Below are 72,089 nucleotides of genomic sequence, written 5' to 3'. Positions count from 1 at the left end.
TCTAGAATGATGCTGGGTGGCTACAAAATTAGAACATGCAGGAAATATTGCAAAATCAGAAAAGAGCAATAATCACCCAGAGGGACCAATAAGAATTAATAAAAGCTAGTTATGCTCCAATTATATTATTATCATCTTAACAAGTCGAGACGTGTTAGTATTAACCTTCTCTTTCCCTTCAGGGATGTAAAACAAAACAAAACAAAAAGTCTCTCTTGATTCTTAATATTTAACAAATCTGGCCCAAAACTGAACTGTGATATTTGATGCCTGCATGTTATACATGGTAACAAGAATATTAAAGAATCCAGAGGACCAAAAATTCACAAAATTTTAATGAATAAAAGAAAATGTATGTTTTTAAAAAGAACAATCTCTGATTTGTTCATACTTGTTGTTCAATTTCTATTAAATTCACCTGAAAATAGAGAACACTTTGACATCAAAATAAAGATGCTAACTTGCAGTTCTGATGCATCACCACAGTGGGCGATATGACACAAATCTGTAATCTGGCTAAATCCAAATAGCTTCTAATAGTAAATAATATGCCCAGTTGCAGGAAAGGGGCCTGTGGTTGCTCCTAGGAGAAATAAGAAAACAATTGTTCATGACTTAAAGCTACTTTTACCGTATTAAATTGTTTTTTGTTGCATTTTAAACATGTTTTATTATTATTTTGCTAATTATTAATAGGAATGGGGAAAGTTTGTCCCATTAGCATTCTAATGCAAATGTATCACATTTTCTCGTCAATATATGAATAGAAATGCTTTAATATTCTAACATTCTTTTGTGTGTGTGTGTGTGTGTGTTTAAAGTGTGATTGTGTTCTCCATCAGAAAGATTAAACATGAATGTAGAAGAAAGAAACAAAATATAAACACACACACATATGAAAATAACTTGCAGACATGTAGGTAAAATTCAGTTGCTGGTACAGCTACAGTATGTTGTCTGGAAAAAGTGCATACAATAAGGTACAGTATATATTAGAAAAAGTGCACATCAATCATGGTGTTTATTTGTTTGTTTGTTAAAAAATGATGAGAAAAGGCTGTGAAATGAATTTGAGGCTGGAAAATGAGAAACAGGGTGAAACCAAATTGGACAGCTTCATCAGGTCCTAATTATTAACCACTGAGGTGGGGGAGGTTGTTTGTACAATGAAGATTAGGATGAAGGAAATGGTGAGTGAAAGAAAAAAAAAATATCTAGGGATTCCATTTCCAATTATGGATTTTTTGTGGGATATCTTTCAGATCATGCTGTTGGGATGTTGACATACATCAAATCAGCAGGTGTTAATCTCATGCCACCATATACTCAATGCCATATTCTTGATCATGTAGGAGTGGACCCATTCATTCTTCATCTGTGACATTTTGGTAACTCCTGTCCTCTGTAGTCTATGTATCTCTGATGTTCAGAGCACTAATTGCTTCCCTACCCAATTTGTTATATCTTTGTCCATCGTTCATTAAAGTCATTGTCATCCATTCATTCATCTCTCCCTTTCCCTCTCAGGCTGAATACCTACATGATTACATACAAGCATTTTTTTAAATCCAGCAGTTTAAAAGATATTCTTACAAGGACAAGGAAGGGAATTGGCTTTCACATTAAAATTAAACAGCTGAAAAGTTAGTAGAGTTTCTGAAATGTAATTGTCTATGATTTAGAAAGTTACCCGTAAAGGTCAGGCATGAAACTGCTAAAGTGGGAGCAGTGTAGAAATACATAAATAAATAATCACAGAAAGAAACCTTTTAACTTAGGAGCAAAGATGCTGCTGCAGAGGAACTTTTAGGGGATGGGAGGGTCAATGCAAGAGTGCCAAGAAGAATGTCTGTGGTTTTGAAAATTGAGTAGAAAAGAACATTCAGCTGGACCGTTGTTCTAATAGTATGACAGGAGAAATCAATTTATTTAAAATAATCCAGTGCAATATTTCACTCTGAATCAGACTTCCTTGAAATTGCTTTTACATTGGGTCAGGCTCCTGAAGTTCATTCTTCATTTTGCTTGTTCCTGCAGATCCTATAGGATCCTCTCCAAGGTATCAATTATAACGGTAGCCTAGCCTGCTTCCTATCACCTTTTTAACAGGAAATAACAGGGACTGAATTTCTGCAAGCCAAACATATGCCTCACCAATGCCTTTTGACACCACTAGCTGACTGTTGTCCATGGTAGCTAGCTAATTCTGGGATTTCTAGTTGAATGGACTTTTAGCCCAGCAACTTTCCCTATCCATATTCTGAATGAGTTGAACTTTCCCTTTCTGTTTGCTTGAAGTAATTGTCAGGTTTTGCTGGCCAGATAAATCAGCTGATAACTATCTTTTTGGGCTACATTTCATATGCAATAACACAGTTTTTGTTTTTAAGCTTGATAGATAAATTGATAGGTACATTGTACAGACATGCATAGCAGCCATGTGCTCAAATGTCCTAGTTATAATTATTTGTCACAATGCTTTCAAAAAGGGCTGAAATACCAGGACTGACAGGTACATTTTCTAAGTGGTAGACAGTTAGAGTTGAACAGTTCTGGCAGGGTTGCAGTGTTAGCAACAGACATTTGTAGGTCATTTCCCATTTCAGAGTCCCTCTTCTGGGGGAGATGGGCGCTGGCTAAATATGAGTAATAAATAAATAAATAAATAAATTCTGTTCAGTAAGGCTAAATTGGATACTTGATGGCCTAAGTTTATTTTTTGTTCAGTGTTACAAATTAAATTAGATTATATGAAAAAAAATAATTTATATGCCACTTTTCCACAAAGGTAACTGTGCTCAAAAATGCTCACTAAATGCAAGGTAAGCAAGCAATCTCATTTAAATAAGTAAGTGTGGACAAACTGGTGCTTGATTTTACTCCTTCCCTTCCCCCACATCCATTTTCTTATTTTACTGAAAAAAATAAAGTTTTTTTCAAGTTATCACAAAGCACCAACCTCAAGAATTAGCTTGTTTCCATGAGTACCCTAGGGTTTTGGTGCAGGTTTGGTAGAGTGTATTGCTTAGAAGTGTGCTCCTCTGCCCTCAGGGTTAGGACTGATACATTTCTGCCTTGTGTTTCATGACTAGGCTTGTTCACCATGTCAGTCACCAATCTGGTCTCAGAATTCCAATCTGCCCATCATCTCCAACAGCTTAGTGTATTACTTAGGCAGCAGCTCATTTTAAATATGGTTTTAGTGTTTCATAAATGTCTCAGTAGAGATTCATTAAATTATTATCATCATCAACAATATTATTATCATTAACATACCTTCATCACTGCAGAGGTTCCAAACTTTACCTGTGCAATGCCATCATCAACAATCAGCCCAGTTATGGGGAAAAGATCAAAATTCTGATAAACTATTTCAGCAACCCACCACTAACACAGATTACTTTATTTGCTTCTCTCTAATTTACAGCTCAGGACAATATTACATACAATGTCCCTGCTATGCAAACCAGAGTAATCCATAATAAAGGCCTATATAAGAGAGCTACTTTGCTGTCAGTTTTATGGCATTCAAACTTCTCTCTTTTTTGCCAACACTCTCAAAAAGAAGTTTCTTGAAAGTTATGGAGCTAAAGAACAGGCCATTTAACAGGGAAATACAAATGACAAACCAAGAGAATGACCTGGATATTTTTTTTCCTACTGGATTTACAGAAGAGGCTTGTTGAAATCTTGAAGAACTCTGTATGATGAGACAAAGAAGAAATGAAGAGAAATCAAATCCTACGACAATATTTGAATGAAGTAAAGATTAAGACAGTTAGAAGTAAAAGTTGGTTTATTTTGATCAAGGTTAAAACAAGATACGTTACTTCTGGCAACCCTTTATGGACTTTATGCTGACACCAGGAATGAAAAAGATGATGTTTTATGGATTTGTTTATAGATAAGAGATGGAATGTGGGATGAAGAGATAAATGTTTGTAGAGGGGGTGAGTAGTCACTAAATTTGTTTATTCAGTACTTCTTGTGATGAAGGTTGGAAGTTACTTCTTTATATATTTATTTTCACTATATTCTTACTACATTTCTGTTTTCTTTCTTTTTTCTTTTCCCTTTTCCTTGCACTTTTTATCTCTTCTCTTCTCTTGTCAAGTTTAGTCTGTATTAAATTTTACTATTATACTTAAAATTCTTAATAAAATTATATTTTAAAAATAATAATTTCAAGGGAAATTTCAGCTTCTCCTTGGCTGAAACATCCAGAAATTTAATATTTGAATTATTCAGTTTTTCTTTTTTTCTTCTTTCTGTTGCACAAAGCAGAGTGTGTCTGTATGTATGTGTGTTTTAGATCTCAGCTAGTGCCATTTTTAGACCTTTTTTGAAACTTGTCAACATAAAGACAAATTAACTTGTCCCTGCTTGGGGCTGAAACATATTTTCTAATGGCACACATCAGTTAAGTTGGAAACAAGAAAATGGTTACCCTTTTGTAATATGTTGCCTGGGTTTCACACAGTTTCTTCAACTCTCATTATAAGGTTGACCCTTAAATAACAGAAGAACTTTGGAATTCACTGAGAGACAGGTATGAATTAAGACACTGGGCCCTACCAGCTCCTGTTCTTGAATGGGATGAATATGGGACAGGACAAAGCATGATGTTTGTTTAGCTTTGCTTAGACAATTAACAAGATAAAGATTGAAACCTTTAGGTCCTGGTTTTGCTTTTTATAATAGTTTTTGGGCCCAGTGCTTTATTTTAATGGTTTTAGGTTTGAATAGGATTCTTTTAGTTACTGCCAGGTAGCCCAGGAAGCAGATTTGTTTTTATTGTTGGTCTTCCCTGTATTGATGCTAATAGAGGAAATCTTTAGCTCATAGTTAGTTGTATTAACTGAACTAATTTCACATTTGGTAAGTGTAGTGTCACCTCAAAAGAAATGGTGGTGGGGAGGTGAAGTGCTATGGTCTTTTTTTCCCCCTGTCTTTGCACATATAATATAAATTTCTCCATACCCATACTTAGAAAGAGTTACTTAGCCAGCTTTAGAGATTGTATCTTATTATAGGATAATCACTTTCAATTCAGAGCCTCCTAACAGTAATATATCTTGCAACAATTAAGATAAAAGAACAATACAGAAAATAGACAGACAGCTGTTTGAGTTGTGACCAAGTCATGTAAGGTATGTTGCAAGCCAACTCCAGGAGTGGTGTTGCTCATATCCCCTGTCCTTTGAAAAAGTATAAAAAGTGGCAAGAGACCTTTGAACCTTGGAATAGACCTGCAAACCTGGGAAGGTACTACATAGTAGACAAGCAGCTCCAGGGATTTGGTCCACTGTCATTTTGGGGTTCCTTAGAAGCTGCAGAGACATACTTTGATATATTTCATTTTTCCTCTGTAACTCTTTTAATATATACCCAGCAAAATTTCTCTGGCCTTCACCCTGCTGTGGATGTATTGTCTTTGAATCCTAAATCTATTAACTAATGGCTAGCCACTAATGCCAATGTAGTAGGTAAAAGTTGGGATAGGTGAATATTCTGAAGCAACTGAAAGCATGATGAAAGCCCCCAGAATACTGAAACCAAGCTACTGATAATTTGAGAGGATAGTCAGTTTATCCATTCAGAATTATAGTTCTCCAAGAAAAAAATCTCTCTACTCCTTTGCAAAAATGAGGCCCTCAGGAGGGAGGACTTCATAAGACCACATTAACCAAGGACAGGGTATTATCATCCTTGCAATGCCAGTGGGCATTTAATAAAATGTGCCCCTAGTTTCTTTGAGTCTTTCCTCCTTATTCCTCCCTATTCTTACCAGCTAGGCCTACCTCAGACTCAAATAGGTAGAAAACTAAATATGAAAATATCAACTTCCACTTCTAGTAGAAGATCTAAACAACATTCCTTCCCACACTCTCCTTTCTCCCAACACCATATAGGCAGAGTGACAGTTGATTGTATGTCACTGATTCTGAGTAGTGTTGACAGGTTGGTGTGGATATATATATAATGGAAAAGTGAAAAAGCATTTGTTTGTGTTGCATAGGGTGCTTTTTGCAGATAGTCCTGTATGAATGCAACATCTGGTTCCTCCATTACTTATCAACCAGTTTTAATAAGAAAAAATATATATAATAATTGGTCCCATTATTTCAACTATGGAAAGGACATTATTTCTATCAGAATACCCCATCTCATTATTTTCCTCTCTTCCTTTTCTATACTTCTTTTTCTATACTTTTCTATAATGGGAAGAACACACTCACCCCAAATTCATTCTGAAGTATTGCTTATTATTTTTTTTTAAAGGGCAATGAACAATATGTAGCTTAAGAAGAGAGAAGAATGTAATTTTTTAGACCTCATGTCAACTCCACTAGGAAGACTAGATTAGGAAATCAGCTCCACTGGAAGGCTAAAACAACTTATTGAGATTGGCTATAATAACAGAATCTTGCAAGGCCGATTGTGCTGTAAATGCTCCTCCTCCTTTTTTTTTCAGTGAATTAGGGAGGTGTTGCCCAAGCCACTTCTGAATGGTATTTTGTTATTAAAATCTATGGACTTAAAACATGTTTTAGCTCCTTTTGCCTAAGCAATAATTCTTACATATTTCTGTCAAGATCATCTTTGTCATTCAATGCACCCTATTATGACCAGCAGTTCTATGCTGCTGTTTGTGATGTGCTACTGTACAATATGCAATACTTTCTAGTAAATACAGTCAAGCTATAGGCTAGTTTGAAAATGAAAGTTTCTTCTTGAAAGCATTGAGCAATTGCTTGAACTGCTTTAAAACAATTATCCGCAACTATTTTCTTAACTGGCTAAAGTAAGTTCTTTTAATCACCTTAAAAGTCCTTTATGAGAAGAAATCTGCTTGACAAATATCATTTCTAACACTTCCACACTTTCATCATTCTTTTAATAAAGTCTATCTGGTCTGTAATAATTATTCACTTGTTCAAAGCAAAACCATGTAGGAAAGAAAGCTCTTCATGTCTTCATATCATGAAAAAAGAAGTCTTCTGTTTATGCAAAGGCAAAAGAAATCACTGTATCAGTGGATGCAATTGGGTGGCAACCCTAGGATTATCATAAATACTCCTTCCCTGGGCCATGTGGGATATACAGTACAACTTTCCAGAGGGATATACAGTATAACTTTCTTAAACTTCATGCTGTGAAATACCATTATATGGGGCTTCCTTGTGCCAGTAAATGAACACAGAACTCAGTCCATGCAAAAGTTGTTGATCCCCCTAAATCCCCCCTTCACTGAATAAAGCCAATGCAAATATGTATTCTTCTCATTTACCCACTGCTAGCTGAAAAAGTTCAAATGCAGAAAGGTTAATCAGAACTAGTTTTAAATAAAATGTTAATTGTGTGTCATTTATGGAGAGGGCTATAGATCGAATTCTAGGGCTGAATCTCATTCTGATCCTCCAAACTGTTTGCCTTTAATAACATGATTACTTAATTTTACAGGGTTTTACATAGATATTTTAGCCTGGGTTTTGTCATCATTTTACAAATAAATACAGACACCAACGCTGGGAATTGTTGCAATGGTATTGGGAAGCAATATGAACTGGCAGGGGTGAATGAATATGTACCTGGGCTGGATTTATAAAAGAGCTCTTTTTCTATATGAGAGCTCAAAGTATGCATCCCCCATCTCAGCCTCTTTCTATTCCCCATGCATTGCAGCAGGACCTGTAAAGAGAAACACAAAGAAATTGTAGTAACATTCCCTTGAATGTAACTACAGCTCTTTACATGATCAAGGATCTGAATAAACCAGGACCTGATTAAATCATACATACATACATGCATGTGTGTGTGTGCACGCACACACACACACACTGGGATAAGCAACATTATGGAAAGAGACAAGAGGAAGTAGCAATAAGCAAAGGAACTTAAATTCAGGAGATAAGAAAAAGAAAGAAAGAAAGAACGAAATCTAAATCTTGTTTACAAAAACGCTATTCACAATACCTCTCTCCATACCGTTCCATCATTCCAATTGATCCTTCCTTCCACCATGTCTATCAGGCTTCAGCCAGACTGATATTTGAACTAGAAGGTTCACAGGCAGAGATTCAAGGACCCAGTCTTTTGACTGCATTTACTAAAGAAGCTATTGATAGTAAGGAAAAACAGCTGCTGAAGACTGTTAAGAGGCAAGTCACTGCTATAGCAGATACAAGGTTCAAATCTTACTTCTCTTTTTCTCCTGCCCATGTGTTCAGTGAAAGACTCTCATTTCTTGGTGGGTTTGACACCTCTGATTTTTATTGCTATGGACCAGTCTGGTCCTCAGGCCTTATGCTTCTGACTTTGCCTATTAGCTATCACACCATCCATACTCCAATTCCTACATTGCCTATTGCTCTTTATCCTGTCACCTCTCTCTCATCAACTATTTAGCCACAACACTTTCAGTCTTCCCCTTCCTTGCAGCTCTTCCTTCTTATATTTGGTTTTGTTTTGTTTTTCTTCCAATCTGATCCTTCTTTTTCTCTATATAATCAAACCATTTCACAGTGGTCACTTACTTTTGTATTCAATTTGGTGTGACAATCATGATCCTTTAGCTGTTAATCCAGTAACTGTCAACACACACCCATAAGGATAAGAAGAGTTCTTTATTAATGCGAGTGATCCATTACACTTTACAGTAAAGATTTGAGTGAAGAAAGCCCACACAGCCAACAGTTTAAATTGCCAAGATTCCCCCCACCCTCACAGTTTTCAGGTCTTTCCCAGTCCGCATCAATCAACTCAACAATATTGCCCTTTGATCTGGCCTTGGTGCTGAATTTCTCACCACAGTACTTTGATCATCACTGTCTTGCGGATCTGCAACTTAACTACAAACTACCCCCTGCAAGTCTGGTGGTTTCCAACCAATTACTCCCAATGCCCTGCTTCGATAGATTGGCAGGATGTTCCTTCCTGGTGCCATGACAGGATATAAAATCCTGACATCTGGATTCATTTAGTACTCATTCATGGTTGACTATGTCTTTCTGTTTCACGACAGTCAATTCTTAAGAATCCTATTTCCACTGTATTCAACATATGCTTCTTTTTCTCCTGATATACCTGGCATTGCTTCCATATAAGGTATAACATGGACTTTTAAAAGAAGCATATTTTAAAAGAACATACAGCAGATTGCAGCAGCTAGCCAAGATGGATGACCTCAAAAGTCTAATCCAGGTTGGATCTGATAAGTACCTGGATAGGAAACTACAACAAAAGTCCTAGTGTTGTAGGCTAAACTGGGAACCTCACAGAAGGCAGTGGAAACCATTTTCATATTGTTACTACAGAAGTACATGGATGTTTCATAAAGTCATCAGGATTCAACCTTGACTCAAGGAGACTTGATTTGATTTTCAAAGGAATCACCTTTCAGTAAATGGTGAGTCTGACCAATGATACTCAATAGTAATTACTGGGTCAGGGGAGAATAAATCACACCTTGTTTCCCACATACAGCATGTAATATATTAGTACTATCCCCTGTTGAAGACTACAGGCTATGACTACATAATAGTTGTCTTATTGCAAGAGGAACCATTTTGTAGTAAAAACCTATCATGTTTAAACATAAATTTATTTATGTATTAATTTGATTTTTATCCCACCTTTATTATTTTTATAAATACAGGTAACTCAAGGTGGCAAACATACCTAATACTCTTTCCTCCTCTTATTTTCCCCACAACAACCCTGTAAGGTGGGTTGGGCTGAAAGAGAGTGACTGGCCCAAGGTCACCCAGCCAGTTTTCATGCCTAAGGCGGGACTAGAACTCACAGACTCCTGGTTTCTAGTCCAGCACCTTAACCACTAGACCAAACTGGCTAATTCTGAATGAGATACACTAAATAATATAACCACGGTCTAAACCATGTAATGTATAACTAACTAACTACGTATTATGAAGTGTTTACTTTTTGTGTAAACTGAACTGTTTTCAATGATACAGGTTCAAGATTGTCAAAGTACCTTATCATAGCAGAGGCTGAGAAGAACAAAGTCAAATATATTTTGGCATGATTGTTTAAGAATAAACAAGAACCTTGTTACCCTTTCATAGATCAACACATAGTTTGAAGAAATATAAATTTTTGGGATGACTAGTTTAGGGCAAGTATAGATGTTTACCATATAGTATAAATATAAGCTGAACACTCCCCTTAGTGTGTCTTCTTAAGCAGAACACCTTGACATATGCTCCAGTTCACCCTGTTGTCCTCTAGTTATCTTTTAACTTCCATTTTGCATGTGAGTTAAAAATGTCTGCATATATGTGAAAGTTCCAACCCAACTAAGTTTGTCTAGTATTGATGAAACAAATATATTGATTTATAGCAAGTTATGCTGTGGACTGGAAATTTGTTATATGTGCCATTGAATTTCTATTAAAATATCCAGAACTATAGATCACAGAAAACATGCTAAATTGGCATAATGTTTTCTGAATTATTTCAAACCTCTTCATGCTCCTTAATTTTGGTTTTGCTAATCACATTGATTCCTAAGGTCTGTGAGAAACCTATAATTAAGTCTGAAGGACAATAAAGTAATTATCATATATTTTTCTGCTTAGGAGTCAGTTTCTGAGTCCCAAATGTAGTTTCACTGTGTGTGTGTGTGTGTGTGTGTGTGTGAATGAATGAATGAATGAATGAATGAATGAATGAATAAATAAATAAATAAATAAATAAATAGCATGAGCATGATGCATGTGTTCTTTTGAATTAAATGCAGAGTTAACTATATAGCCAATATTTTGTTTATATCCAGTATTTGGTTTATTGTTTCTCTTACTATAAAGTAATGAATCACCCCATGGATCACAAACTGTCAAAGAAGCAGCTTGATTTATGTTATATCTTGGGAGCTTTGATTAAGATAATCATGTAGTCAAGCTATAATATATGATAACATAAAAGCTTATTCTAGGAAATCACCTTCCTTCACTAAGCCAGTATTTAAACCTCCCCCAGACTGGTTGCTACACTTATGATGGATTAGCCAAAGTTTTTGTACCATTAAAAATATTATCTTTCTTATTATTTCCACATCCCAGAGGATGTTGGAAATAAACTATTAAGGGGGCTCAGGACTCAGTGTGTTGGTCAGTCTGTCAGCAGAATAATTTCCTGAGAAGTCAAAAGAAAAGTACCAAGGTTGGTGCAAGCAAAAGGGAAGTCAGATGTGTGGCTCTGGCTTGGGATTTTGGAGAAAATAATCTAGAGAATGCATCCTGGGTATTCATCCTGGGAGACACAGTGTAACGATTGCCTAAACCCAAATACTCAGTCTCACAAGCTCGGGCTTAAAGATAACTGATTTATTAAAGGAATAGTATGCAAATACAGAGAAAGCTGAGAATGAGCAAAAGCGCGCCAAATACAAACTTAAAAGCCTTGCTTGTGGGCCGGTCCCGCCCCATCCCCCGTCAGGACGCTCCCCCTCCCAGGTGCTGAAAGCCGTTAGACGCGCCTGGGAAAGTAACCTTGAACAGGAGCGCAAACCCAAACATGCATTCCAAGCCCTCAAAACAAGGGAGGGCGAAAGAATGGAAAAACCCCGGGTGAAGGGATACGGAACAGAGAATGACATGTGAAACGTTACAATGTTAACCAGACATTAGAATGAGAACATGACATATTGCCCCCCCCAAAAAAAAATTAGGGAGCCGGTTTGTCAGGATAGGCAGAGTGAAATTGGGCTACGAGACGAGGAGAATGTACGTCTGGAGCAACAACCCATTCAGGATGAGGGAAATGTTTCCAGCGGACGAGGTATTGTAGAGTGGAGCGGAGGCGTCTGGAATCGAGGATAGATGTCACCTCGAAGTGTTGCTGGTTGTCAATCATGAGGGGAGGTGGAGGAGTGGGTTGTGGATGCCAACGGTCCGACGACAGGTAGGGTTTGAGTAAGCTACAATGGAAAACAGGATGTAAACGTTTAAGGTTGTGAGGTAAATCAAGTTTAAACGTAACAGGGTTGAGCTGAGCAACAATTGAAAAAGGACCGACAAATTTAGGACCAAGTTTTTTTGAGGGTTGTGGGGACTTGATAAACTTAGTTGACAAGTAGACTTTATCTCCGACCGCAAAAGATGGTTCTGGGGAACGCTTTGCATCGGCATGGCGTTTATAGGTAGCCTGGGCATGGTGGAGAGCGAGTAGAATATTAGACCATGAGTCTTTGAGAGAGTCTGCCCAGCCAGCGAGGGTGGCTGGGAGCGGTTGAGGATGAGGAAGTTCAGGAATAGGAACAAATTCACGTCCAAAAACTGTTTTAAAGGGAACTTGACCAGTGGTTTGATGAATGGAATTGTTGTAAGCGACCTCAGCAAATGGGAGTAAATCTACCCAGTTGTCTTGCTGGTAGTTAACAAAAGCTCTGAGGTATTGTTCCAATGTAGAATTAACCGCCTCTGTAGATCCGTCCGTTTCCGGATGCCAGGCGGTAGAAAGCGATTGTTTGGTACCCAAAAGTTTCAAAAATGCCCGCCAAAATTGTGACGTAAATTGTGTGCCTCTGTCACTCACCAAACGGGCGGGGATACCGTGGAGGCGGTACACGTGGATGAGGAAGAGGCGTGCCAGCTGTTGTGCGGTGGGGATAGAAGCGCATGGGATAAAATGGGCTTGTTTGGAGAAAAAGTCTTTGACGACCCAAATGACAGTTTTTCGTTGACTAGGGGGTAGATCAACGATAAAATCCATAGAGATATCCTGCCAAGGGACAGATGGAGTGGTCACGGGTTGAAGGAGACCCTGGGGCTTGCCCGGTTTGCGCTTTATCGCCGCACATACAGGGCACGCAGTGACATATTCCTTTAAGTCTTTGAGTAAAGTTGGCCACCAGAATTGGCGGCGAACGAGGTGCAAAGTTTTCACGTAGCCGAAATGTCCAGCTAGCTTGTCATCGTGGCAGCGCTGGAGTATGGTTTTTCGCATTGGTTCGGGTACATAGAGACGATCGTTGCGCCAGGCAAGATCATCGGTGAAAGTTAACATGTGGCGATTGGCTTGCAACCAAGTATCTGTTTTAAGGTGGGAGAGCAACTGTTGTTGCAAATCGGAGGTAATTGACAAGGGAGGCGGGCGGCTGGAAAGCGGAGCGGCTGGAGGCGGAGTTGATTGCGCTCGGGTCTGGCTGCGCGTCACCGCTGCCAAACCTAATTGTTTGTCGGTCCAGACGGTGCCTTGGACCGTTGGCCCCGGGCCAGCATCTTGGGGTCTGCGCGAGAGTGCATCAGCTAAGAAATTTTTCTTGCCTGGTATGAATTTAAGGGTGAAGTCAAAGCGGTTGAAAAACTCAGCCCAGCGCAGCTGTTTGGGACTGAGTTTCCGACTGGTGCTTAAAGCCTCCAGATTTTTATGGTCAGTCCAGACTTCAAAAGGGTTTGAAGTGCCTTCCAATAGGTGTCGCCATGTCTCTAACGCTGTTTTTACAGCAAAAGCCTCCTTTTCCCAAACATGCCATCTTCTCTCTGTTTCCGTGAATTTGCGAGAGAGGTAGGCACAGGGTTTTAAAGCGCCAGATTGGTCAGCTTGTAATAGAATTGCTCCTATGGAAAAATCAGAAGCATCGACTTGTACCACGAAGGGTTTAGAGGGGTTTGGATGCTGTAAAATCGGTTCTGTGGTAAAGATTTGTTTGAGCGCTTCAAACGCTTGCTGACAGGCGGGAGTCCATTTAAGGAGCGCGCCTGGGTTCTTTGAACGTCGCGTATCCCCCTGTCCTTTAGTTTTTAACAGTTCAGTAAGCGGGAGGGCGATTTCTGCAAAATTTTGGGCGAATGTTCGATAGAAATTAGAGAATCCAAGGAAACTCTGTAATTGTCTCCTGGTACGGGGAGGTTCCCATGCCACGATGGCTTCTACTTTTGCAGGGTCCATTTCAATGCCCTGAGCTGAAATGCGGTACCCTAGGTAATCAATTTGCGACTGATGAAAGGCACATTTTGACAGTTTTGCATACAGCTGTGCTTTTTGCAATTTAGCTAGTACCTGACGCACCAGGTGGATATGTTCTGACATGGTTTCAGTATAAATCAATACATCATCCAAATATACCAGTACCCCCTTATATAGGTGGTCATGCAAGACCTCATTGATTAGTTGCATAAAAACCCCAGGTGCCCCAGATAACCCGAATGGTAAGACTTTATATTGGAAAGCCCCAAGAGGACAGTTGAACGCTGTCTTCCACTCATCCCCTTCCCTTATGCGAATGCGAAAGTAGGCTTCTCTCAAATCCAGTTTTGAAAAAATTTTGCCTCTGGCCAGATGTGATAACATATCTTTGATCAGGGGCAAAGGATATTTATTTAATATTGAGACCGCATTGAGCCCGCGAAAATCGGTACAAAGCCTTAATGACCCATCCTTTTTTGGCCTGAATAGGACAGGCGCTCCTACCGGGGAATTTGCCGGCTCAATGAAACCTCTAGCCAGATTTTTGTCAATGAACTCCCTTAGCGTGGTAAGCTCTTTGGGAGACATGGGGTATATTTTTGGGTGAGGCAATTTTACATTTGGTAAAAACTCAATGGCACAGTCCGTTTTTCGGTGGGGTGGCAAGCGATCTGCTTCCTTTTCCCCAAATACTTCAGCAAAATCTTGGTACTGATTGGGTAGCCCCTCAAGAGGTTGAAGCGTTTGCACAGTGGTATACGCTACCCCTCCACCCTCCATGTCCTCCAGTAGGTCCTTTTTGGGTACTTTGTAAAATCCATCTGCAAACGTCACAGTTCTATGCAGCCAGTTGATAAAAGGGTTTTGCTTCACAAACCAAGGCATCCCCAATATTACCAGAGGACCCCCCACTGGAGCTACCACAAATGGCAGCTTTTCCTGATGGGAGCCCATCTGCAAGGCGACCAGTCCCGTGGAAAGATTGACTGCTTTCCCACCCGCCATAGTTCCATCCAATTGGGTGAAAATCATGGGTCTTGGCAAAGGGAACGTGGGCAGTTCCAGAGCCGCTACGACATCAGGGTGCATCAGGGAACGGGAGCAACCCGAGTCTAGCATGGCCCACACTTCCACCGTTTTGGTTTTTGAGCTTAGTTTAACTTTAACAGTCAGTGTGGGGAAGTTTCCACTCACCGAATCATGGTTACGCCCGGTTTCTTCCACCTGCCCTAGGGCGCCCTTCAGGGCAGGTGGTAGGCTTTTCCCGCCGGCTGCTCGAATTGCAACTCTTCCTCCTCTTCACCGAAGGGAAGGTCTGGGGGGTCCAGTTCCGCGAGGGCTGCCTTCAGTTTTCGTGGTGGAGCAGGAGCAGGCGTCTTTATCGCGGGTTTCGTCTGTCGTTCCTCTGGACGGCGTCTTGGGCACGAAGTGGCTCGATGTCCTTCTTTCCCACATCTGAGGCACTGACCCTTGGAGAACCGTTGCTCCCTCTCTTCTTCCCAGGTTTTTGGTTTAGGGCGGCTGGCAAGTCCAGATGTGCGCGCTCCTCTAGCGAGACGTGTTTGTCTAAGCTCTTTGGTATGGGCATAGGTTCGTAGGGCATTTTCTGCGCTTCCCGCCAACTGAATCCACCCATATAGCGTTTTAGGATCATCTCTACCCAGAGCCCATCGAAGGATTTCGGGTTCAAGCCCCTGCTTGAACAATTCGATGATTGTTGGCTCAGACCAGTCTTCCACTTTTCCTGCCAAAGCTTTAAACTCCAACGCATATTTGGCAACTGGGAGGGACCCTTGGTAAAGTTTCCGCAGGTCATTTTTGGCCGTTTCTTGAGCTAAGGGGTCTTCGAAATGCTCTTTAAGTGCCCACAAAAAGTCATCGAAGTCCTCTAACTCAGTTGCCTCAGCTTGGCATAGTTGCACATACCAATCCGCTGCCTTTCCTCTCAGCTTGTTAGCAATGAAATTGACCTTGCCATGTTCAGACCGAAAATTTCGACCCCAATCTTCTATGTAGTGCTTGGCATTAGTAATAAAGAAGGAGAGCGTGGTGGGATCCCCATCGAACTTCACTCCAAATGGTGGGAAGGATCTTGCCGGCTCAGCTGGCTGTGGCGGTGCCGCTAATGTCAGCGTGCGCCGAGCCCCCATGGGTGGTCGATCCCTAGGAGGTCTTGCCTCTCGCTCCCCCCCTTGACGGGCTGATCGAGTCTTGCTTCTCCCCCGGGTCACCATGGTACTATGCCTGGGGTACTGTGACGGCTCTTCCTCCCAATCCTCCGGGGTGGGCTCTGCCTCTCCGGGTAGATCCTCTTTGGGTAGATCCTTGAGGATCGTCACAATTAACTCCATTTTATCTTCTAATGCCCTCATACGGGCCGGAGTGACCGGCTCCTCCGAGGGTTGGTTGGTTACCACCACCCTCGGTGACAAGGGGACTTCGTGCTCCCAGGTCAATTGTGGAGACCCCCTCCCCTGCGCTCTTTCCATGACAGTTCTATGTTCACTCCTGAGACTCTCCTGCATGGATATCAGCAGCTCGTCCAATTGGATATCTCGCAACTCTCGACGGGCTGCTCTTTGCGCTCTCGAAGTTAGCACTGGCCGGCTTTTGACCGCCTCCCGCTCTTCTTCGCTTCCCTCACTTGCGCGAAGTTGAGGTTGAGGTTCTGTCATCGCTAGCGTTCCCTCTTATCCAATGATTGGATGGGGCTAGCGGAAAATGGATAGAATGATTCTCAGCTTTATGTAACGATTGCCTAAACCCAAATACTCAGTCTCACAAGCTCGGGCTTAAAGATAACTGATTTATTAAAGGAATAGTATGCAAATACAGAGAAAGCTGAGAATGAGCAAAAGCGCGCCAAATACAAACTTAAAAGCCTTGCTTGTGGGCCGGTCCCGCCCCATCCCCCGTCAGGACGCTCCCCCTCCCAGGTGCTGAAAGCCGTTAGACGCGCCTGGGAAAGTAACCTTGAACAGGAGCGCAAACCCAAACATGCATTCCAAGCCCTCAAAACAAGGGAGGGCGAAAGAATGGAAAAACCCCGGGTGAAGGGATACGGAACAGAGAATGACATGTGAAACGTTACAATGTTAACCAGACATTAGAATGAGAACATGACACACAGTTGGGTAATGATTCAGAATGTTGCTGACTGTTCCATTCTAAGCCTCCTCCCTCTTCCTTCCGGTTCACATGACCCAGAATGGAGCTGCTATTAAGGGGATAAAAAGAAAGAAGCCTAACCCTGTATTCTTTCCCTCCCTTGTTTTCTAAAACCATTCTTGGATCTTTTCCCATAAGAACATTTAATTTTGGAAAGTAACAAGTACCAGGGTCCTTTCATTCCATTGGAATTAATTATATGCAATTAATTTCCATGTGCTGTCTAAAGCTCCAAGTATGAGGTTCATAAGAGAAGGACACGTTAATTCCCATGGGTAAAATCAGAACGTAAGTATAATTGAGAGATGTAAATTACTTCAACACACAGCTATTTTGCTGTAAATTATAGCATATGGAAAGAGGATCCTTCCAGTGAGTTTTATTTTGAAAAGTTGATTATTAATTCTCAGACAGGGAAGGAAGAGGGAGAAGAAGAGGAAGAAGAAGGCTTCATTCTTGTTTTAATCAGAGCTGTTTATTGAAGGGCAATGGAGCAGAGTATAGCTTAGTCTTCAGCAATCCATAAAGTAACAAGAGTCTGATTGGTATGAGAATACAAATAAAGCAAGTACTCAAGTCTGTTTTATCAGTCAAAGATTGGGAAATATGACATTTGGATATGCCCAAAGCAGAATACTTTTGCCTAGAAATTTCATCTTTCTATTTCCATCAAAATCTTAGCATACATATTGCTGTGATCAATTTCCTGATGCATTATTCATTGCTCTGTATCCTACAATGGCACAGGATCTATTTCCATCAAATACTGTACCCCAAAATTTGATTCCTTTTTAAAATTCCTTCTTGAAGGAGAAGGAGAAGTAGACATACAACTAATAACTCACAGCTTTTGCAGTTAAATTTTGATTTACAGCCTTTTCTAGTGGCCATCTCCTAATCATGATTTAGCAATTAATCTCCAGATTATTAATTACTCTCATTGCAGCTAACCTTAATTAAAGTGTGTTCTGTGAAGTGGAGGTGGGGGTGGAAGAGAGAATTTTCAGATGCAGATGCCAGCAAGGAATTTCAATGAAGCTGTATAAAATAGTCAGTTGGATGAAAAGGGAGCTTGACTTGTACTGTGATTCCCAGTTAGGACTGTGATTTATGGGGTAGATATAATGCTAGGATGTCTTTTACAGACTGGTTCCAATCCTAGCTAAATTCTTGTGGTATATCTACATAGCAATTCTATATCTTTTTTATTCAGAAGAGACTCCCATTGATTTCAGTTGGACCTACTCTGCATAGTGGATACATAGGGTTTTCTAAGCACTAATGACCTCAGAGGAAGACCACTGGTTTTGCAACTTACATGCTGCTATATCTTTTGTAATGCTGTCAATTAAAGGAAGCCCAGCTAGATGCCAATGCCTAGCAAACCTTAGCTGATCTTGAAAAACTGGGTATCAGTCCTGATTAGTAGTTGGATAAGAGACCTCCTGTAACTAGACTAGAAAGTTGAAAAAAAAAAATCCTGGATGAAGACAATGACAAATCACTTCCATACTGCTGCCAAGAAAATTACATACAGAGAGAGACATTTCTAGGTTTGACTTTTCTAGAAATTCTGGTTGGAAACTATTCTTTAAAATATGTAGTTTCCTACACAGAAATTCACTGACACTGTAGGGGAAGCACTGATTAATATGTGAATAAGTGTATCAGTCACTGGCAAATACACCTAAAGGTAATGCATTTTAAAGACTAACATATCTATCGCTCTGGAATTGGAATAAACAGATTAAGATGAATTGCTTCAAACTATTTAGTTCATAAATAGGTGTGCTATATTTCCAAAAAAATCTATTGTTATAGAGCCAGTTTGGTCTAGTGGTTAAGGAAATGGGTTAGAAACCAGGAGACTGAGAGTGCTAGTCCTGCCTTAGGCAAGAAAGGCAGCTGGGGTGACCTTGGGCCAGTCTCTCTCTCTCAGCCCAAGAGCCAATAAGGTGTGGTATGAGAGTTGATTCTCACCTTAGGCATGAAAGCCAGCTGGGTGACCTTGGGCCAGTCACTCTCTCTCAGCCCAACTCACCTCACGGGGTTGTTGTTTTGGGGAAAATAGGAGTAGGGAGGAGTATTAGTATGTTCCCCGTCTTATTTATAAAAATAATAAAGGCGGGATAGAAAATAAATAAATAAATAAATAAATAAATATTATTTAAAAGTCTATTTATCCCAGTTCAAAAGTCTATTCAATGGTCAGGACATATTGTTCTTTTGTCAGTTTCCACCTAAACTCACATAAAAACAATCCTATAGTTATTAGTCTTTATGGTATTTATGAGCTAGAATATAATTGTTCTAAGTGGAATATTCAAACTTGGACTGAACATTGCTTGGACCACATGGTCAGTTGTCTAGTCAAGCAGGACTGAAAGAAGAAGCAGTAGGTTTCTGCTCCTGAATGAAATAAAAGCTGACTGTTCCTTTGAATGGATTATCAGCAAGTCAAAATGTGCACATTCTGAGTATGTGATACAGGGGGATGGTGGAACACAGAAACAATGATGCTTAGCAAGTATGAGTGAAGTAGAAAAAAGGATCAGTTGTAATGGTTATATGCAGAGTCAGTTCATGTGAGATGGGTGTCCATATAAATTTACTAAATAAACACAATTGATAGGTCAATGGACAAAGTGATCACCGGGAAGAACTATGGATTAACACCAGGAAAAGTAAAGGGTGTGAACATTTGCCAAATAATTTCCAGGGATTGGGATTAGTTCAAGGACACATACAGTAACTAATTAAGGGATTTACCCATTGGTTTGTTGATGGGTTGTCCACCCATACTTGAATAGGCAGAAAACTATAGCATTAGTTTATCAATCCTACCTGAATTCCCTCTTTTCAAGGTAATGAAGTTACCTGATATCATCCTGTTGAGGTAGGCCAGATTAAGAAGCAGATACCACAAGAAAGCAATTCTACATCTTTTAATTCAGAAGAGACTTCCTTCTGAATAAGAACACTAGAACTCTACTGAATTTATGTAGGCTATAAAACAGAATCTTGAAAAACTGGCAGCATGTCCCCTTCTCTCCCTCTTATACCAAGGAGAATCAAGGCACAGGCAATCTTGAGTCATTTTATTCCTTTTGTCTTGCATGATACATTTTGCTCTTTAAAAGAGTTATGTTTTCTAATTGCCACCCAACACATCAGTTGTATACTTTGAGTCCTATGTGCTTTTGTTTGTGCTCCATGAACAAATTTCCCTTCAAAATAAATCATTGCATACATAATTACTAGAGATAATTATCAAGATACCCTATTGCCAATATCCAGTGTCCTTTTAAAAATTAACATCACAGCAGAAATTCATATGTCTCAGAATAGATGTACTTTCAGTATGTAAACTATAGAAACCATACGCAAGTAGGTTAGACATGGTTTCATCATATGAGGACTGAACTGTTTCACAGAGATAGTGTTCGAACAAGAGGGAGTGTAGGGCAAAAGAGGCCAAAGGTTGGAAAGTGGAGAGTCTTATGCCTCCAGGCATGATAAGTGAATGAATTAGAATTTGACAATTCCTGTACATCACCTCTCCCCTACTTCATGTAAGGAAATGACTCCTCAAACTCTCAACTTCCATGTGGATAAAAAAGATTAATGTAATTTTCTGTGAAGATGAATAGTGGTTGGTAAGTCAAGTAAGCAAACAAATAGATAAGCAAGTTGAAGGCCCTCTTGCCTGGGAACTTTGAAGACTTGGGACCAAGTATCAAATTATGTCATTCCATCCAGAGGCTCCTTATAGATTTACCCAAAAGGAGGCTTGATGAAATTTTGCAACATAGCAGGTAAAGGTAAAGGTTTCCCTTGACATTAAGTCCAGTCGTGTCTGACTCTAGGGGGCGGTGCTCATCTCCATTTCAAAGCCAAGAGCCGGCGTTTGTCCGTAGACATTTCCGTGGTCATGTGGCCGGCATGTCTACACGGAACGCCGTTACCTGCCCGCCAAAGCAGTACCTATTAATCTACTCACATTTGCATGTTTTCGAACTGCTAGGTTGGCAGGAGCTGGGACTAGCAACAGGAGCACACCCTGTCAGGCGGATTCGAATCACCGACCTTCTGATCAGCAAGTTCAGCAGCTCAGTGGTTTAACCCGCAGCGCCACCGCGTCCCTTAACATAGCAGGTACAGCATCACAAATGAAGCCCTGCCCATTTTGTCCATGCATGCAGTGCACCCTCCTTATGGATGCCACTGTGAGCATTAGAGCAATGTACATGCATGTGTGAATTAGGAATGAAAAAAAAAAAAGATAATTTCACATAGCCAACACACTTCTGTGCAGCAGGATAGTGCCACTTGGCTGAGCCCCTTGAAAAGATAATAAAATGGGGAAGGAATACTAGATACCATGAATGTATTATAAAGAGCAGAATTTCCAGTTCCTTTGCAATGCCTCATCCTGGCGTTTAATATTTGCCTGCCTTCCTTATACTTTAGGGGGGAAAAACTGCTTAGGAGGATAAAACATATTCAAATTTCAAACAGAAACTTGGTCTCCATTGTTAAGTTGGAAAATTAAACCTCACTTTATTGAAATGATTCTCCTGTACTTGCTTGTATATAAGCAATGAAAATACCCCTGTTGAGGTGTGAGGTTTAATGTGATACAGTACAATTTGATACTAAAATTACACTCTTGTCCCCTCCGCTCTATTGATGGCAGAAATAAATGTTGGGATACAGGATCTTTTTTTATTACATGTGATGGCTATCATGGGCAGTGTTTCAAAGGTAATATGCTTAAGGGCCCTAGTTTTTCTGAGTGCAAAGTCATTCAGCTATATTAACTAATTAAACAATGTTGGTTGAACAAAACGCTAATGGACTTCAGACTTGACTGACAATCTAATCAAGCCCAATCATTTGCATGTCAGCTCAGACATAAGCCTAAAGTCAGTTCTGCTGGGTTCAGCGGAGGTTAATCCCAGAGAAATGTGTACAGAATAAAAATCTTAGGATCCCTTACTGAGTAAAACTTACAGAATACAGGAGTTACTTTATTCAAAAGTAAATACTAAGTAGCAGATTTTTCAAGCAGGAGCTAAACAGAATGCCAACCATTAAATGCTCCACAGCTATAGGCTTCTAGTCACCTGCAACTGTCCACTGAAATAAGAAATTGATGATAGTGGGCTAGTATCTTTTGAAGGAAACCTGTCTCAGAATACTTATATTCCCAGTGAGGAACCACAGATAAGTGTCTAAAAAATCTCAATATTCAGAGCCAAAAACCTTGCATATGAACATCAGGAGCTTCACACTGATATACTACATACAATTTAGTACATTTGCTCAGTGTCATACATAGAACCAAAATCTTCAGGAATGTATCTGCAGAGGCTTCCATATGTAGACAGACATACAGTCTCAGGGTTCTGGTAAACATAGAAAAATCAGTACATATAAATAAACAAATAGAGGTTTTGAGGCAAGTCAGAACTTTCAGGGTAACTCCAAAACTTTGGGAATAACTTGGTATTCTCTGGATTTCTTGAGGAATAACCAAAATTACTTGAACCCTAGTTCAGAAAAAAGGTTCAGGAAAACTGAACTCTGTTTTTCCATCATCTAACATGGGAAAATGTCAACATATTATATTGTTTTTGTTTTTTAACCACATTAAAGCACTTGTAGGAATTTTGAAGGTATCTGAAAGCAGGCATGTGGATTAAGTATGCCAAATTTCCATTCATACTCATCCTGAAATATCTCAATCTGCCGTAGAATCCAGTGCTTAACTCTCATGCATAGTTTACACACATCCGGCTGTACCTGAAAAGCACTGCAAGGGTGGCTAAAACGGCCATATGACATTGGGAAGGAAAGCAATAAAATGACTAATTGGATAAATAAAATAATCAGATGACAGAAAATAAATACTCTAAAAGAAAGTACTGGAAAAGAAAGAGGAGGAAAGAAAGACATACTGGAACAGAAAGAGGAGGAGCGGCAAGAGGAGGGAGAGGCAAATCAAATGTCCATCTAGGTATTCTAGAAGCCAAAAAAATCTTCCATTCTTGCTTTTTAAAAGCACCCAGCATTAGTTGTACAGTCTCTGAATGTCAAGCATGAGTGGGACCTGTGAGAAATTTCTGCAGTGTAGCGAACCTTCTCTGTTCAGTGTTCCAACCAGTCGGCCATGCAGTCTTCTAGACTACTTCAGTCTATTTCTCCTCCCACTGATTTTTCCATTCCATCTCCCAATCCATTACCATTATAGTGGCATAACTGTTGGGTGATAGTACAAGATTCTCTAAGTTACCAGTGAGATCTTGCTCATAGCCTTCCTTAGAAATATTGGGGGGTATTCCTTAAACATGGTAAGTGGTTGCGACCCAGTGCTCCATTCCAAAGTGTGTCTGCCTGCCATATGTAAGCTGCATGCAGTAGAAATCATTAGTGGAAGAGGTCTAGAACATATAGAGACAGTAGACTGAGTTGCTCTATTTACTACAGCAGCATCTATTAAATAGATATTTATGTCTGGACATGGTAGCTGCTGGTCTTTCCAAAGAGGAGGGAACTTTTGTAAAATCCAGTATCATTCATTCTGCTACTGGATGGGCTAGCAGATCCAGGTTTAACTTTTGCTGTGAAGCTTTTTTTCCTCTCTCTCTCTCTCTTTTTAATGTATCTGCAAATCTGGAAATTCCCTGAGCCTACTGAATCTTCCTTCCCATTGGTGTTGAGAGTATTAAACACTAAACACTGATTCCCTCCTCTTCCCAAGGGAAACAAATCCAGGACTTCTATATTTTGCATTTGCTTTGGCTTTTTGTTCGGCACTTTTATGGTCAATTGCTTTGTCAGTGTTATCTTTACAGTACACATTTAAATAGATTTTAGACACAATTAATTCTAACTTGGGGGAAATTCATAACTACCTGAGTGATTTTTTTTAATGTATACTGATGGATAGTGGATGATAATAATAATAATAATAATAATAATAATAATAATAATAATAATATCAGATGCTTAAAATTCACTGAAAAAATAATTAAATCCATGACCAAATGCATACAAAATAAGCAAACACATGAAGGACATATTACCAGGTACATAAAAAATCTAGGCAAATGCACAGAAGAAATATAAAGAAATGTATGAAAGATATAAACGATGCATGGAGGAAAAGAATGAGTAAATCTATCCAACACTGAGCTTCAGGAATCATGCCTTGTTGTGCATTAGGGAACACCACCTTTGCTGCACTACTATAGCAGCAGTTACATACGGAAAACTATGAAAGCTCTTTCCCCTTCTCCAGAACCCTTATAGGCTTGCCACTGTAACAGACAGTGCAGCTGAACCTTAACCTGAGACCTGTTTACTAATGTACTCCTAATTAGTATCATCCACAAGGGGTTCAAAACAACCAGAAGGCAAAAGTGGAGTCATGATGCAAGCACCACCCCTTTTGAACATGTGGGCAGTGTTGATCCATGCTCAGAAGAAGTAGGGTTTGCATAGTGACACTGCTTCTGCCACCCTGCTGTTTTGAACCCCTTCCTGCAGACATCACTCTTCCTAATATCCTCTACTTGCTCTTAGTACTCTGTCTTTCACAGAGCCAACTATTTACAATTCAATCCTCTGTTGTATTTATAGCAAATCTACCCTCCTAGATGCCTGACTGTTCCTCAAAAAAACAAAAACAAAAAAACGTAAGGCAACAGCAAACAAATAGACAAACTCAGAACAAACATATTTTAACTGCCATTTGCAATCCTCAATGGTCAAGGAATTCATGTGACTTTCACCCCAATGTTTTTTATTTCCAGTAAAGGATAAGGAGGAATCATAGCAGGCAAGATAACTTTGCTCTCTTTTTTCTAGCATTGAAGAGCAAGACAAGACCACAACATGAATTTTAAGGTGTTCAGATTGGCCTTATGACCATGACCAACAGATCTCAAATGACCTTGCTTTTAAAAAATCTACTGTCCACATGTTGAAGGCACATCCATAGAAGTAAGTTTGCTGTATCCCTGTGATATGGAATCTTTCACAGTGAGCTAGCCAGCAATTCCCATCACCAGGTAGAACTGTAATGGTATGTGGGAATGACCTTAGGAGACAGAAGAGAGTACCATAGACTGGGCAACTGGCATGTAAAAGATATCTCAGCCCACAGAAGGAGGGAGGGCATGGGAAACACTTCAGAAGGGACCCTTCCTAGTTTTCCAGAGAGTAGAAAGAAAGGATAGGAGAAATACTTTCAGTCTTGCAAGATTCTGTAACCTTACAATAAAGATAGAGCTAGTGCTCCTGGTTGTACTTTTCTAGATTACCTTGAAGGACTAACATAAACTGAGTGCATGTAGCTTACCTTAAGGGAATTTTAAGAAAAGCAAAATAATTACTAACATAACAAGATTAGGTTAAAAAAAATAACCACTTTCTCAGAGGTGGAACTCCCCTTGGATAGCTAAATATAAAGCAGATTCATAAAATTTGGCTGATTATGGCAATACACCTACATAAACTTTTCAGGAAATAATACTGGAACTGTTGTTAACATTTCAGTTCATGCAGCACAGTAAGAAATAAATAATATTATGTAAATGAAGCAATAACTCAAAAGAAATTAATCAATTATCATCATCATCACCACCATCAACAGTTGCCGAGGTTTGGAACGCAGATGAAGTTTCTGACTGATAGCATGTGCGATCTAGTTTGAACCCCAGGCCTGATGGTCTGGCAAAAAACCCCAAAACACACAATATTTGGAATTTAGCTAGATGCACAAACAGATTTTAATGCATGACTACCAATAAGTGTGTGTGCATGTTTGTGTATGAGAACATATTAAGAAATGTGTATTTTATACTTTGAAATAGACTCTATTGAAAGAATGGTTATTGGCCTTTTGTTTAGATTTTTGAAATTTTATTCTCTGTCTTTGTGTTGACTATTCCAAGAAGAAAGACACCTTGTGGGGTACTAAAATGTGTTTTTGGAAAGGCTTGGAAGTGTTTCTGTTTTTAACCCAGAGTGGTTCTGTTACTGTTCCCCTCCTTCTTTCCAAAATAGAAATGCTATTATTTCAAATCACGTTTGGATTGATGTTTGGCATATAAATTGTAATCAGGCTGTCAGGTATTGTCAAATGTTCAAAAATTATCTTAACTTGCAGTCAGCATACGGAATTCACTGCAACAGGAGGTCAAAGACAAGCAGGAGACCTGAGTTTTAAAAGTGTTAGAGAATTTCTATTTCAGCTGGGGTTTCTGGATATGAATGCTAATGCAGGGATAAATACATTTCACGCTTCTGAGCATAAATACATCACCGGGCAAGCCTAAGTATTTAATCCCCCTCATTCAAAATAGCAGTTTATTGTACTGACTTTAATCAAAGTGTCCTATAAGAGATAGCTGACTATGCAACTTGACATGCCAAGAAATTCTTAGCAACAGCAAAACTTGGATGCACATTTTCTTTGGTTCAAAAGCTATTAGGGCTGATGTGCTGCTCCCCCCCCCCATTTTATTGAGCATAGGATTTCTGAGCCAGGCCATTTCCTTTTCATATACCCTGATTGATTGTTTATGTGCTATCAGGTCACTGTTGATTTTTAGTGACCGCATAAATAGATTTTCTCCAGGATGATCTGTCTTCAACATGGCCCTTCAGTCTTCTAACAGTGCACCTATCACCACTGTAATTGAGTCCACCCACTTTGCTGTTAGTTATCCTCTTTCCCAGGATTATACACTTCTCAAGTCTTTCTATAATGTATACAAAATGTTACATTTTGAGCTTGGTCATTTGAACCTACCCAGTTTTGATCTTTGTAGGCATAGGTACATCATGGCATTGGACTATCTTTTCCAAGGCCTTCATGCCATACCATGTGCTAGTTTATGGCATGTCTCTTGATGTATGGCTTATTTCTTCATCATATCCATAACAGACTGTATTTCATACCACTGAAAGGATGGGACGGTTAAAAAAGTCAAGATGGCAATTGTGATTGAGCAATTGAAGGACAGCACCTTCTATACATATGCTTTGTATGGAACTCATGCATAAAAAAATGGTGGAACTTGAATCACATGGTTGCAGGCATCATCTTGACTGTTTTGACCCATTCCCAGCATGTCCATGGCAAACACAGCAACTGCTAAAGCAGTTATAGCAATCTTCTGGAATTTAGTTTGGCAACCTGAAGCTGAGGTGAATGCAGCTTTTGAGTACCATTTTCATAGCCCCAAGAGTCCCTGTGAACATAATTGCTGAAAGCAGATGGTACTGTTTCCTGCCATTTGAGGTGAGACAACTGGAATGCGGTATGATAGGAATACTACCATTAAAATAAGACCACCCCCCCAAAAAAAAATCTACCCCCAAAGCCAAGCCTCTCTTACAGGTATAATATTGCTCCATCCTCTTGTGGCCCTCAGCCTCATAAAAAAAGTTAAGTGTTCTCCTTTCACACAAGAAAATTGTGCCTTCTGCTCTTGAACCTTCCTTTTCATCATGGTGTGGTCCAGATGTGTTATGATTACAACTCCCAGAAGCCACAGCCAAAATGACAATCTGGAGGTGGGGGAAAGGAATTGGGGAAGGTTGCACTCAAGGAAGAAGTGCTGAGGACCGTAAAATCCAAAGCTGTACTTTTTCCACTATTCTCAGCAAATTCAGTATAATTTTCCTGTGATACAGCCAATGTAAAGCGGAAACTGACACTCAGATAGTAATTGGGATGTGATAATGAAGTGCCGACATGCTTTGGGAAATAAAATATTTATATCAATTGTAGCCATCCAAGAAGCAAAAGGTCAGCTGGACTGAAACTCTCTGCAAAAAATATTGAGTAACAAACTATGACAAGGTGATATTGTTGCATTTTATTGTTCATCCCATCATCTTTTCTAAAGAAAATAATCTAGTCTTCTGAATTACTGGTAGTTGTCCTCTCACCCCATTTAAGGGCTGCAGATACATCTAGACCTCCAAAATTGAGCAGTTTGCTTGAGGGAAAATGAAACAATCCAAACTATTTTGGTCTGGTTCAAAACTCTCCACAAAGCTGTGATTCCAGTGTGATTTTCTGGAGCTCTGACATGTTGCCAAATGGTTCCCCCCACCAACAAAATAAAACATACTACTGTGGGGATGGACAAAGAGGGAGAGTATTGGACTCAGTGACTGACAGTTCTCCCTCCAATCAAAGTAATAATGGTATGTGGGAATGACCTTGGGAGACAGGAGAAAGAGCCCCAGACTAGAAAACTGTAAAAGGTATATCAGCCCACAGAAGAAAAGGGGGAGTGGGAAGTGTTTCAGAAGGGACCCTTCATAGTTTTCTGGAAAGTAAAAGTAAAGTAAGGGAAAAGTGCTTTCTGACTTACAAGATTGATGCCAGCCCTTTGAGGTATCTAGACAAGAAGACCAGCCATGAGTACTAATATGACCTTTATTGTAAGGTTACAGTAACAGAGTCTTGGAAGTCTGAAAGCCCTTTCTCCCTCCTTTACTTTTACTTTCCACAAAACTAGGTCTTTCTCCCAAGGTCATTCCCACATACCATTACAGTGACTTTGGCAATCTGACTCCTGTCATCACATGATCTTGGGGGAAGATGGGGAAATCATTTTAGTGAGTTAACCATTTGCTCATCTTGGTGTTTTCCATCCTTCTTTATCCTGCATGTCTACTCAGTCCAAGAGGCAAACCATTGCTGAATTGCAGAGAATAAACTGAAAAAGACTGTCCCCTGATATGCTACCTTCCTCATTAAACTGCAGGCCCAATTTGTCTCCAAGTATGTTCAGCCGCCATGCTCTTATCAAGAAATGAGGCCAAAGCAAAGCTGGCAAGCAAATGGCATTCCCATAATGAGTTGGCACTCTTAGGCATTGTAAGAAGGCCAGCAGACAGGTTTACTGTAGGTGGCTTGAAAACAGAGCAAAGCCTAGCAGTAAAACAAGGTGTTCAGTTATCCTTTTGCTCAGCATTAGGGATAAAATGATATCAAAAAGAGTTGAGGGTGACCTTTCCAAGCAGATGTGGTATGAACATTGTCATTGCTGATGGGTGGACATTGGGATGGCAATAGCAAATTTAGCAGAAAGGCATTTGCAAGTCTGACAATTCCAACTCACAGTCAAGGCTTTATAATCAACACCTTTATAATCCTGCTAGAAGGAAAAGCCATTAACTGTATTATACTAAATTTATCTCCAAGGATGTGACCGCTTAACCTATGCTCTTCTTCATTAATTTATATTTTAGTCTGCTCCTAGAATATCTTTTTCTAAGTGCCAGCTGGTCAATACCTTCTCTCTCTTGCTCTGTCCACCCTTAAAAACAAACAAACATGAGCTTCTTTTTTATCATTTCCTACAACAAGAGCTAAATATTAGAATCAATACTATTATAGGCCAAAGGGAAACAGCTGCTGATTTCTTTTGGTAAGAGATAATCTCAAAACACAGATGTGATTTTCCCACATGGAGAAGTTGTATGGATTTAACCTGAAGGAGGGGAAAAAAATGTACCTTGACGGTATAGCCAATAGCAAGATGTTTAAAGGTTTATTGTGCTGTATATTACACTGTGCTGGAAAAGTGGATAGCAATAACCATCACTATTTAACTGGTTTTGGAAGGAGTACATGTAAAATGAAACATAAACTCAACACATTAACTGTTTTGTGGTTTCCGTCACTTACCCAAGAGTTGTGAATAATGTCTCCTTTATGCTGTGAGTCAGGATTTTACAAGAATGAAGCTACTAATGTCTAAATTTTCAAAATGTAACAGGGTCCATGCAAGAATAATTAAACACTGGTTAGCTTCCAATAGGGTTAAAGAATAAAGTAATAGGCTGAAATGAAATGATGCTACAAGGAATAAGATTCTCAGTGGGCTATAATGAGCTTCCCCAGCATCTTTAGTGTAATTTAATTCAGAAATGTGTTTTCTACACATTATTTAAGTGCCAACCGTATTAAAATCTGTTACAGTACCAGGCTTGCAGGATTGAACTTGGAATGTGTAATTCCCCACTGAGAAATTTTGTTAGCTTCTCAAAATTCATTTAGCATCCCTCAAAATTGCTCAGATGTATTAATTGACAGGAACCTTCAAATCCAGCTCAGATGATGATTCCTTTACAATCCAATTGCAAATATAGCCTCAACCAAGGGTCGAAAACTAGTAGCCTTTATGCAGGCCCCCAAACCTTTCTTTCTGTGAGTTTCCAGAAGTTATAGCAACACATTTTGGCAAACAGAAGTATGATTTTCTGCCATTTTTGTTGTCAGGTATTTCAAACAGTTGAACAAGTCTTTGTTTATGCTTAAAATAACAATAAATAAAAATTTCCCAAGCTTTGATTCACATGTCTTGAAAGCCCAGGGCCACCTATTTCAGACATTGTACTATTGCATAGCCCTGTCCTTAACTAAGGAGGTTTTCTGCTGGAATTCTGCTGGCCACCTGGCTGGCCTTTAACTGCCTTAAAGTAGTTCCCTGCTTCACCTCCTTCCTGCTGCGTTGTATAAATATTTTGAGTTTGAAAGGGGTTGTTTCAGTCCCACCCAAAATGCCCAGACACTTTTCCAGCCATTTTAGAAACATAGCTGTTTGAATCTGAAAGCAAAATTTCAAGCTCAGGGTAGGTTTCTTTTCAAACTCAAGATGTTGAACTCAGAAGAGTTTGCATGCTATTGTTATTTGCATCTCATTAAAAAAAAAAAAAGTGTTGAGTGAACATTAAACTCATCCAAGTGCAACCTGATGTTTATTCAGGTGATAACCAAATTCTCTTTAGCAAAATCTGCAGCTGAACAACTCCATTTCAAGAACCATTATTTGGGGGGGGGGGGAGGTGGGCCATGATTCCCATTTGTCTTCTTTTACAGAATCATAGATATGGGTAGAAACATAGAACACTTCTCAGCCTTCATTCAAATACCTGAAATATTATCTCCTCTAAATTAGACCTACCAGATGTAGACCTACCAGTCAACCACTAGATAACAGAGAGAAATTTCTATTGATCCCATATTTTGGGCAGGTCCAGGGGGCTGAAGTGAGGAGGCACTGCAATGCTGTAGAAGATTGCTAACATCCTTGCTAACATTTAGAAGCTCTTAAGGCTGAGTTGTTCTGGAGAGCCATCTTTAATCTCTATTTTTATTGTTTGTAGTTTTTGTTTGGGTAGGGCTGTTTTATTGTTTGTAATTGCCTTGATGTTTATTTGGTTTTATACTTTATGTAAGCTGCCAAGAGTCTACATAACAAATACATAACAGCCAGGAGTTGAGATTTTCTGTATCAGTTTGCAAACATATCATGGTCATCCAGGTTTTGGGTGAGAAGAATAATGTTCATTCTTTTAATGAAATGGCTTTTGATGAATAATACTACCTAAGGTCAAGAATTCTCTCATGATCCCCCAGTCCTCAGCAATACCCCAGGTGTAACAGTTCTGGGATGGAAAAATATTGAACACTAAATGGATGTCTAACTTTATGCTGCTCTATGCTTCTATCCAGTGTCCATTTGGACACTTTTTTAGCCAGGATCTGGACCCTATAGTCTAAAAAGCAGACACAGAGAAAGATGTGTGTGGATTTAAAATTGGAGGAAGGAACATCAGTAACCTGCACTATGCTGATGACACTACCCTAATAGCTGAAAATGCAAAGGATCTGCAAGCTTTAGTAATAAACATTAAGAAGCAAAGTGAAAAATGAGGCTAAAATTAAAGGCCAACCTAATGACAACAGGTAGAACAACCAGCTTTAGAATTGACTATGAAGATATTAAAGTGGTGGGTAACTTCTGCCTTTTAGGATCAACCATCAACAGTAAAAGAACAAGCAGTTAAGAAATATGCCATACACTAGTACTTGGTAGAGCAGCCATGAAGGCCTTGGAAAAGCTGTTCATATGCCATGGTACCCACAAAGATCAGAATCATGTACTGTAAGCCATGATATTCACTAGGGAAGTGGAAGTTGGACTTTTTAGAAGCAGAACAGGAAGAGTATTGATGCTTATGAATTTTGGTGTTGGAGAAGACTCCTGGGAATACTGTGGACAGCCAAGAAAACAAACAAATCGATAACGGGACAAGTCAACCCACAATTCTAACATAAGGCACAACTGACCAGCTCAAATTATCCTACTTCAGACACATTATGTGAAGACCTAGCTTTCTGGAGAAGGCTCTAATGCTGGGAAAGGTGGAAGGAAAGAGAAGAAGAGATTGATCAGCAAGGTGGAGGGACTCAGTTACAATGGCAATGGGTGCACCGTTGGAAGTCCTGAAAGATGAGGTTAGGGACAGATCATCATGGACAAATTCTATCTATGTAGTCACTAAGAATCAACAATAACTTGATGACATAATCAGTCAATTAATCAAGGAATGACAGGCCAAGAGAGAAGCAATGTTCTTGCCAGCCTATAAAGCTGTACCAGTTGCCAGTTCCCAGGTTGTCATTCAGTTACAAGTTTGTTTATTTTACACACACACACACACACACACACAGAATTTTGTTCAGGAGCTCAAGGCAGTTGAGAGAGAGCTCCCTCATCTTATTTTCCCTGTGAGGTAGATTGGGCTAAGAGAGTGACTGTGTCATGGTCCCTGTTCCAATGTTCCTGGAAAACATCATAACGTGTTCCCATGCCCTGTTGGTGCTAACACGGGTTGCTGTATGGGAGGGGGCTGCTCCTGTTCCCTTGTACCAGGCTGTGATGCAAGGAGTGAAGAATGCATGTTTGGGTTATCTTGACTCGTCAAGGACGTTTCCTGAAGACCAGCAGAAACCATTAGGGACACCTGCAGGGAATGGAATTGTACTGACTTTGGGGGGAGGGACTGGACACTGCCTGGGTTTTTACAGGGAGAAATCCCATGCTCTTACTATTCACAGCTTTGCTTGTGATCCTGCATACTATTCATTATTAAATCAGATATCCATGAAAGCCTTGTGTGAGTCTGATAGTGATTTTGAATAGGCAATCATTACAGACTGCCCCAAAGCTACCCAGTGAGCTTCTTTGGCTGAGGGTGGACTAGGCTTTAACTCCCCTTATTCCTCATTCAACTCCTTAAGAAGTAATGTAAAAAAAAAAAAAAAAAATATCCTCCTCATCAAAAAAAGTGTAAGCAAAAGCAAAGCAAAGCAAAACAAACTAAAACATAGCAAAAACAACACCCCTGCATAAAGGGTTGAATGAGCAACAAATAGCCTTTAATTTGTAAGTGAGGTGGCAAGGACAGCTGCTATGCAGAAAGTGGGCCTGGAGAGATTGTAAAGTAATGACTCTTTGATTTTAAAGAATGGAGTTCAATGGCTGAAATGACAGTTGCCTTTCTGTACTTTAGAACAGTTATTGACTGTCACTCTGCTGATTGAGGATTTCATGACCGAGGAATCCAGCAGAGTCCCAACCCAAGACAAAAAGCAGTGCCTAATGCATTATTGCAAAGGAAACAAGAAGGTCAGGAGAAGAGCTGAGCCAGTAGTCCAGGATTAAAAGAAAGATAAAGACACCCTCAAGTCAAGCTGAAATCCAGGTGATTATATGGACAGCTTTCTTAGCATCAACAAAGTGGCCCACCATTACTTCCCCCCAGAATATTTTTCCCCAACTTCCTAATCTAGTCTGCAGACTGTCAGCTTTGAGAGGTAGTCCAGGCAGGAAGCAAGTCCAGATGAACTTATTCTACTTTATTGTAATGTTCCATTAACAGAACCTTACAAGTCTGAAAGTCCATTTCACCTCATTGCCTTCACAGCCCAAGAAACTAGGGAGGGTCCCTTCTGAGATGTTTGCCATGCCCACATTCCTTCTGTGAACTCATCTGCCTCTTATCCAACTGTTCCTCTGGCTGCGGCTCTTCCTCCTGTCTCCAAAGGTCATTCCCACATACCATTATGCACCCCTAAAACGACTGTTGTTTTCTTGCCCAAGGTTAACCAGTCCAACATTGCCTCAGCTGTTTGGGGTCAGGCAAGATCAGCTATGACCTGCTATTTGGTTTACAATTTTGCCACATGTGAACTTTCATTTGGCAACATGACCTTTTTCAGGAAGTTAGAAGGAGAAAAAGCAAAAAAAGACAGCATAGTTAACATTTTCCTGTGGCATGTTAACATTTCCAGGTTCCTATGAAACCTTGTTTAAAGAAAGGGGCATTTTATTTAATTAATTATTTTAATGAATTTCATCCATACCTAATGATAGCTAACAGGGCTGCAGAAATTCACGTGACCACACAGTGGCAGCAAAGAGTATTTTCTGTGGTCTTTCCTGCCATCTGGTGATCATCCCATACATTGTAACCAAGCCTTACTCAATTTTTTTGAATTAGGCATAAAATGTTGCTAAGTGTATAGAGCAGTGTTCCTCAACCTTGGCTTCAGCTCCCAGAATTCCCCAGCCAGCATGGAACTCCCCTCAGCCATGGATGCTCCTTTGGGGACTTTGGGCCAGTCCCTCCTTCCCAGCTGAAGCAAATCCTAAACCAGAAATGGAATCTTGCATCCTCCTCCTCCTCATAATAATAATAATAATGTACTCTGAAACCAGAAATCCCCTTGGTTCCTGGATCTCCTCCAGTTGTATTCAGTTCTAAGTAATGGAGTAAAAAGTTTCTAGTGTATACATAAATTTGGTTTTCCTATGCGTTATCTCAAGAATATTTTAAATACTAAATAAGTCCATGTCCCTTTTTTTAGAATGTCATGTCATTGCTACATAACAATCTAGGCCTTTTACATAAAGATTTTGCCACTCTATACCATATGTAGCCCCAGACCTTTTACTCTGCTTGTGAAACAGTCAGCAATGGCCCAGAGGTCCAATTAAGCCATTGTATCAAGAAGATTATCTCTTTGGTAAGTTTATTGAATACAGGACATCTTGGAAAAGCTACACATTATTGCATATCCCAAATGTCTATAAAAGTACACCTATATATTTTAAACTCAGCCTCTAAAGCTTTAGTCTTATTCTAAAGCTCTAGGCAAAACCATGGCAGCAACACATCCTCCAGTAGACACGATTGCAGTGATAAGGTAATTATTTGATTAGATTATTTGATTAAAAGTCCTGATGCCCCTAAAAGTTGTACTTTAAACAAAGAATGGTAGTGTTATCCTTTTCATAGCTTGTATTGGTTATGCTGTAGTGGAATGAATGGTCTCTTAAAATTCTCCAAGTTTGCAAGCAGACAAATTGGGTGGACAATTTCACCCAATTTTTTGAGAGGAATGAGAAATTCTTCACAGGCAGGATTCCTCCTTAGCTGTGATCGTAGCACAATTATTGGAGGAGAGGGGGGGAAATTGGAGGAATTCCTTCATAATGTTTTCCCATGGGATTTAATTAAAGAATAGAAAGTCAGGGAGTCTGAAGACCACTGGAAGAAGGTAGGACCTCCAAAACTGTGCCAAAAGAATTGTGTTCATGTTGCTGCTTATGGTACATTTTGGGGCTCTTGACAACCCACCAACAGATATAAATATTCCTAAGTTCCCTGTATAGGTTGCCTACAGATTCAGGACATCCTTAAACTATATTTCCCTGAACTATACTTCTTAATCTTTCTTTTGATTAATGACCAGCATAAAACAAGAATAATCAGGCAAACAAATAAAAAGAAATGCAAAGCAGAAAGCATAGGACCAGTGTGGCTTCTTAAGTGTAAGTGGAATATAATATAACAAAATAATATATTAACCCTTAGCACCCAGCTTCAGATGACCTCAAATCACTCCTAGGACACCATAAATAGAGTGGATCTGAATGGAGTTCCCAGAGATGGCATTTAGACTGTGGGTGTGAATGGCAGTACAGAGAAGAGGATGTCACAATATAATGCCTTTCTTCTTTGGGTCATGCATGAACGGGGAAAGTAAGAACTCAGAAGTGGAACCCTGTTGAAAGTCAAAGTTGGTATAATCCTGCAGCTAGTAAGCTCCTGAATTAACAGGTACCCTGCCTTGTTCTTGAGCCCATTTCCCCCATCCAGGATGATACTTCCTCCCCAACAAATGGATTTCCTACCCAGGGACTTCATGTAGGGGTTAAACAGAATTGGGGAAAAGGCTGAGGACTACCCCCCTCCCCATTGACTGTTGAAGGGCTCAACCGGTCCCAGTAAAAACACCAACTGGACCTGTCCATTTAAAAAGGGAGGAAGCCACCACAACATAGTGTCCCCCAACTCCAAAACCTTGCATAAGGACGCTGTTGTCAACATATCAAAAGTGACTGAACAGTCCAGCAAGACAATGATGGTTACACTCCTTTCTTTCAGGTTCCACCACAAGCATCTACGAGAACAATCAGCACTGTTTCTGTCTCATACCTATGCCTTCATTCTGACTACCTGGGATCCAAATAATTCACTTCTTCCAGTCTCCTTTATAATTGTAAAGGAGCAACTCTAGAAAACCTTCCCCCCAAATGGAAGATTGGATATAGGTGGTAGTTATCTATAGATATTGGATCCAAGGCAGTTCCTTTAAGTGGGGGACAAACCAATGATTTTCTCAAGGCTGATCACATTTTCCCTTTCCACAAGGAGTCACTGACCACAGCCAAACCTTTAGTAGTCCTCTGGGATATTTAATGTTATCTGTTGAGAACATGAGTAGATCCATTCCCCTGTCCTCCAGATTCTCCATCTACTTTTCCTTCTTTGCTAGAGGGAGATTTCAGTTTGTATTCTAATATGGCTAACTGCTTTCTCAGTCATAGAGTGAGTTAATGAAGTCACACAGTCAGGCTAAATTAAGAACTTCCTGAATCTCTGTTCAATGCTTTTTCTTGGCTACAATCTATCCACAATCTGTAAATTCATGGATTATTGCCAGACTGTTTTAATCTCTTTGCAGTCTTCTGTACATCTATGTATACTTAGTCACTTCCTTCCATAATAATAGGCGCTCAGCCACAGAGTGTGTTACTGAAGTCTGTTCCTTGCCCACAGTTGCCACACTGTGGCATCTGATGCATACCAGCAGCTGAAAATACTGAAAGTATGTAACTGAAGCCATAATGGAAAGGCAGAAAGTGGTTCTCGAGTGTTCTTCCTTTTCACGGTTTCTTCCATGAGAGAGCACAATGAATGCAAAAGAAAAAAAAATAACAACCCTGCTCTGATCTGTTTGATTTTATCACTGATCTTTTTGCCGACACCGGGTCTGAGATGTTAATGATTTATGAATTTGCATATGGATAAGGGTTGGGTTATGGGAAGAAGAGATACTTGCATGTAACCTTATAGGGGGTGAAGAATTACTACTTCATCACATTGTACTTGTGATGAAGATCAGAAATCACTTCTTTAAATATTTATTTTATCTTTTCCTTATTTTTCCTGTTTCTCCTTTTTTTTTTCTCTTGCACTTCCCATTCTCTCTTTCTTTATTTTTCTTTTCCTTTCTGATTTAATTTGTATTGTCTTTTATTATTATTATTTTTTTTAAATCAATAAAAATATTATGGTTGGTTGCACAGTCAGCCAGATGTTTAGACTGGATTTGGCATGTTTATCTACCTATTGAGTCCTTCCCAAGGACCTGGGATGTTGTTGTTTGATGGTGTTAAAGGTACCATCACAGGATTTAAGTAGTTCCATGTAAAGCTGCCTTTTGTAATTGACTGGTGGTGATTCTGTCAATGTTGAGGGTATTCAAGAGGTGCTCCAGAAATTGCACCCAATGCGGTGGTGGTGGTGGTGGTGGTGGTGGTGGTGGTGGTGATGATGATGATGATGATGATGAAATATACCAACAAGGAAATTCTCCCCTTCTACCTTTTTAGTAGTGGTGCAATTCTTGCCACTTAGGAAGAGTCCTCTCCTTGAGAAATATTTGAAAAATTTCTCCTTTCCTCTGGAAAAAAATAATCTAACTAATTTCTTTGCCCATAGAATTGGTGAAGAATTCCAAAAGACCCTTTGAACTATTAAACTGATGACTGATTGTTTTTGCAAAGAGATTATGATAATGTGGAAGGTACTAATCCTGCTAACAAAGAGGAAATCATCAGTGCAATTAAGCATACTTATATTTACTATAAATGGACTTGATGTTTTAATAGCGAGCTAGGTGGTCTATGGTCACTTGTTTAATTAAGATGAAATGTTGGCTACAATGACATTTTAGTGACAAAATAAATTCCGTTGCAGTCATGTGAACTCTGCTAATTCATCTGAACATTCATTAGAAGTATGTCACTGCTAATCTTTGTTCAACATGCATTAATACAAAGGAAATCTCTAGAATAAGTGGGTATCAGATCATTTTAAAGACTATGCAACAAATAAGATGCTTTAATTAAAGGAATCAATCCCAAGAATCCCATTATAAAATATCTATTTATGGACAAACTAATGATGTAGACATTTGATTGTTGTTGTTGTTTGAGAAATGTTATTATATTTCACGAAGCACTTTGCAATGATATCAACAGTGCCACTGTTATTACAAAAGGAAATAGTCTGGAGTTACAACATTCATATCAACTTTTATTAAGAATGGTTGAAAAATATGGTTCATTGATATAATTAAAATCACAAATCTTCATGGTGGTTATATACAGAACATTGTCTATATGGATTTGCACTGGCATAGGAAGTTGGTATGCATATCGCTGTCATATAATTTTTGCGCACAAATATCAAGTGCAGAATTCTTATTCAATAGGACATTGTCCTAAGTTTTTATTCATTTAAGGCTGTTTTTTTTTAACTTACAGTACATGCCTACCTATCATGCTAATAAGCAAGCAATATAAAAGGCCTGAAGTAAGAGACGAAGCTAAAACTAGGTTAAACCAATACCTTTCACTATATCCTTGCAAACCACAGTTAGCTTCTACCACATGCATATGCTAGGGAGTCAAAATCTCAGTATCTCTAGAGGACCTCATTTGTCCATTAGTAACTTTTAGCATCTTCATACCATCACCAAGCCAACATTAAGGTGATATAAAGTCTGTCCTTGTTTCAGTTATTTTGGCAGAATGAAGGCTGGATGACTCTAGAAATTCTATGAGCCACTAGTGGGAAAATATCCTTCACAAGTTTAAATCATATTCAAGGACTTTAGACTCAGCTACTTAGTAGACAAATCTCTATAGTGGACAAATCTCTATAGCTTGGTGATGGTATGAAGATGCTAAAAGTTACTAATGACAAATGAGGTCCACTAGATATACTAAGATTCTAACTCTCTAACCAATAGGAAAGTATAGGTTGATGGGGGGAAAGATGCAGATGCACATTTCTATCTCATCTCTGCCCTGCCTTCAATTACATTGAAGTTGCCCTCATGTTTGTTGGAATGTACATCTAAGGTCTCCAATTACAAACAAGGTTGTGCAAATTTGTGCAAGTTCTTGGCAACATTACCAATATGGTTATGAAATATCTGAGGTATCCTGATGAAGATAGGAGTCTCTTTCTCATCTCTTTCTCATCATTCTTTATCATTTCCCAGAGTCATTGGGAGTCAGTCGTCATATACATTTAAATAATAATAATAATAATAATAATAATAATAATAATAATAATAATAATAATAATAAAAACAACAACAGCAATGTATCTCAGTTTTGATCTCAATCTCTAGCTAAAGTAAAATCTCCTTCAAGTCAAGCTGTTAACTTCATTGGCCACTGCTGTTAGTCCCCGTGCCTAATAGTAAATACAAATGTACACTATAAATATTAAAGGATGTTCATGACTAGTTGGTTCAACAGTTAATTCCCCATGAGGTGTTTTTTTAGCTAGTATGCACTAGTTAAAAAAGCCAGTGAGAATCATTTTGGACCAATTATATAAAAGCTTGGGTATAGCTACCATTTTATTTGATAAAGTGTGCTATTATATGCATTGGTTTATTTTATTATATTTAATCATGTTTTGGGTGTTATTTTGTTCTTGAATGACAATGGTGAGAAAACCCATTTTCATTCATTTGTTCTAACCTAAGCTGGCCTGCTAATAGTCATAATCATAAAAAAAGAAAATAGATGGTCCAAGATCACAGCCTCATAATTGAAAATACATAAAACTTTGACAGAAACATATGGCTAATACTGGTATACCTTACAATCAGGAATTAATTGTATCAGCAAGAAATATTCCCTATGTGGGACTGTATGCTTATGTTGTTACCATATGAAGTGTAGCTACTGTTGCAAAATGGAAGAATTGGGATTGGAATCAGCTGATAGATAGAGATGATAGATAGATTTAATTTATATCCCTCCTTTTCTACAGGAAATTAGGGATCTTATATAGAAGTCTTTCATCCCCATAGACACAGTGCTGTGAAGGATTTGTCATAGCCAATGAATAAACTCACAATGCACCTGATAATGTGATCTTCCAACTTATGGCTGTTAGGAATACTAAGACTGTCAAACACCATAGTGAATTCAGTGACATTCTCAGGGGTGTGGGGAGAAAACCTGTAATGGAGAACCAAGGATATTAAAATTGAGTTACAATTTTCATTTCAGTTTGCTTCTCATCTCACCTTGAAAATTAACCATAGCACTTTTCAGAGTATCAAATCAAAGAATCAAGTAGCCATTGAGTCAACCCCCACTCCATGACATAGTCCATATCAAAGCATCTTTCACAGCTATCTATCTTCTGTTGAACAAATCCAGTGAATAGGAGCCCACCTCTCAATGCAACTTGTTCTACTGCTGAACTGCTCTGACTGATAGGAACCATTTCCCCCCTGCTGTTTAATAAATCCAGTATTCTTTGACTTGCTTTCTGGAATGTTAAGGAATGTGTCTTGACATTCCTGTGTTGTGCTATCCTATTCTTTCTCATTCTTCTCTCCTCAAGGCCAACATTCCCAGTTTCTTCAACATTTCTTCAAAGATATTTAATGTTAATTCTAGTCCCTTGATTGCTCTTCCATGAATCTTGTCCGATTCTTTGTTAAAGTGTGATGCCTAGAACTTGACACAATACCTGAGGTAGAATCATGCAGAATTCAATGGTAATGGGAATCTTATTTCCTATAATTTGGAAACATCTTCTGCTGATGCAGTATAAAATGGCCATTAGTTTTAATTTTGTATCTGCATCACACTGTTGACTCGTATTCACTTTGTAGATAACTACTATTCTAAGACTGTTTTTTTTTTTCTCCACAAGTATTATGATCAAGCTAGGCAGTCTACAGCCTATTACAGTGCTGATTTCTGTTTTGTAAGTGAAGAACTATACATTTGTCTCTGTACAATTTCATTCTGTTGTTTTCAGACCATTTATTTGACTTATGAAGATCATTTTGAATTGTATTTTTCTCTTCTATGCTATTTGCTATTTTACCCAATTTTTGGTATTTCTGGTCAGATAAATATCCCCTTTATCTCTTTTTTAATGAAGTCTTTGAATTGCACTTTATTCCTAAACCTGGAGATATAAGTCAGTCCTGGCAAATTTCTTTGTGGCAGAAGGAAGTTTATGGCCACCAACCTACTTCTTAGTGAAAGCATCTTGCAACTACAGCAGATAAATTGCATCCTAATTCTAGCTAAGAATATAAACAAAGTTATACTGGATTGATTAAAATCCAATCTAGCCCAACATGCTGTCTCTGTACTGTCATTAGCAAAGTGCCTATGGGACACTCGCAATTAGATTATGAGCAGGATATAGCCCTTCCGTTCATATTGCCCGTGTGATGGTTGCCTTATTCCCAAAGAGATGCAGACTCACTAGCTAGGGCTAAGAATTTCTGGTTTATTAGGAATAGAATGCATGCACGGAAAAAGACGGGAATGAGCACATGGCGTGCGAGGTAGCCGGTAAATACCCGCGGTGCGGACCTGATCCTTCCCCACCCCCCATTGTCCCAGAGTCCTGATCCGGAGTCTCTATGGGCGATCAGGGGGATTAGCGCTGATTGCCTCTGTCCTCTTCCTGTGTCCGGAGCAGGTGTGTTCCCCGTGGTAATGCAGAGATGTCCGGGAGATAGGATGATGGCTTTTCAGGTCAGGGCAAAGATATGTCTCCTTTATCCTTTATTTGCATTTGACTTTCAGTGCTTATAAGTTTATCACTGATTCCTTCCTCCTTCCTCCCTTTCCCCGGGAAGGCATGTTCCCTGTTGTGATGAATGTATACATTGCAACAGGGGACATGACAGCCTGGGATTATCCACTGCAAGTGGAGCTGAACACAAATTGCCTTTCAAATTTTCAAATAACTAGATTTGGACAGAGAAATTGTGTTGAAGATTTCTCTGATTTTCTCCAGGGGAAGAAGAAATTCTCCAACAAATTTTCCAATAACTTTTCAAGGGCAGGATTTCCCTTTAGTGATGAAAGTAAAGTGACAAAATCCAGGGGCTGCAGAGCACTAGATTGAGAATAATACAATAAAAGACAGGACATGTCAACAGTATCTGCAACCAACTTCAACAGTGCCAGAATAGCAACCCACATTCAATGAGGTGACCATGCAAATGTCCCATGTATGTAAGTCACATCATTTGCATGTTTTGTCATTGGTTCATCTTTGATTTCCTTTTGGATTCCTAAGGAAGTTTTACATATACATTACTTGACCAGCTCATAATTAAATTAAATTAAACTAAATTAAATTAAATTAGTACAAGAATACTACATCCCAACCATGAGTTCTTCTCAAAATTCCCTTCTCTTTCAACCAACCAGATGAGAATTGGTAGAAAGAAAAGTAGAGGGATTTCTCTGCCTGGTACATATTATGAATTTCACTGCTTTATTACTGAGGATTGTATGGTCATCTCTGCCTGTTTCCCTCCATCAGACAAGAACATCATCTCAATTCTATTTTGCCATCAAGCTAGCCTTATTCTGAAGGCTCTTTTTCCTTACAATTTCAATATCCATCCATTCTAGTACTCAAGCCCAGAGCAACCAAAGAGGGAATATCCTCACTCCCATTTTATTTTATTTTTATCACTCTGAATTGAGTGCTTTTACATTTCTCCCCTGTTTCTTTCTGCATCTATTCTTGACCTGGCTGAAAATGGCTCTCCCTGTCTCTCCAGCTAGAAGGTATCTAACAAAGTGTGCCTTTTCATTTTGGAAAACTATGTGCAAGTCTGTCCATTGTACCATGCTTCTGTTTATTTGCAGGACTCCAGGGAAGCATGAAAGGAGCATGATACCTTTTATCTAGTATTTTCTGTTTTTTTTTTCTTGAACGAGCACTATGCTTAGGAGTTATTATGGATGTTATTTTAGTTATAATGAGGACACTATAACTATAAACCATGCCACTGCTTTTGACATTTCCAGCATATCAAATGGAGAAAAAAAAAAGACTGCCTTCAGCTAATACATCCACCCCTCCAAATGTTAATCCTTAAAGTTCAAAGAATGAGCTTGGTCTAATCACAAGGGGCTGTGGTGGAGTTAGAGTTTCAGGACGCATGCACTTAACACTTCCTTATTGAATCAATGGTATTTGAATGGCTCAGCTTTGGCTAGAGTCTTTTTTTTTTTTTTTTAATGATGTACTAAAATAAAAGGAGGGGGAATCCCTTAACACATTTTTAAGCCTTCATAATTCTTAAGCTAGCAAGCAAAATACAGTTTGCTATCCCTATAAGATGGCAATTCTAATCAAAACCGAGCACCATAAGAGCCTCTGGTATCTGTTCTCTGCAAGAACTATTTCTTCTTTGTGATGGGTATAACTATGCATTAGTTTCTTTTGCATTTCCAGCATTTGCAAGTGTAAGTACAATTCAGGAGTGGCACCTGCAGTGTTATAACCACAGGCAACTCTGTGAAAGATTCTGCTGTAGGATATAGATAGATAGATAGATACATACACACACACATACATACACACACACACACACATACATACATATACACATACATACATATTCAGTTTGATTTGGATTATCAGATTATTCAGTACAACGTTATTTGGTGATTTATTTCTTTTTTTAAAAAATAGTATATGGAAATATTTTAGGAAACTTTTTGGGATAACTGCTTGGAATTCTTCAATTCATTCACTGGAGTCTTATCTAGCAGAGCATACTCGTGTGAATAGAATATGAGAATAGCCCTACTGGATCAGGCCATGTAGACAGAATTCCTTCTCATACCAGATGCCTCTTGGAAACAAACAGGAAGTCAAGGCAGCCCCTCTCTCCATTGATGCTCTCTTGCACCTAAAATGTAGAGGTGAACATGTGCCTGGGAGCCACACACATTCAGAATATCTGGACAGGTGCTTAAAATCCAAACAGAGAAGTGAACTGAGGATGGAATGAATGAATAAATAAATGAATGAAATCAAAGCCTGAATCTCTGTGAATTCTTGATCATAAAGGAAAAGAGAAGTATAAAGAAGCACCCTATCTGTAGGAAGGAGGTTGAAGAGGACAGTCTAAGGATAAACTGATCAAATCTTTGTTTTGATTGTGACCAGCATAGCATTGCACAATCAAGACAACAATTTGATTAGACCGAAGTAGTGAAATGTTTATTTCCACTGATACTGTAACTCTTCAAAGTAAAACTTCTATTAATTTTAGTACTAGTATTATCACTCTATAATTCCCTTTAAATCTATATTTCTGCATCTACAGATATAAACTAGTGATTAGACCTAATATGTATAAGTTGGGAAGAAAGAGTTAAAATTTCCATAATAGTGAAGCTCGAGGAACAATCACCCTAATATGATTTTACTAGCAGCATAAAGACATTTGGCAACATCCATAGAGATAGACCATGTCAGATCAGATGAGAGGAGTTGCATGTAAAGTACGTTGGAACAATTTGGATATTTTATCAAATGAGGGAAATAAAACAGTATCTAATGTCCATATATGACAGCCAGTTTAGTGTTGTGGTTAAGCATCAGGCTAGAAACTGGGAAACTGTGAGTTCTAGTCCCAACTTGAGCATGAAGCCAGCTGGGTAACCTTGGGCCAGTCACTTTTTCTCAGCCCTAGGAAGGAGGCAATGGCAAACCACTTTAAAAAAAACCTTGCCAAAAAAACTGCAGGGACTTGTCCAGGCAGTCTCTGAGAATTGGACACGACTGAATGGATTAAAAACATGTCCATATAAAACCAGCAGTACAATAACACATGAGCAATAGATTCTATATCACTTCTATCACATGGACATAATCGAAGGGCATATGGCACTTTCTTGTATTATCCTACCAGGACAACTGAGGGTAGACTATTAAATCAAGCTAGTGTAAAGGTTGTCCTCAGTTTAGAAACTGTGATAAAAAAATAAGTATCTTGTAGTATCTTGAGCAGCGAAGATTGGTCGCTCAGGAAAGCATTTCTAGGCAAAAATGGAATTCCAATTTATCCTGATAAGGTAGTGAATGCATTTAGAGCATATATTTTGGCTTGGAAATATATTCTTTCTCTCATACACAAATACACATCTAAAATTAACATTACATTAACCTGAAATTAAACAATTGTTTGTTACGTCAACCCAGTCATCCTTTTTCCTGATCTATCAGACTGGAATGAGAGTTCTTGTGCTCCAGTAAGAGTCATGCCAAGGCGAAAGTGTTCAAAATCTTGCACACTGTTTGCGTTTTCATATTTAATGTCAAAAATGTTTTGTTTCTGTTTTAATACAGTTTGCTTTTGTTTATTCTCTTGTGAGATTTGTCTGTCTCCCAAGGGAGTGGGGAGAAGGGCTGAATTCTCTAGTCAAACACTGTATGCTATACAGTAGTAAGTAGCACTATACAATATTTTAGTGTTTGAATTTTGACCTTTTAAATTCCAGAAAGCCCTGTCTTTCTCAAACACCAAATCTGGAGTGGATGCCGGATGAGACATCCCTTGGAAAATGAGTGGTAGCCATAAGAACCACCAAGCTGCTCCTCCAAAGCAGGAACTGAAGACCAAGATTGGAAGTCCCAGAGGGCTTTGGGGAGGAAAGGTTAGGGCCATCCAGCCTGCAGGCCTTAGCAATCAACTACATGGTGTGCTGAGTATGGTTTTCTTTTTTCTCTTTGTTGGTTTGCTTATTCCTCCTTCTTCTCACATACAATCAACCAAATTACCAAGAGAAGTTTCCAGATGACAACATTGTTAACCAAATGGCAGCAATATAGCTGACCCTGGCTGATGCCCAAAACAGTTAAACAAGATTGGCCCTGGGTAGTTCTTGAATGAGACACCACCAGAAATCTCAGGGCTGGAGAATAGATTGGAAATTAAAAATAAAAAAATAAAAAAGACCCTGGAAGAAGGCAGTGTGAAACCACTTCCTTACTGAAGCTGGATAGGTATGTCGGTATAATCACCAGGAGTTGAGCTTGACTTGAGGGTGTCTTTATCTTTTTTAATGCTGAACTGCTGGGTCAACCCATGTCCTAACCTTGTTTCTTTTGCAATAATCCATTAAGTAGTGCTTTTTGCCTTGGGTTGGGTTTCTGATTCCTCAATCATGCAATCCTCAATAACTGTTATGGAACACGCAGAGGCAACAGTCATTTTAGCTATTTAACTCCATTCTTTAAAATCAAAGAGTCATTTCTTTACATTCTCTCCAGGCAGGCTTTCTGCATAGCACCTGTATTTGCCACCTCACTTATAAAGCAAGTGCAATTTGTTGCTGATTCAGTCCTTTATGCAGGTGGGTTTAGGGGGTAGTTAGTTTCTTTGCTAACTCTCTTTATGATCTAGTGTATAATTAGGATTTTCACTGAAATATCATAATTTCACTTGACCTAGCTGCCAGAGCAATAAAAGAGGCAGTACTGTGGATCAAAGATCAAGCCACCTGTGACTGAATGACAGTCAGGAAAATGACAACAGGTGCAATGTTACAGTATGGCCAATAGATTCCCCCTAGTTTTGCCTCCTCAGTTTTGTATTATGCTTTTAAAAGCCTTTAGAATTTTTCATAGTAGTGGTAGGGCTATCAAAACTGGCCTGCAGAAATCCGGACAACCATGAAACAGCAACAGTTTCTTGAATCTCTTCATTCCCATCTATAGGTTGTCCTGATATTGCGACTCAGATCTTATCTCCCTATCAAGTGGTGTAGAGCTGAGGACAGAGGATTTTGGTGGCCACATTCCTAAACAATTTCTAGCCACTGGATTAGGGGCAACACATGCCAAACAGGGGGGAATGGCTTCAGTTATGCAGTCCCAGCTGCTGTGTTGACTTTTTAAAACTTCTTCTGTGGACCCTCGCAATGAATGATGACTATCTCCTGTCAGAGAGACAGGATGTTGCTCTGCCTGTAAGGAACTAGGAACCAAATTTACTTCTTTGAAGCTGCTGCTAATAGTTCCTGTTATCATCCTTTCTTCCATCCCAAAGTAGAAAATACTAGTTTTGAGGTGTTGCAGGAAAACATGGGCAGAGGTTGCATTTCCTGAAAGCTGGGGGTGGGTTGATGCCAACGTTATGCATGACTGCCCTCCAGAAATGGTAGGTGGCACCAGTAGAAGAGTATATCTGTAGCTCAGGGTTGAACTGTGGAGTTCTTGGTGCTCTCTGATAAATCACATTTACACACCATTCAAAAGAGACATAAAAAGCAACACAGGAAGGAAACAAAAAGCCTAGAACACATCCCCTCTAGCAGCCAGCATGCAGATAAGCAGGGACCGACACCAGAAAAATGATCAGGTGGAAAACGATACTCTAACCAAGGAAACTCCAAGGAGGAAACCACACCCCCACCAAAACTGGAAGGGCAAGCCACTGTATATAAACAGGCAGCAAGCCCCACACTCAACTGCACTGATTATGTTACCTAGTTGGGTAATGAGACATTTGCATGCAAGAAAGCAAGCTCAGAGAACACCAACAACTCCCCATGGTAGGTTCTGTTCTAGATCTCTGTGTAAAAATATTGTTATAATACCCCACTGTCTAATTTGTCTTTTTAAGCCATAGTGTTCACTAAAGGTAGTACATACTCTAGTATGTATCACCACTGATTCATGTTGCATCATACCTCCCCAACCCCAGGCCATCCTACATAGTGGCATAAATCCTTTTGCATCCAATATAGGTTTATATGTTTCTACTGAGCCATTTGCTTTACATTTTACTTTACATATCTACTTATACCCATAGCTTTCCTGCTAACGGGAAGAGATGTAAGACCCAGATATGAGCATCACACATAGATTTATTTCTTTTCCATCTTTCTCCATTTTGGCTTCACTTTTGGATACACATGTAATATCTTTCAAGGTTATAAGCTGTCATATTTTTCTCAATAACTATCAGACAAATTCACATGAGAGTTGCCTTTATTAGTTCTTGCTGAATACCCTAATTCACAGTTTTTGTCAAATGACTCTCGTTTCTAAATTTCTTTTACATCTGTGTTGAATTGGCTCAGCAATTTGCTCTTACTCTGTTTCTATTGGAGCCAAAGGATGCCGGTTCAGAACTCTTCTCAAAAAATCAGAAAAAATGCTTGTTGTTTTATCTGTGCTTGGATTCAATATACTAAATTATTCCATTTAATCCAATAGACTTTTATTTGTTTTGTTTTTTCTTAAATTGGAGTGTCAAGCAAATATCGTGATATGATAGGAATTGTATTTGTCATCCCATCTTTTTTTTTTTTGTGCCTTCACAGAATGAAGTCTCTTTCTCACACACTTGCTATCTGCATGTGTTGTAAATATGCACACCCACAAACATACACATATGGAAAGAGAATGCTTTTGCTAATTAGCACAGTGCAAAGCTTTGATTCTGAATTGGCTTTGATTAACAAGTCAATCTACTGTACAAACTGAACTGACGCCAAATCAGATTGGAATATCTGATTGAATCATTAAGCTGAACTCATGGAAACATTTGAATTGATTCAGTGGGTTGAAATATCCACGTGATTTTCTGAATAAATTTGAATTATCAGATTGGATTGAATTGACAGTCCAATCTGTTTTTAAGCCTACGTTCACCACCCAGAGTCACAATTGTGAGAGGGGCTGCAATATAAATTGATTAAATAAATAAGTAAGTCGGAATGAAATCAACAATTCAGATCAGACTGGGGCTATTCTGCACATCCATATTGCTTCTCTTATTTTTTCTAGGTGGGATTCTGCAACTTGAACAAGTATTAATATTATTTGTATGTGGTTTTTTTTACTGTAATTAGTTTAAATGAAAGTCAAAAGATCTAGACCAAAGACAACAAATATCACAACTTATTTTGCTGTGATGACAGTTTGCATAATGTCCCTTTGTACTTTCTGAAAACTTCATGCATATTCTAACACTTCAGTCCATTATTATTAATAAAACATAATCTGGTGTTCAAGGTGAAAGGAAGGTACAGAGACAATAATTTGGTAGGAATACCCTCTTTCTCCATTAAGACCAAAATTGAAACTGCACAGTGGATGACTTCATGTAATAACACTATCTCAACTTGTCATCCCCTACATTTTCAATGCAGCCATTTCAATATTTGTCTTTTGAATGGCTTCTCCAGGTTCTTCACCAATGGGGTGCTTAGAATCACTTCCATATCACCCACCAGATTTCTGTACTTCTTGTTTTTTGTCTTAATCCTTAAAATGAGAAAGTAATATGATTAAATGGAAAACCTGCTAATTTCCTGGCCTCCATAGCCAGTCTAACAGCCAATCTTATCTATTTTTGTTTGCTTGTTTCTATAAATGAACTGGCTTCCAGTAGACACCGGGCATACTGAAAGCCATTTTGAAATGTGCCAAGGGAAAGGTAAGGGGTTGGTAGTTAGGAAACACAGTGGCAGCTCAGACAAGTTGGTGGGAGGGAGAGCTCACTTTGTGCTTCTCTGTTTCAGTGGCAGAATGGGCATAACTGTTTTGCATGTGACATAGATACGGAAACTAGGGATTTGGCTTAGTTTCTCACTTTCTTTGTTGACTTTTTCATCTGAACATTTGCCTTTTGTTTTGTTTTCACCTACCTCTCTTGATTAGGCTGACCATATTTCCTTGAGACAAAAACGGGACATTGGGATGGCAAAACAGGACATTGGGATGGCAAAATGGGGCAGGGCTGGGTGACGGGCTGTATCGGCAGGTAGGAACTTCTCTGGTTTTCTCAGGCTGGGAATCTTTGGATTCCTTCATTTGCAAGAAGCAAGGCTGGGCTGGAGAGTCTAGTGAATGGTTGTCCCCGACAAGCCATTCCTCCTCTGGCTGTGCTTTTACATTCTTTTCTTCCTGCCGTTTCAAGGCAGGAGCCAATCGGCTCACCATTTGATCACTGCCTATCAGCTGATCCTGTTTGCTGAGTTGAGCTCTGCAGCTTTTTTCCTGCCATTTCTGCTGAGCTCCCCCTCCTTCCACTCAAAGTCAGACTGTATTCTGACAGGTTCGCGGGAAATTTCAAATTTTTAAGTAAGGTTTTTAAGAAAATGGGACCAAATGGACATTTATATTAAAATGACAGGACTGTCTGGAAATGTTAAAAAAACGGGACTGTCCCATTCAGAACAGGATGTATGGTCAGCCTACTCATGATACTCTATCTAGTTTTACCAAATAGACTCAACAGAGTTTATTATGTACAAAATATATGAGGAAAAACATCTCTGGAGTGGTTTTGACCATTCTGAATGTCCCTACATGGGGTCCCAAACTGCATCATGTTTTGTTCTAACTTCTGCCACCAGTTACAAAGTATTCACTTCACTGCATTGAGAAGAAATTATGGAAATTCTAAATAAAAATTACATGCTACATCTATATCACACTAATCCACTGTGTCCATTTCATATGGTTATAAGAAGCAGAGATGAAGCTCAGTTCTCAACTAGCTTACTCTAAAACACCAGGCACATTAAGATGTTATTAAAAATGGAATGTTTTCATATGGATGCTCCTGAAGCCTATCTAAGCTCATGTTGAATAAGTTCAAATCATGCTGGCTTTTTGCAGACATTTGTATGTTCATCAAATAATGCACCAGCAAAGAGGAGAAAAGCCAACACGGGCACAGTCCTGTATGCAAAGGCTTCTTTTCTGAAGTTGGTCACACTGGCCACAAAAATCTCTGCAGAAGAAAAGCAGGAGAGAGATGTTCAAAAAATGAGATTTTTATAATGTGTGTATGTACTGTACATCAGAAATTTTAATAAATTCTGAAAAAAGGCTAACATGTTTGCTCATGTTTATGCTGAAGTCAGGACAAATAAGATCTCAGTTTTAATTTGCTACAGTAAATATTTTTGTTTAAAACTTGTCCAGAAATTTTTGAAGAGTTTAACCTTGATAAATTCTAAAATTAATTGAAGCAATCTGCACTAACACACCTACAATTTAGTTATGAACTTCCCAATTTCAAATAAGCTGAGTTGTAAAAGAGAAACTACTGTAAATACTGTAGGCAGAGTTCATTTAATGTTATTACATTAGGTGGCTTATCAGTGATTAATTATGTCCTTCTAATCCCCTGACAACACTCAGATAGGAATTTAGTTTTCTACTGGTTTTCACACCTCCGGCATAGGCTTTGGCTTTTAAAATACACAAGGATATATATGTATATGTATGTATGTATGTATGTATAGATAGATAGATAGATATATGAGAGAGAGATACACATACATACATTCATGCATGTACTTTATAACCAAATTCTGCAATTTCATATATACATCATTTTCTTTCTTGCTGTTTATTCGTTTAGTCGCTTCCGACTCTTCGTGACTTCATGGACCAGCCCATGCCAGAGCTTCCTGTCGGTCGTCAACACCCCCAGCTTCCCCAGGGACGGGTTCGTCACCTCTAGAATATCATCCATCCACCTTGCCCTTGGTCGGCCCCTCTTCCTTTTGCCTTCCACTCTCCCTAGCATCAGCATCTTCTCCAGGGAGTCCTGTCTTCTCATTATGTGGCCAAAGTATTTCAGTTTTGCCTTTAATATCATTCCCTCAAGTGAGCAGTCTGGCTTTATTTCCTGGAGGATGGACTGGTTTGATCTTCTTGCAGTCCAAGGCACTCTCAGAATTCTCCTCCAACACCACAGTTCAAAAGCATCGATCTTCCTTCTCTCAGCCTTCCTTATGGTCCAGCTCTCGCAGCCATATGTTACTACAGGGAACACCATTGCTTTAACTATGTGGGCCTTTGTTGTCAGTGTGATATCTCTGCTCTTAACTATTTTATCGAGATTTGTCATTGCTCTTCTCCCAAGGATTAAGCGTCTTCTGATTTCCTGACTGCAGTCAGCATCTGCAGTAATCTTTGCACCTAGGAATACAAAGTCTTTCACTGCTTCTACATTTTCTCCCTCTGTTTGCCAGTTATCAATCAAGCTGGTTGCCATAATCTTGGTTTTTTGGAGGTTTAGCTGCAAGCCAGCTTTTGCACTTTCTTCTTTCACCTTCATCATAAGGCTCCTCAGTTCCTCTTCACTTTCAGCCATCAAAGTGGTATCATCTGCATATCTGAGATTGTTAATGTTTCTTCCAGAGATTTTAACTCCAGCCTTGGATTCCTCAAGGCCAGCTTGTCACATGATGTGTTCTGCATACAAGTTGAATAGGTAGGGTGAGAGTATACAGCCCTGCTGTACTCCTTTCCCAATCTTAAACCAGTCCGTTGTTCCGTAGTCTGTTCTTACTGTTGCTACTTGGTCGTTATACAGATTCTTCAGGAGGCATACAAGATGACTTGGTATCCCCATACCACTAAGAACTTGCCACTATTTGTTATGGTCCACACAGTCAAAGGCTTTAGAATAGTCAATAAAACAGAAATAGATGTTTTTCTGAAACTCCCTGGCTTTTTCCATTATCCAGCGGATATTGGCAATTTGGTCTCTAGTTCCTCTGCCTTTTCTTAACCCAGCTTGTACATCTGGCAATTCTCGCTCCATGAATTGCTGAAGTCTACCTTGCAGGATCTTGAGCATTACCTTACTGGCATGTGAAATGAGTGCCACTGTTCGATAGTTTGAACATTCTTTAGTGTTTCCCTTTTTTGGTATGGGGATATAAGTAGTTTTTTTCCAATCTGATGGCCATTCTTGTGTTTTCCAAATTTGCTGGCATATAGCATGCATTACCTTGACAGCATCATCTTGCAAGATTTTGAACAGTTCAGCTGGGATGCCGTCGTCTCCTGCTGCCTTGTTATTAGCAATGCTTCTTAAGGCCCATTCAACCTCATTCTTCAGGATGTCTGGCTCTAGCTCACTGACCACACCGTCAAAGCTATCCCCGATATTGTTATCCTTCCTATACAGGTCTTTTGTATATTCTTGCCTCCTTTTCTTGATCTCTTGTTCTTCTGTTAGGTCCTTGCCATATTTGTTTTTGATCATACCCATTTTTGCCTGGAATTTACCTCCAATGTTTCTAATTTTCTGGAAGAGGTCTCTTGTCCTTCCTATTCTATTGTCTTCTTCCACTTCTGCGCATTGCTTGTTTAAAAATAATTCCTGATCTCTTCTGGCTAACCTCTGGAATTTTGCATTTAATTGGGCATATCTCCCCCTATCACCGTTGCCTTTTGCTTTCCTTCTTTCTTGGGCTACTTCTAGTGTCTCAGCAGACAGCCATTTTGCCTTCTTGGTTTTCTCTTTCTTTGGGATGTATTTTGTTGCCGCCTCCTGAACAATGCTGCCAACTTCTGTCCATAGTTCTTCCGGGACCCTATCTACTAAGTCCAGTCCCTTAAATCTATTCTTCACCTCCACTGCATATTCCTTAGGAATATTAGTGAGCTCATATCTAGCTGATCTGTGGGTCTTCCCTAATCTCTTTAGTCTGATCCTAAATTGTGCAAGAAGAAGTTCGTGATCTGAACTACAGTCAGCTCCAGGCCTTGTTTTTATCGACTGTACAGATGTCCGCCACCTTTGGCTGCAAAGGATGTAATCAATCTGATTTCGGTGTTGTCCATCTGGTGAAGTCCATGTATAAAGCCGTCTCTTAGGTTGTTGGAATTTTCTTTCTACATCCCCTGAAAATGCTAAAAACAAACAAACAAAAAAGCTGCATGGTAAATGCAAAAGCACTGTATCCATAATTTTAGATGATGGATACTGTATGTGTGTATGTGTCTCTGTGTGTGTGTGTGTGTCTGTGTATCTGTGTGTGTGTGTGTATCTGTGTGTGTGTATTGTGCTCCAATTCTGTAAAGCCCCCTGCCAAAAAAAAAAAATCCTGAATCTTGATCAAATAAGGCAAGTTAAGATTGAGTTTTATTCAGTCAAGGTTGGGTAGACAGAATGCCTTCATTGTGATTTACAAAACCTTCACCAAGATGCAGTTCTAATTTTCAGTCCTTGGTCAGGTTGATTCAACTGTGTTAATGTTGTACAGCACTGCTTTTATATAGCGAAGAGCCACAAACTCTTTGGATTTTCATCTATACAAATTACTTGATACCTGAAGAATAGAGGAATATACTGCATGCAAAGATTTAACTCAAATAGCTTATTGTCAAAGAATTAGCAACACAGCAACAGACTCAAAAAAAATAATAATAATAGAGCAGAGAGAGGAAGGGGGTAGAGATGGGGAAGACCCTCTGCCTACCAACCAAGAAAATATTCTAGGACCTCTTTTTCCACCTCCATCCCCTGTGTGTGATATCATCCCTAGCATCAACTCACATACGTTGCATATTTACTCCAAATGTGGTTGGTGAGGAGAAATGCTAAAAAAACCTTTCAGGGATTCCTTGTTTAAAACAAAATGGGAAGGAGGAATGTATTGGTTTCAGTGATTGACTTGTCTGTCCTCAGCTCAAGGTGACCCATGTGATCAGACCACTGTCAGTCATGCCAATCACTAAGTTGGACTTATGGCAACTTCACGGGGAAGGGGCTTATTAGGGGATGATTGGGCTTATCATGGACATAAGGGACAGGCTGGGTGAGGTAGACCTCTACTGATGTCACTCGCAAAGGGTTAGCAGGAGACTTGAGAATGTTGGGGTATTGGTCTGAGCACTTGCTACACTGTAAGTTTGCCAATTAACTTTTGAGCTAGTTTCAGACAAAATGGGATTCTGCTTGGGATTCAGCTGTCTCCAGAAGAGGTGGCTGGGAAAATATTATGAAAGCTTTAGAAGGGAATGTTATAGCTTTCTTGCACCTTGTGCAACACATCAGTCTTACTAGAAGTCATGGAGCCAGGCATCATGGCCATGTGATAGAAGTGGCTTCATACTGTGACCTTGATCCTGTCTACAAAGAGTTCATCTAGAGCAATTCTGGAAAGCCTAGTTGTATCAACATGTTCTCAACACGTGAAGATGTTTTTAAGGGTACAAAGACAATTTCCTAGCAAAAAAAAGTACATTCTTCAAGTTCACTTTGTGGAACTGGAAATGAATTGAGGCGGACTATCTAGAACAATCCTTTACAAGAACCATACCTCCAGTTCTTGAGTTGCTTCTGCATTGCTCTGATAAACTCCATTCTTTCTTTTCTTTTCTCAGCTTTATTCAGAGCAATTATGTGTCCCAAAACACACTTGAATGTGTGTGTGTTTAACATGCAAAAGTTTGCATCCTCCATGAAATTTGCTGGATAATTCTTGATGCAAATACTTAAAGTGAATGAAAAGTTCTGTCTTTCTCTCTACATTATAGCACAGTATACTATAAGGGACCTACATGTTTTATAATTTAATATATTCTATAACTGGGCAGGGAAATCCAATAAGGTTATATTTTCATCAGAGATTTTTAAGCATCCGTAAGTCAAGAAGAAAAAAAGTGACTAGATGTAGGAAGAGGAGAGAAGGAGGGAGAGAAAAGATTAAAAAAAGAAAAGAAAGAAATCATTAAATCATTATTATGCACATTTGCTTGTTATGACTATTGAACACAACTGTAAAACTATATGTGTATTTTATGAGTTGAAACCAATTTCTAATAGCTTTCCTTCCTCCTGACTTGAGCCATTAAAAATCTTTATTAAGAAATGCATAAGTTCTAATTTTCAAAAGTATCAGAACTAAAAGAATATTTCAGGATTTCATGAATCTGTGTGAAACCAGATAACATAGCAATTTTAACTTCCATTTCATTCATTCATTGAAAAAATATCCCTTCCCACCCATATGGGTAGTATGTGTCTTCCTTAGCCTCATTTTTTTTAAGCTCTAACTATGTGAAGAATAGTGTCTTTTTGTGTGAGTGTGTGTGTGTGTGTGTGTGTGTTCCATTGCATGAAATACCAAGAGGTCAGACTCTGAATTTTCCGGTTTCTGCATCTCCAGTTTAGAAACAGCCACAGGGGAAGGGGAAAAAAAAGCTTCCACCATAAGCAAAACCTAGAGAAGAAGACTTTGATCTCTAGCAGGAAGTAGTTTATGGACAAGTCGGCACATGAAAAGGCTCTAGAGGAAGGTATACTAGATGTACCCCTATACTACATGTAGAGCTTTAAAAGCCATCTCCAATTCTATGGTTTACAGCAGTAACAAAATGATTAGTAGTGTAGAATCCATTTGCATTTTCATAGCTGCCTTTGGACAAATTGTGACTTTGAAAATCTCTTCAGTGGCAGCTCCAAATAGATCTAGTGCAATAATTCAGACTAGATGCAATTAACTCATGTGTCATCATACTGAGATCTGACATTGTCAGAAAGGTTGTAAAGTGAGCATCCAGCTGCAAAGCTAAGTTTAGAAGAACATTCCAACTGCAAATCTATTTCTTTAGGTAGGACATTACCCATCCATAATATAATATGCAAGTATGTCGTAGCATATATGACAACTAATATTTTAGGAATAACCTGTGCTTTCACTTTTATCACATATTCATTTTTGGGATCAATTTGCCTAACACTTTTTTAAAGACCAAGAAACATTGTTCATATGTACCTCTTTATTACTTACTATATCATCATCATCATCTATTGCTGCCCAAAAGGTCACCATAGTAAAACCATAGTTAGGAAGTAAAATGTCACAAGGAATAGCCAAGCCTTCTTAAAATCACAACCTCCCAAAATATATAAATCGGGACAACTCTCTCATGTTTCACTAATTACAGACATTTCATCAGCTCACAAGAGAGATAATCTCAGTAGGTATACCACTTCAACAATCTGGGGCAATTTACATACAATGTCAGGAAGCAGCAGGGGTACCCAGCAGGTGAAAGATAATAACAAAATGTCTTCCTGTAACTGGAAAAAAAATCCAAGCTTTCTCTCTTTGTGACTAATTAAAATGAAGTTTCCTATTTGAAGTCTTGTTTAGCACTTGCATCTGTTTACTTTGGTGGTGACATATTGCTTGTTATCCTGGAATGATTAAAACTAGCAATCACATGTCTTTCCTGATAATTTTAATTACACATATGTTGTCAAAAATTGTATGACATAATTCATAAAGAACTTTTGGTCTTCATTTGTGAAATTAAGTCATGGTCAACTGACTGATGATTAATGATATGTCAGTTACTAGGAAAACTCATCTGTTTATTCTGCTGGTCAATACATTATTGACAATTCATATTAGCATGGAAAATACATTATTCTAGTCACCCATTAACACATCTGTCTCAGTTAGGTGGCCACATCTGGTCCCTCTTGTGTGGGCTTGGCAGAAGAGTTGGGTGTGGTTAGTACTTGGATGTACTTGGTATGGTTAGTACATGGGTAGGGACCAACAGAGGAAATTAAGGCAATAGTTTAGACTAGAATGTTGAAAAACAGCCTGAAAGAAGGCAACAGAAAATTACTTCCTTACCATTGCCAAAAAAATTATATAGATGAATTCATGAAGTCAACTGTAGTCAAGCTTGACTAGAAGGAGTTTATTGTTTCATCCAGAAATCTTACTTTTTTTATGAAGACCAAGCTATCTCCCAATAAACTTAGAGTAAACACAAGTTCTGCTTCACATCACTCCATGTGGAATTCTCCTCATCTGGAATTTTCCAACTAGTCTTTTGGGTCCTTGGGCAAGATTTAGAAAACATCAGTTCAAGTTCATGCTCATGTCTGAACTCATGTCTTGTAAGCTGCTAGACATGTGACACAATTCCTTGTTCTTTTTGTGCTGAAGGGAACTTCTCTTTTTACCACTATCCACTAAGGAAACCTAATCAACACAGTTTGCCTGTATGTACTGTTTCTAGTCACAAATTCCAGAAACAGTTACCCATTGACAGATTCAGCTTTAAATTTCAATCCATGAACACTTAAGCCAATACATGGCATCTAATGGTCAGAAATGGATTGTATTCAAAGCATTGTGAAAGTCTCTGGCAACAGTTTTCCTGGATTTTCTAGTAAACTTCCATACAAGTAGCAATTAAGCTTCAGATTTTATTGAAATCTTCAAGACTGGCCAATATTGGCTATGTCCTACCACCTTGCTGGGCATTTAGAGGTAAGTGGTCTCAAAAAACACAACATGGAAGTTGGGTATTATTATTTCCATATTTTTACAACTCCAGCTTGGATTATTAACCATGATGGAGTCACTTTAACAAAGCCAGAACTGACTTACTGAAACAAATATTGGAAGAAACCAATTAGAACATCTGCTAATGTCCCCCCTTCCTGACATATAAATCAATAGATCATTACTTCCTGCATTATATTTGCTAGTACTTTGTCCAAAATGGTTTTCAGAATAACTAAAGGAATAATCATCTTTTGGGGAATAATATGAGGAACAGACTTTTACTGTTCTAGTGATAATAGTGATTTGGCAGCATCCTCCTTGCTTTGCCATTTGTCAATACCAAAAAAAAAATCATCCAAGGGTTATGAAAGGAACCTTCTGCAAGGTTAAAGATTTCAATTAACAATTTGAGAACATTACTAAAGGATGAATTATGGCTAAATGTTGGATGTGCATTAACAGTTGTTCTTTTATATGCCATGATGCATGGCATGGTAGACAAGGAAAGATAATTCCTCATATGTCATTGCCTCTGCCAGGCTCACAATAGCTCATTTGGCATTAAATTGTTTGTCTTAATGGCATAAAAGCTTTATATTGCTGTAAATATAGACTTTCAGAGAAAAGCCTGAGAAATACTGAATAGGGAGAAAAAAACACATTTTTTAATTATTATTTTTGCACTGTCAAATGGAGGATTGATGTTAACTGAGGATTCAGAATATAACTCCTCTGTTTATTATATACACAGAATATTAACTCAGAGGAAATAATAATAGTAATAATAATTTCTGTATGTGATTGGTATTCCACATTTCCATCCATGCAATGCAATCAAGGCAGCTAATAAAACAATAAAAATGCACATATAAAACATAGTTCAAAACAAATAGCCAAAACATGATACAATTAGAAATAAAGCCAAGCACACTAAAATAATTTTAGAACAATAAACAGCAACTATTCAACATTTAAGAACAATAAAAGCACAAGCCAAATTCCTGAATGTGGATGGCTAAAATACTTAGGATGATATGTTCGTGTACTATGTAGCGAGTAAGGAAGATGACCTTGTGGAGATACGCAGGTGCTGTTATCTAGGCAAAACCGAGTAAAGCATTTTTTAAGTCCAGAACACTCAGATAACATCTGGAAGCAGTTCAGACAGAGACCTTCCTAATTCACTGAAGTATAAGAAAAGGGACGAGATATAACATAATCAGACTGGCACGTTTCTGTTACGATAGCTAATCAAAGTGAAGGTAGTTGTAGCTATCCTGTGGAATTGATTTCATGGTCTGGATTACCTAGTGGGGTGACACACCTCTGGATAAGGGGGCAGAAGCATCAGCTGAAATTATTCAAAATGTGGATAGTCCTATGGTGGACCACTTCATCTTGTAGACAAAACCACTCTGGGTCCATCAGTAGAAGTTCAAATTGGAAATGGAAGTGTACTGCAAAAGGATCTGTGTAAGACCATGGCCAGTTTTGGTGGACTTTCTCCTTTCTACTTGAAGACTTAATTCAAACATTTTACTGTATTTTACTGTAGGCTTGCTAAGAGAAAGCAGGGTAGGTTACAGTAAACAGATAGGTCCTTCCTTCCTTCCTTCCTTCCTTCCTTCCTTCCTTCCTTCCTTCCTTCCTTCCTTCCTTCCTTCCTTCCTCTTAGAGTTTGCCATTCAAAGTAGAAAAGCACTAGATGGGAAATGCTGCTTAAGAAGTCTAAGTGAAAAGACACATATTCACCAGTGGCTTCTTCACATTGATTCACCTCTAATAATCTAATAATCTTGTGCTAGGGCTACAGCAAATGGCTCCTTTTAGGCTTGTCCCTGAGTATTAGCCAAAGGGCCTCTAAGTTAGGTAGCTCTGGGGTTGCCTTCAGGATTTGCTGAAGATGCACAATCAGGAAAACTTGCAGGGTGAACTATGGGGCCCCAGAATGGACACCTCCAGCTCGTAATCTGCAAGTCTTGCTGAAGTTGACCAATCTGGAATATTTGCTACAATATCTGATGAAGTTGCCCAATTTGGAAGCAGTTCAAAGAAGATCCAACTTACAGTATGTACTTTAAAGTCTCTCCCAGAGTGTATAGTCTTCTCTGACTCGTCTGAGATAGAGGATGAAAGACCTGATCCAATGACCTGTCAGCCTTAGGAGCAATTGCCAGGACCTTGTTCCCCATTGGAAATAATTCTCCAACACAGGAACTGTGTTCTGCTATCAGACTAGAGACTTTACAGCTAGGGTGGGCTTGCAGATCTCCCTGAGTGTTTGAATCCTAGACTTACAGAGATCAGTAGAGTTCCCTGCTGCTGCCTCACTCCATTTTCCCATGCCTTCTAGCCCTACCTCTTGTTTCTTATGACTATGGTCCTGGACTGGACTCTGTGGGCCCTCATCTGAATTTTGGAATTCTCAGCTTCAACCTGCATTGGCACTGCACCCTGGCTCTCCACCAAGATCTCTTCTTCCTTGAGTTTCTCTTGGAGCTTCTCTGTGATTGCTTACCTGAGCATTCTACCTGCTTTCTTTGTTGTTTGAATTACAATCCCATCATTAAATCTGTTGCAACTTGCTGCTATGTGTTTGGTCAGTCTAAAACAGGATTCTGTGCCTACTAGGAGAAGGCCAGTGGTGTAAGCTTATAACCATCCTTGACTCTGAATTACACAAGCTGGGCAGTTGTTGCCAATGACATGAGCTCCTACTAAACTGGCCTTTCTTTATCAATTGCCAGGACTCGGCAGAACACAATTGAGGCAAAAACGATATAATACTCCATGTGTTTGTAGTCATTAATTCCTTCACTTATTCCTTCACTCATCAACCTGAAACCTGCCTGAATAATCCAAGCAACTCTATGTGACTTGCATCATATTAAAACAATACAACAAGTAGAAAATAGCAAAAAGCAAGCAAACAATCTACATTACTATTTCTGGGAAGGAAACAACTAGCAACCAAGAACTAAAACAACAATATCCATGTGGGATCATAAAGCACCCTGCTCCTGAGCCAGTTGAAAGATCCTATTTTTAATGGATTTCCTAAATGACAACTGTGTCAGGGCTATGTGGATTTCAGGGGGATACTATTCCACAAGACAGTTGCAGTCAAGGAAAGGGCACATCTCTGAGGTTGCAGAAGTTGACATCATTTAACAATGGGACCTGGAGCAGGCCCACTCTTCAGGATCTAATAGGATGGGTGGACATAACTGAAATGAAGAGAGGCAATTCTGCAGATAACCAGGTCATCTAGTTAGGACGGGCTTTACAGATTGATGACCAGTACCTAGAATTCCACCCTGGAATTCAAGGCAACCAGAATAGCTTGCCAAGTAGAGATGTTATCCAAATGAACCAAGGTGTACCCATAATCAGTCATACCATTGCTTTTCGGACCAACAGTAGCTTCCAAAAAGCAATGGTATGACTGATTATGCGGTCTTCAAGGAAAGCCTCATATTGCTGGACCCTTTCAACCATTTGGCAGCTGGGCAGCAGTTGGGATAGCCATGTGCAGAAGTTCTGTAAGCCCTTCTCAACTACTCAATAGAGTTTGGAAAAAGGAAAGTAGAACAAAAGGATGGCCCACCTACATCACACCTGCCTCTCTTTTCCCTATAATGCAGGGTATCTCTGAGGCTGGGAAGCTGCAGTGCAGAAGACAGATGTATCACCATACACTCTGGAATCTGCAGGCCCTCTTGGCTTTCAGATGGCTATCACTTGAGCAAGTTTTGCTTCCTTCAGGCTTTGGGTAAGTGTCTCTGCCACACATGGCAACATAGCTACCTGTGCCACAACTTTGTAGTCTAAAAATCCACTCTGCATCTCAGGGAGAGAAATCTTCTCATTGACCTTCTTGTCTCCAGGATCCATTGACCTACTGGCATGGGTTGATTAATCTAGGACTAGAGGAATTTAAACTGCCTGGTCAGATGCTGCAACATGCACTTGATTCATAATACACAGCTTCAAATACTGTGTATTTAGCCCAATTTCTCATGACAGAACTTTATTATTTTACAGAGCAGGGATTGCAATAAGATATTGCCTCTTCTGCAATTATAGTGGCTCGTGGATTACAATATGGCTTCTAAGCATATTGAAATCTGGAGGTGGATGCTTGCCCTTAAACAAGCAGTTCTAACTCCCTAATTTAGTATACATGGTAGCTAAATTGTGATGAATGTTCAGCAAGATTGATTAAAGTTTCCATAAGTGAATGCTATTATCTATCACCTCTCTCATCTATCTATCTATCTGTCTGTCTGTCTATCTGTCTATCTATCTATCTTCACAGTGCTTGTGATCAGCCCTAATCTAGGAGGACTCTAGTTAGTGCACAGCAATGCACAAAATACATGTTTCTGTTTGGTTGTCAATGACTACATATGTTATATTTAATAATGTTCTTCCTTGGGTTTTTATTAGCATTATAAAGCCTGCAATATGTATAATAGACCCCTCGTGGAGTCTACCAGAAAACCTCTACATATTTAGGCTTCCTTTTGCAGGAATTGTATTTCTGTGATGGTATTTTGACTTGCCTAAGGCTTCCTAGCATTGCAAAGGTAGTCTTCAACAAGCATTCACTCAGAACCTACAGAATGGGAACTCAGCAGCTGATTCCCAAGACTGTAACTATTCATGAACTGTATCTCTCACGCCATACATCCCATAGGAAGTACAATGACTGGCTATGAAGGGCATTTTCTGTCCAATATATATATATATATTAATTTATTTATAAATTTATTCACCGCCCATGTCTCCCCAACAGGGGGACTCTGGGTGGCTTACAATAAAACAAAATTAAAATATAAAACCATTACAATTAAAAATACAATAAAAATATAAACATAATAAAATCTGCATGGCGAAGAGATCTTAATCAGACCTTCAGTGTGGTAGGTCCCTTTGGATCACTTCATGGCGCTAGCCATCCCCAGGTATAATTATTTGCCCTCCCATTCCAAGCCTGCTTACAAAACCAGGTCTTTAATCTTTTGCAGAAGTCCAGGAGCGAGGGGGCTTGTCTCACCTCTGGGGGAAGGATGCCAGCTATACCACTGATTTCAATTTACTTTTAGCTTAACTAAAACTGTCTGTCCTAGTCCTGATATCCATGACTTTTGTTTAATGTCGATTCTGTTTTTATTATGCCTTGCTTTTAATTTTAGCATAAATAGTTAATTTAGATTTATACACACACACACACACACATATATATATATATATAATCTTTTCTGGATAAAACTGTGGGTAGAAATACTGGAAGAAACAGCCACAGACCAAAAGCAAATAAGCCAAAAAATTAACTGGGTAGGCCAAATGAAGCTACTTATATGAGGAAAACCTTTAAGGACACAAGAGATGAGCACAGTTGGTCATATTTATTGACACTAATTTAAAATTTAGATTTTATTAATTTTGGTCAGTGACTACCGTAATCTTAACAATGGAATAATGATGGTTATTCTTAAAATGTTATTTTTGCAGCTGTATACTACCTTAGTGATAGATTTATGAATGGCAGTTGACTTGCAGCTTATAAGGAGCCAGGAAGATGTCCTTGGAGAAACCATCAAGAAATCATTAAGGTAACAAGTGCAGAAACATGCGTTGAATCCAGGGAGGTGGGAAAACATTAGAAAGAAATTCAGATCAGCTTTCCTTTGGCTGCATAGGTTATAAGGGAGGGAGGGAAGGGAAAACACAGGTGGACTTGTACGATTCTGTTACTATAGACTATCTCAAGAAAGTGTAGCTCTAACCATGATTAGTCATCAGTTGGGGGAATAAATAGGGAATTGTAAGGTTTTTGCATAAGGACTTGAGAGTAAATAAGCTATAGAGCATCAAAAACATGCACATTTTCTAGGTACTGCTGACTAACCCTAGTTCCATAGAATTAGAAGTCCGTCTATCTCAGATATAGAAAGTACTAATGACAATGCTGCAGAACAAATAGTTAATGGCAATATTTCTTGCATGGAGAAGCAGCTGTTGTAGGCACTGAACCCTGCCATGTTGGCAACCTCACAATACTCAATTTAGTACACCCCTGGCAGAGCAAATATTGATAAGCAGTTACAACCTTCCGAATGTTTCCATGATTTCTTCACTGAGATTTGGGAAGCAGAAAACAATTTATTCTCTCTTTTTTTCATTCTACGACTTAGGACAGTTTTTGTTTTGTTTTTTTAAGTATAACAAAAGGTTATAAGTGTTGTGTTCTGTTAATTGCAAATTCAATTGATTCGCTTGAAATTATATAATTATAATTTTTTGTTTCTGGATTTCTTCCCCATAGACGTTCAGACCAATGAAGTAAGAAGGAAACCGAGCCACCATCAGTCACACGGATTAAAAGAAATTGCTTGTTGGATGGTTAGTAAATTGGTAAGTAAATTGCACAGAAGCAAGCAAATGAGGAATAAATGGCTAGTAGCATCTTCCAGATGTTTGATGCAGTGTATGGAATCAAGCCAATTAAAAAAAAATGACAGTCACATATATGCTGGGATGAGCTGCTGAACTAAAACCATTCTGTGTAATTACATAAATGTAATAAATACCGATGAGATTCTTAAACCAGCACTTGTTGATTTGCAAATTACATGATGCTAATGTCACATACATATGGAGCAATAGATTTAACATGTGCAGAGCTGGGACAATTATTGGATGGTTATTACTTCTACATGACTTCCTTCAAGATGTGGTTTCCTCCCTCCCTCCCTCCCTCCCTCCCTCCCTCCTAGTCTTGACTTCTGACTACTGCAAGGTCAGCTCCATGCAGCTTTCTTGGCAAGAGTTTGCAGTAGTAGCTTACCATTACCTTCTGCCTCAGGCTGGGAGAAACTGGCTTCATGCCTAAGTTAAGACTGAAATTTTCCACCTTCTGGTTTCTAGTCCAGTCCCTCTAGCTACTACATCAAACTAGTTCTCAAGATAAGGCATGCCACAGCATATTTAGGGATGGTCCATGTCTGTTTTACATGCATTTAACCATAAATCTATCCCACCTTATATGTACAATTATCCAGGAACGTTAATTCCCATTTAATTTCATTCATGCTTCCTTTTGTCACATTCAGTTTGTACACAACATTCCTTAACCAGTTTTGTATGCAACCTTCTGCGGTCTGTGGGCTTTTGCATACCATGTAATGATACTGAGCCAAAGACTGCACTGGAAACCAGGGAGAATATTGTGTTTTAATATTACTCTGGATATGCAAATTAGGGTCTGTGTGAGTGTCTTTGAGACATTATTGACTCCTGATAACTGCCTCGAGATGTCCATGCAGTTTGTTTAATTCATATAAAATGCTTAAAAAGTTCACAGGCAAATTAGGTTAGTTCACTTTAAAATTCAGATGAAATTTACATCCCCCCTTCCCTATTCCTACACCTGCCTTAGTTATAGTGGGATTTCTTTCTCATTTTGATAATGGCCAAAGTGGGGGAAGGAGAGGACTAGGTGCATTTTTCCTGCTCCTTAGGCATCCTTGAGAGAGAAACACGAAAGGTGCTCTCATGAGTACCAGGAAAGGTTTTGATAGTTGGAATTAGTAAATATTTTTGTTGCACTTGAGATGAAGTGCTCCAAATCAGTATTTAATTAAAAAATAAAACTGTTACTCCTCCTTGAGCTGTAATAATTGCCAATGATTGCTTTGCAGAATTAAATAACCACCATAAACAGGATGCCACAATAGAAAGAAAATGAAGCAAATAACTTTGACCATTCTTTCTGAAATGATTTCAACCTCTCTCATTTATATTATATGGTATTATCATTTGCAGACCTTGGGATACCCTCAGAAATTAGCTTTACTATTATTCCAGTAAAGTACATCAGAGGTTCATGGAACAAATCAATCCAGTTCTCACCTGAGGCACAAATGACCAGATTCAAATTATTGTATTTTGGACACATTGTGTGAATACCTAGCTCTCTTGAGAAGTCTATAGTGGGAGAAAGATGGAAGGAGAGAGAAGAGGAAGACCAGTGGTAAGGTCAATTGACAGATCTGAAGAGCTAGGTTGGAAGCAAATCATCCTGGAGAAGATTCAACACCAATTCAATGGCACACAATCAATGAGATCAGAGGTCACTTACAGGAAATTCTGTGCATGTTTACTGAGAGATTAGCCCTACTTACTTCTGATGAGTAAGACTGTATTCTATGTAAGCTCTCATGATGATAGGAATTTGATCCAAGGTCTAACCAGTTTAAGCCTACCTTAATTTAGGTCTTGGATTCAAACGTACCCCTGGGAAAATTTCTGCACAGTAAAGTTCAAATTGAAAGAAATGTGACTTTGCTTTTTACTTATAGTAGTAATAAAAAGCTATAAAGAAATTGGGACCAAGTCACCCTAAAAAATGTCTTAAACTATATTGGTTGTCAGGTTTCACCTTACAGGCAGGGATGAACCACTTATGCAAATTCACAAGAAATCCAAGAACTGCAGACTTCTGGTGGGGACATGGCAGACTAAACAGCTGTGCCCGTGGGCTCAGTGGGCAGAACTGACAACGTGGCAGTTTTTTCAGGCTCGGGTAGGTTTTTCTTGAAGCCCAGGAGTGTTTTTCCAGAAAAAGGAAAACACCTGGAATCACCCCACCTGTCCTCCAGACAGCTGCTTGCAGCCAGAAGATCGCAAACAGCCATTGTGTTTGACTGGTAAGAGCTAGCTGGGAGGCTGGGATATCACCATTTTCCAAGCTGCGCTATAGCCTTAAAGGGACACTAAGTCTGGCCACCCCTTTTCTAAATCACCCAATTTATTTTTTTAAGTACACGTACCCTAAGAGAGGCTTTCTACAGCAAGAAGAAGCAGGTTCTCTTGGTGCTTATTGTTATTTTGGGGATTATTTCTTTTAAAATTCTTCTTAGGTTTTGGACTTTGTTTTCCCTCCAAATATTAAGGAGTATTTAGAGTAAACAATTGGCTTCTTGTTATTATTTTTGTACTTAATTTGAAGATATTAGTGTTTTCCTACATGTTGGATTGGCTGTTTTAAACTTTTAGTTTTCTGCTTCTACTTTCCCTGGGGAACTGTCTGCATATCTCACTTTCACTTATGTAAACACATTTCGGAATTCTTTCATATCTTTGACCTTCTCTGGTTAAGCTCCTAGGGGGCACCATAATCTACTGCATGAGACATGGAGGATTTTAAACATACTTTCTCTGACTTCCACCAAGATTTTAAACAGATTATTTCTGATTCCTACCAAGTTTTTATGCAAGGCATTCAGGTCATTGTGAAAAATGTGAGGTCTAAAATGTGTCATCTGGTTGGGGATGTTGGGGATGAAACTGAGGAAACTAACAGTGACAGAAATGTTTCTTCTAAGAGTGAGATCGGGACTTCTGTTGAAATGCTGGATGAAGATGAAGAATGCCATGGAAAAGAAGGGGTTATTAAGTATGGGAGGTCTCCTGAAGAGCAGTTGGAGATTTTGAGGGGGGCAGTTGGGCTGTTCAATTTTTTAAAGAAAAAATCTCTTACATATTGTGGGGATATGTAAATGCTCTGGTTCATTTTGAAGTGGGATAAGGGTTTAAGAATATTTATCTAGATTGCTTTTATGGTTTGGTTGATTTCATTTATCTTTTCCAATTTGTATTAAGATTATTAAGGTATAACCAAAAAAACACAAAACAATAATAGATGTCTATTTGGATGGTTTTGGGTTTAATATGATTGAGTTTATTAAAATTGTTTTATTATCAAGTACAATGGCAGATAATTTTATATGTTTTTTAGTTTGATTTTTATTATAGTAGACAGAAGTAGTAGTAGTAGAAATAGAATAGTAGTAGGAAGGAAATAATTAAATAAATGTTATCTTTTGGGGGGGAGTTGATTAGGATGTTTATATACTTTTTTCTCTCTTTTTCTTTTAATACAAGGGGAGGGAGTAACTGTATTTAGTGATTTTTACAATGTGCCAATGGAATGATTTATAGAAATAATGTGATTTTGGTTTAATATAGAATAAGGGATTGATTATGGAAATTTTTGTATATCCTTGCCATTAAAAGTCGGAAGTTACCTCTTTCTGTAACTTTGAAATTTTTTTCTCTTCTGTTTCTACATTTTTTTAGTTTTTTTTTCCTTTTTTTTCCTTGTAGTTTTTTTGTTTTTCTGCAGTTTTTATCTTTGCTTGAAACTTAATAAAATTCTTATATATAAAAAAAGAAAGAAATCCAAGAACTACAGATGAGAAAAACAGGAGGCCATACCAAAGAATTTCAGGGCACACTGTCATTCAAGAAGTCTTAAATGAGTAAATAATGTTCAAATCCTTTTGTGCTTTGTTTTCTTTCCTGTCCTATGCAATAGATTACTTAATCCCGCCTTTTGAATAGGCTGGTCTGTCTCCATCCGTCCTTTTCAACATGCTCTCAACATTTCTATGTTGTTCTTCACCAACTCTCTGAAAATGAACTTTCCCATCAGCTTTCCAGATGCCAATTATTTTCAGAAATCCTGCTGATCATGATTCATTGGGTGATGCCGCAGAGGCAGTGGTTTTCTGTGGTGGCATCTCTTTTACAGAATAACTTTTTTTCTTATATGAAGCTCCAGTGCTGGTATACTGTATTTAGACAACTTTAAGAAAGCAAAAAGCAACTATTTAGCCTTCATTTTTCAAGTGGCTGTATTATTTTTATACACATGCTATAGGATTTCAACAATGAGAACAATATGCAAATATTTTTAAATATTACCTACTACTGTTATTACTACTACTTCTACCAGTGAGAGGACATAGTAGAATGCAAACAGGACTACTTTAGCCATGATTACATTGATTGGTAGTGACTTAAAGTAGCATGCACACACCATTGGGGTGACCCATTTAAACATTAACACTGAGCCATGTGAATTTCTCACTTTTTAAATTAACTGATACTGACCAAGATAAAGTCTGACTTCTAGTTTCTTTGTTAGAGTTTAAAATAAAATATGAGACCATGTGTGTTAAATTTTGAACCATCTGGAAAAGTTTGCAACATCTAGGCTAAAGACAGTATTCCTTTACATGTGCAGAACAGGTATCTTCAAATTAGCAAATTCTAAACATATACTATAATAGAAAGAAAAGACAAAGTAGGCACATCAGTGGATTTCCAAATTAATAGCTCACTCCTCCTATAGAGTTCAGGTCAACAAACTCTTACCATGCACTTTGTGTGATGAAGAACTCAGAACTCATAATACTACTGAGAACAGAAGGGAAGGACCAGGTTTAATAATGTCTGATACTCAGTTTGAAAGCAGAGCCTGGGGGTGATTATGGACTTTCAGCATTTCAGAGAGTAAGGTCTCCATTTGGAATATATATATACTAAGAAAAATTCCCTTCTTACTTCTATGGGTGGTGTGTGTCTTCCTCAACCTCAGGTCTTCTACCAGAGGCCTGGGAATTTGAGGGTTCTGCGCAGAATCTTAGCCGTTCCTAGCACTGCACTCTTCTGGACAGAGAGCTCTGATGTTGTTCCTGGGATCTGTTGGAGCCCCTCTCCCAATTTGGGGGTCACAGCCCTGAGTGCCCCTACCATCACTGGGAACACTTTGGCCTTCACTTTCCACATCCTCTCTAGTTCCTCCTTCAGGCCCTGGTACTTCTCCAGCTCCTCATACTCCTTCTTCCTGATGTTGCTGTCACTTGGCACCACTACATCTATCACCACCTCTGTCTTCTGGGCCTTGTCTATTACCACAATGTCTGGTTGATTGGCCAGTACCTGCCTGTCTGTATGGATCTGGAAGTCCCACAGGATCTTAGCCCTGTCATTCTCCACAGCCTCCTGTGGAACCTCCCATCTGGACTTGGAAGGGTCTAGTCCATACACTCTGCAGATGTCCCTGTACACAATGCAAGCTACTTGGTTGTGCCGTTCAGTGTATGCTGTTCCTCCTGCATCTTACACCCTGCCACTATGTGTTGGACTGTCTCTGAGGCCTCTCTGCACAGTTTTCACCTCAGGTCCTGTCTAATGTGGTAGACCCCTGCTTCTATGGATCGGGTGCTTAGTGCCTGTTCTTGTGCTGCTATGATCAATGCCTCAGTGCTGTCTTTTAGTCCAGCCCTTTCCAGCCACTGGTAGGATTTCCCAATGTCAGCCACCTCAACTATCTGTTGATGGTACATCTCATGCAGGGCCTTGTCTTGCCATGGGCCTTCCTCTGCTTAATGTTCCTTCCATGTCTGCTGCTGCCTCAGGCATTCCCTCAACAGCTCATCTTTAGCTGCCATCTTACTGATGTGCTCCTAGATGCTCTGGGTCTCATCCAGAACAGTGGCTTGGACACTCACCAGACCCCGCCCTCCTTCTTTCCGCCTGGTATACAGTCCCTGGATGTTTGACTTGGGGTGGAAGCCTCTGTACATTATGAGGGGCTTCCAGGTTTTCACATCAGCAGCCTCCATGTCCTCCTTTGGCCAGCTCGCTATACTGGCAGGGTATCTGATGACTGGCAGGGCATACATGTTGATGGCGTGAATCTTGTTCTTCACATTGAGCTGGCTCTTTAGGACCTGTCTTATCCTTTGGTGGTACTTGGATGTTGCTGTCTTCCTTGCCTCCTCATCCTGGTTCCCATATGTCTGTGGGATACCAAGGTACTTGTAGCTGCTCTGTATGTCTGCTATGTGGCCTGCTGGTAGTTCCACCCCAACAACTACCTTCCCTCTCTTTACTACCATCCGGCCACACTTATCCAGTCCGAATGACGTCCCAATGTCCTCATTGTCGATCTGTGTCAGGTGGAGCAGTGAGTCGATGTCTCATTCACTTTTAGCATACAGCTTGATGTCACCCATGTAGAAGAGGTGGCTGATGGTAGTTTCATTCTTGAACTTGTATCCATATCCAGTTCTTGTGATAATCTGTCTGAGGCATATTCATTCCAGTTTGGAATGGGTTCTTCTAAGCTCTGTGAATTTGTATACAAGTCAGCCTTGGGAAACAAGGCTAGCATTGTTTTCATACATCTTTAACTGAGAATGATCAGATGTTCAGTAGGGATGTGAGAATTGTTAAAAGTCCTGTCTGGTTTACTGTTTGCATTAGTAAGGTAGTATTCAAGCTCAGAACATTTCTCCTTTAAAAGAAAGTTCTGTGTATTTCAAAAACATTTCCTCTCCCATCTTTTAACATGCAGAAGTTTCCTATAATGGTTGTAATTATCAGCATTCATTTCTCATGAACAGTTGTTTTTTTTTTTAATATCAGTGATCCTATATTCACTCTTTGACACATATGTTGCCCTGACGTTTTAAAAATGCAAATATCCCTGATGAAGTCTAGCAATCACCATTTACAGCTTTCAGTCATGTACCATTTAAGTTATTGAAAGAGGAATCTGGATGTCTAAATCTGTAAATGACAGCTTATTCAATGAAGACACTTCTTGATTTCACACTTGAATTAGTATCATCTAATCATCCTGAAATATTACCAGTAATTATCAGTAATTTATGCTTTATATGATCCCACGTCTACAGAATTTCTTTGTAAACAATGAATGAGTCT

The sequence above is a fragment of the Candoia aspera genome, chromosome 8 (assembly GCF_035149785.1).
Source record: "Candoia aspera isolate rCanAsp1 chromosome 8, rCanAsp1.hap2, whole genome shotgun sequence".
NCBI lineage: Eukaryota > Metazoa > Chordata > Lepidosauria > Squamata > Boidae > Candoia > Candoia aspera.
This window is presented reverse-complemented; position numbering follows the sequence as displayed.